General features: G+C 42.2%; 5 protein-coding genes across 8 annotated transcripts in view; 1 reads left to right on the top strand and 4 right to left on the bottom strand.

Annotated features, from left to right (window-relative positions):
- The first annotated feature begins 13,164 nt into the window (after window positions 1-13,164).
- LOC109879415 (hemopexin-like) lies at window positions 13,165-40,998 on the top strand. Of its 4 annotated transcripts, XM_031792532.1 has the most exons (7): window positions 13,165-13,413; window positions 16,863-17,075; window positions 17,596-17,726; window positions 18,110-18,257; window positions 35,903-36,081; window positions 40,095-40,154; window positions 40,493-40,998. In XM_031792532.1, exons 1-5 carry the CDS (start codon window positions 13,401-13,403, stop codon window positions 35,980-35,982), a joined length of 585 nt encoding a protein of 194 aa, XP_031648392.1. In that variant the 5' UTR covers window positions 13,165-13,400; the 3' UTR covers window positions 35,983-36,081; window positions 40,095-40,154; window positions 40,493-40,998. The 4 variants fall into 4 exon arrangements, with proteins under 4 accessions (XP_031648392.1, XP_031648391.1, XP_031648395.1 ...); XM_031792531.1 differs by having other exon boundaries at window positions 40,095-40,998; XM_031792535.1 differs by lacking the exon at window positions 35,903-36,081.
- Window positions 31,940-35,663, bottom strand: LOC109879409 (toll-like receptor 13). The gene is made up of 2 exons (XM_020471588.2): window positions 35,448-35,663; window positions 31,940-35,062 (listed from the first exon to the last, which is right to left on the bottom strand). The coding sequence occupies exon 2, from the start codon at window positions 35,032-35,034 to the stop codon at window positions 32,125-32,127; it is 2,910 nt and encodes a 969-aa protein (XP_020327177.2). The 5' UTR covers window positions 35,035-35,062; window positions 35,448-35,663; the 3' UTR covers window positions 31,940-32,124.
- A 2,895-nt stretch (window positions 40,999-43,893) lies between the features above and the next one.
- On the bottom strand, window positions 43,894-50,292 carry LOC109879414 (toll-like receptor 13). The gene is made up of 2 exons (XM_031792530.1): window positions 49,981-50,292; window positions 43,894-48,002 (listed from the first exon to the last, which is right to left on the bottom strand). The coding sequence occupies exon 2, from the start codon at window positions 47,871-47,873 to the stop codon at window positions 44,955-44,957; it is 2,919 nt and encodes a 972-aa protein (XP_031648390.1). The 5' UTR covers window positions 47,874-48,002; window positions 49,981-50,292; the 3' UTR covers window positions 43,894-44,954.
- An 8,745-nt stretch (window positions 50,293-59,037) lies between these two features.
- LOC116353999 (toll-like receptor 13) lies at window positions 59,038-62,924 on the bottom strand. Its single transcript, XM_031792529.1, has 2 exons — window positions 62,701-62,924; window positions 59,038-62,333 (listed from the first exon to the last, which is right to left on the bottom strand). Exon 2 carries the CDS (start codon window positions 62,303-62,305, stop codon window positions 59,387-59,389), a length of 2,919 nt encoding a protein of 972 aa, XP_031648389.1. The 5' UTR covers window positions 62,306-62,333; window positions 62,701-62,924; the 3' UTR covers window positions 59,038-59,386.
- Window positions 62,925-71,805: 8,881 nt separating this feature from the next.
- The window catches only part of LOC116354000 (toll-like receptor 13), a 3,887-nt gene continuing 3,603 nt past the window's right edge, over window positions 71,806-72,089 (bottom strand). The window contains exon 2 of the mRNA XM_031792536.1: window positions 71,806-72,089. This exon is cut by the window's right edge and continues 3,012 nt beyond it. The gene's annotated coding sequence lies outside the window, so the exon portion shown is untranslated.

Consider the following 72,089-nt stretch of genomic DNA (forward strand, 5'->3'; position numbering starts at 1 on the left):
CCACAGCAGGCCCAGTGTTAGGACCAGTGTTAGCCACCACAGCAGGCCCAGTGTTAGGAACAGCAGTTAGCCACCACAGCAGGCCCAGTGTTAGGACCAGTGTTAGCCACCACAGCAGGCCCAGTGTTAGGACCAGTGTTAGCCACCACAGCAGGCCCAGTGTTAGGACCAGTGTTAGCAACCACAGCAGGCCCAGTGTTAGAGTAGTTAGCCACCACAGCAGGCCCAGTGTTAGGACCAGTGTTAGCAACCACAGCAGGCCCAGTGTTAGGACCAGTGTTAGCCACCACAGCAGGCCCAGTGTTAGGACCAGTGTTAGCCACCACAGCAGGCCCAGTGTTAGGAACAGCAGTTAGCCACCACAGCAGGCCCAGTGTTAGGACCAGTGTTAGCCACCACAGCAGGCCCAGTGTTAGCCACCACAGCAGGCCCAGTGTTAGGAACAGCAGTTAGCCACCACAGCAGGCCCAGTGTTAGGACCAGTGTTAGCCACCACAGCAGGCCCAGTGTTAGGACCAGTGTTAGCCACCACAGCAGGCCCAGTGTTAGGACCAGTGTTAGCCACCACAGCAGGCCCAGTGTTAGGACCAGTGTTAGCCACCACAGCAGGCCCAGTGTTAGGACCAGTGTTAGCCACCACAGCAGGCCCAGTGTTAGGACCAGTGTTAGCCACCACAGCAGGCCCAGAGACTCTGGCTGGATTCATGCAGCACAGTGAAACACCTCCACTGAACCACATACACTGAACAAAAATATAAATGTAACATGCAACAATTTCCAAGAGGGAAGTCTGTGGATCGACGCTGTTGTACACGTTAATCCAGAGCATCCCCAAGCATGCTCAATAGACATGTCTGGTGAGTATGCAGGCCATGGAAGAACTGGGACATTTTCAGCTTACAACATGGGGCCGTGCATTGTTATGCTGAAACATGAGGTGATGGCGGTGGATGAATGGCCTGGCAATGGGCCACAGAATTTCGTCACGATATCTCTGTTTATTCAAATTGCTGTCGATAAAATGCAATTGTGTTCGTTGTCCGTAGCCTATACCTGCCCATACCCTAACCCCACCACCACTACTCTGTTTACAACGTTGACATCAGCAAACCGCTCGCCCATACGACACCATACACGCTGTCTGCCATCTGCCCGGTTGAAACCAGTATTCATCCGTAAAGAGCACTATTATCCAGCGAGCCAGTGGCCATCGAAGGTGAGCATGTGCCCACTGAAGTCAGTTAAGACATCGAACTGCAGTCAGGTCAAGACCCTGATGAGGACGACGAGTACGCAGATGAGCTGACAGTTTGTGCAGAAATTCTTCAGATGTGCAAACCCACAGTTTCATCAGCTGTCTGGGTGGCTGGTCTCAGACGATCCCGCAGGTGAAGAAACGAGATGTGGAGGTCCTGGGCAGGCGTGGTTACATGTGGTCTGTGGTTGTGAGGCCGGTTGGACGTACTGCCAAAATTCATTTCTCTGGCAACAACTCCGGTGGACATTCTTGCAGTCAGCATGCCAATTTCACGCTCCCTCAATACTTGAGACATCTGTGGCATTGTGTTGTGTTAGAAAACTGCACATTTTAGAATGGTCTTGAATTGTCCCCAGCACAAGGTGCACCTGTGTAGTGATCATGCTGTTTAAACAGCTTCTTGATATGCCATACCTGTCAGGGGGATGGATTATCTTGGCAAAGGAGAAATATTCACTAACTGGGTTGTAAACAATTTTTTTCACAAAATTTGAGAGAAATATGCTTTTTTGTGCGTATGGACATTCCTGGGACATTTTATTTCAGCTCATAAAACACGGGACCGACACTTTGCATGTTCCGTTTATATATTTTTTTCAGTGTAAGATTGAAAGAACAATGATGTTAAAAAGTTTAGTGAACATCTACATTTCATACACTTTGCTGTGGAACAGTAATAACATTCCACCATCCTGCAGGTGGACTGTTGTTTATGTAGCATTGGAGACTCAGGATGTTGACAGTGACCCACTCACCCTCCCAGAATAACGACGGTGACAGTCAGTCGGATGCAGAAAGGTGCTATGAGGGTCTTGCTCTGCCTGTTGACGGCACTCATGCAGACCGTTAGTAATTGGCCTCCACTAGAAAACAAGAGTGAACAAGTAAAACAAATGATTCCTCTATACTATTGTAGGCCTACTCCATACCAGAAGTAACTACCAACTCATAGAGATGAAACTACAATTTCATATTTTTTCCCCCCTTCTTTTTTTAACAATTTAATGTCACTACCAACCTCACTGCTGTTGTGATGGTTATGCAGATGGACAGAGCAACCCCATATGCCACAGCTGGCTGCAGTCTACCAGTGTTTTTGATCACTGAAACCAATTGGTGAAGATGAAGAGGGCTGTCCCGAGAAACTCTGCAATGCACGGGAGATCAAATGGTTCATACCGGCTGCGGTTGATATTCTTCTTTTCAGGTGCTTTCTCACATTCACCTTTGCATGTATGCGAGGGCTGTATTGGTGTACCGAACACGGATAATTTTGGTTGTTTGACAAAGTTAGCGGCACAATTACCCTAGCTAGCTACAGCAGCTAACATGAAAACACACTCTCATTCCTTAGCAGCGGAGTTAGCAAACATTTTTCTCAAAACATTCCAATTCGGAGCGCAATAGAAAAATACGATCGGTTTCAAAAAAGGGGATGGAGTCCCCTTGCTTCTGCCAGGTTTTGAATTAGCTTGATTGTTTTAAAATCAATATAAACAATGCAGCTAAGTTGCTCAAGTCAAGGGGAGTTATGCAAATTGCTCAATTACACCCACAGTGCGAAAGCAAACCAACCCAAACAGATCTATATGGGCTCACAGACATCATCAATATCAGAACAGCAGTAGCAAGTCATTCAAATGATCCTGCCTTTGCTATCTGCTGACATCTAGTGGTTAGAACGTGCAAGGGAAATTGTGTTCCACCTGTGATCTCTAAATCTATTTGACTAAGATTGTGCAGCGCCTCCAACATAACGCATCATCATGATGCGGCCTATTTACCTTTTGACAAGTTATGACCTTGCAAGGACATGGGATGGTTGACTGTGGCAATCTGCTTTATAGCGAAACCCACAGTACAGAGATTTTAAATGGGATGGGGCTAGCTTACATCTTGTCATGTGATCTGTATTATGCTAGGGAACTTGAATTTGACAAAGATACGGGTTTGAAATGGGTTTGATATGGGTTTGACAGAGAGTTGTGTGCATGAGAGAAATTGACAGTGTAAGGGAATGTAGAACTATTTTGAAGAGTGAAGAATGGGGAGAAAGAAAGAGGGATAGCGGGAAAGGGGCTGAAGGGGGTGTGACGGAGAGGTGTGGACGGGACAGAGGAAGGATGTGACACTGTAGGACGCGGGACAGAGAGCAGTGGAGGAAAAGGAGTGCACCTGGCCCAGGTAAGATCCTTTCTGCTCCATTTAATCAAGGCTGATAGAATGAATAACAAAATATAGGAAGTACTATAACTTTGCATGAATAGGTTTGCACAAGTACTGTGCCCGATATGTCAATGAACTCTTGACAGATTTCTTTGTGCTATAAATTGAAATTTATTTTACTGTAAGTTAACTGTAATGTTTTGGTATTATAATGTCGACCTTTTCCTTGATTAGCGTTTTAAGTAAACCTATAAGGATCTTTTGGGGGATCTTTTAAAGAGGTATTTCTGACATACAGTAGTACTTATACAGTAGTGGATGTTGATCACTTGATACTGGTGAAGGTGTCCTCAATAGGAACGTTATCGTTACATTTTTCCACTCAACACCTCAGCTAGTGCCATGCAGGTCCCTGGGTAACTTAGCAACCAGGGTCCCTCATTCAACATTTAACTGGGTAATGTGAGAGGGGACCGGTAGCTGCACTCCAACAAAGTGACTGTTATTTTTTTCACACGGACACAAAGGCCTATTTTCCCACATTCCATCAAACAAGTACGCGTCTGTACACCTGTCAGTTCTTCTTTGGACTCGTTATATTCAGCAAAATGTGAATTGGGAGGGAAGTTTCTCTTTTCAAATGTGTTTATTTTTCCCTGTGATGTTTTGTTCTTTCAAATATGTTTTATTCCAATTGCGTGTTCTGAATGGGTCAATTTGGTTCTTTTTTACACAGGTTATCTGTTTTTACACGGGATATCTGTTTTTACATGGGTTATCTGTTGTTACACGGGATATCTGTTTTTACATGGGTTATCTGTTTTTACACGGGATATCTGTTTTTACACAGGTTATCTGTTTTTACACAGGTTATCTGTTTTTACATGGGTTATCTGTTTTTACAAGGGTTATCTGTTTTTACACGGGATATCTGTTTTTACATGGGTTATCTGTTTTTACACGGGTTATCTGTTTTTACACAGGTTATCTGTTTTTACACAGGTTATCTGTTTTTACACAGGATATCTGTTTTTACATGGGTTATCTGTTTTTACACGGGTTATCTGTTTTTACACGGGTTATCTGTTTTTACACAGGTTATATGTTTTTACACGGGATATCTGTTTTTACATGGGTTATCTGTTTTTATATGGGTTATCTGTTTTTACACAGGTTATCTGTTTTTACACGGGATATCTGTTTTTATATGGGTTATCTGTTTTTATATGGGTTATCTGTTTTTACACGGGTTATCTGTTTTTACACAGTTTATCTGTTTTTACACAGGTTATCTGTTTTTACACGGGTTATCTGTTTTTACACGGGTTATCTGTTTTTACACAGGCTATATGTTTTTACACAGGTTATTTGTTTTTACATGGGTTATCTGTCCTAGATAAATACAAAAGAGAATGAAGATGCATCATGGGATTGTCTATTCAATACACGAGAAACTGTGTTTTTACCCATTCACACTCTGAGGTCACATGTTTCCGGGGGGACCTTATTGTGCAGGGCACTGAGGTAAACTGATACCCCACTCTTTCATCCTAGAAAAAGCCCTGTTGTTTTGCTTCTGGGGCTGAAAGGTTTCTCTGACTAGGGCTTCATACTTAGCCTACAGTGCTGTGAAAAAGTATTGCCCCCTTTCTGATTTTCTCTATTTTTGCATATTTTCTATAATGAATGTTATCAGATCTTCAACCAAAACCTAATATTAGATTAAGGGAACCTGAGTTTACAAATAGCACAAAAAAATGATAGTTATTTTATTTATTTAATTAACAAAGTTATGTAACACCAATTACCAGTGTGAAAAAGTAATTGTTCCCTTACATCCAATAACTGGTTGTGCCACCTTTTAGCTGTGATGATTGCAACCAAACGCTTCCTGTAGTTGTTGATCAGTCTCTCACATCACTGTGGAGGAATTTTGGCCCATTGCTTTAACTCAGCGACACTTCTGGGGTTTCAAGCATGAACTGCTCGTTTCAAGTCCTGCCACAACATCTCAATTGGGATTAGGTCTGGACTTTGACTGGTCCATTCCTGGTTTGACTGGTCCATTCCAAAACTTCAAATGTTTAGCTTTTGTTTAGCTTTTTAGACATTTTCATGTAGACTTGATTGTGTGTTTTGGATCATTGTCTTGCTGCACGACCCAGCTACACTTCAGCTTCAGCTCACAGACGGATGTCCTGACATTCTCCTGTAGAATTCTCTGATACAGAGCAGATTCCATGGTTCCTTCTATTAAGCCAAGTCATCCAGGTCCTGAGGCAGCAAAGCATCCCCAAACCATCAGACTACCACCACCACCTGACCCCTCCTGTCTCAGCCTCCAGTATTTATGCTGCAGTAGTTTATGTGTCGGGGGGCTGGGGTCAGTTTGTTATATCTGGAGTACTTCTCCTGTCCTATTCGGTGTCCTGTGTGAATCTAAGTGTGCGTTCTCTAATTCTCTCCTTCTCTCTTTCTTTCTCTCTCTCGGAGGACCTGAGCCCTAGGACCATGCCCCAGGACTACCTGACATGATGACTCCTTGCTGTCCCCAGTCCACCTGGCCATGCTGCTGTTCCAGTTTCAACTGACCTGAGCCCTAGGACCATGCCCCAGGACTACCTGACATGATGACTCCTTGCTGTCCCCAGTCTACCTGGCCATGCTGCTGCTCCAGTTTCAACTTCCACCTGACTGTGCTGCTGCTCCAGTTTCAACTGTTCTGCCTTATTATTATTCGACCATGCTGGTCATTTATGAACATTTGAACATCTTGGCCATGTTCTGTTATAATCTCCACCCGGCACAGCCAGAAGAGGACTGGCCACCCCACATAGCCTGGTTCCTCTCTAGGTTTCTTCCTAGGTATTGGCCTTTCTAGGGAGTTTTTCCTAGCCACCGTGCTTCTACACCTGCATTGCTTGCTGTTTGGGGTTTTAGGCTGGGTTTCTGTACAGCACTTTGAGATATCAGCTGATGTACGAAGGGCTATATAAATAAATTTGATTTGATTTGATTTTGACCACCATGTGGCGACAATAGTGGTCTGTGTTCCGATTGCAAACAACCATTTTGAGTCATTTAGTAATAAGTGAAACTAAGAGACAATGCTGGTCCCAAGATGACCAGTGAAGCGCTGAGAGTTACAGCGGCCGAGAAGAAGACAGTGTCAATTGATCTTAGGTTCTATATGTTGTTTTCAGAGGTATCTGCTGGCACTGCTGCAGAACATAGTGCCTAACCTAAAGGTCTAATAACATGGTGTTGACATGGGAGTACACACTAGAATACTGAGAAACGGAGTACAGTTACAATGCCTTGTCTCAATTATCATAGGACCACCGGAATGTAACTGAAATAATGAAACCTAAGCACTTTCTAAGCTTGTCTTTCTTCTGCAGGTGAGTCCTAGTTACATTAATTTTCTGTTCATTGTCAGAGCAGAAACATACACCTCTTTTTTGAGTCTGTTGTTCTTTGATTACCAAAGTGTCTGTCACTGTTTGAGTAAAGATATGGTACAAATCACAGGAGGTTGGTGGCACCTTCATTGGGGAGGATGGGCTCGTGGTAATGGCTGGAGCAGAATTGGTGGAATGGTAGAACGGTTTCAATGTGTTTGAAACCATTCCATTTGCTCCGTTCCAGACTTTATTATGAGCCTCAGTATCCTCCACGGGTACAAATGTAGTCTTTCCTTGTCACTCAAATTTGAGTGAGTCAACCTTTTTCTTGCTGATCATTTTACAGAAAGTCAACTATTTCACACTCTTTCCCCAGGATTCAACAGCAAGCTGAAGATTGAAACATACCAGACCAACAAAAAGATTCTCCAACTTTTCCTCCATGATGATAATGAGTTCTCACTCTGAGAGAAAAGCCTCCTTCCCTGGTCTCTCAGTCCTGATGTCACCAACCGCCCTGTCACCCACCTCCCCCATACAGCGAGACCTAAACTCCCCCAGGGGGTCCATCTTCGCACCCCTATCCCTTACCGATCCACCCAGCTGGGTGATGCTGGCCCTCTGCAATGTAGAGCAGGGCGAGAAAGAGCTGCAGAGCCTTAGAAAACGACAGACGAGTGAGGTGGAGGAAATGAACCGAGAGCTTGACAACGCCATCATTGAGGCTCAGAGACAAGAGCGCCGACTGCTGGAAAAAGTTGAGCAGGACCACCGAGAAGCCCAGCGGCACCTGGAGCAGGTGAAGAGGGAGAACGCTGCGGCAGTGCGGGTTGGACAGTCCCTGGTGGACCGGCAGCTCCGCAAACTGGGCCAACTGAAGGAGCAGGTCCAGAGATGGGGTGGAAGCAGTGGGGGACCCAATAAGAACCAGCTTCAGAGGGGTGTGGCAGAAGTTACACAGCCTTGGGAAATCTCCCTCTCCTTAAAGAGGGTCACTTTTCAGCCCGGTACGCAGCTGAAGGACGTTAGGTTAGGGGAGGTACAAGTCCAGGATCAAAATCTGAACTACCCTATTGGTGTCTGCGGTGAAACAGGGAGGAAATGTGCTCTTCACTCAGGGGAGATGAAGTTTGGAGAGCATGGATCATTTGAAGTTCGGAAGGACCTTTCATCCACATCAAATAGTGGGAGCATGCGTGTAGTCAGGAAGCTACGCCTGTCCACCACAGACAATGATGAGCCAAAGTCACCAGTCTCAAAGCCACCGCTCAGTCCCCGGCATCGAGGAGCATCTGAGTCATCTATGGATGAGGAGCTAGACACACATGGCCAGGACCTTTTCCTGGCTATCCCTCCAATCTCCAGCCAAGGGGAGTCGGAGGTAGACGAACCAGGCTGTGGACAAACTGGAATCAAGAAAAGCTCCATCCTCAAGTGTCAGAGAAAACAAAGGACCCTGGTTCTCATCCCCAGCGAGGAACCCTGCTGCCCTCCAGAAGGCGGCAGATCTGAACATAGTGACCAACCACAGACCTCTCCCAAGACAAGCCGTGGAGAACCCCATCCCAGGTACAGCCTCCTGAACCTATCTTCAAGATGTGCGCGCTCACGTCAAAGCCTGTCACCTAGCAAATCCCCCCGTGGAACATCCACTAATGGGGGGAGTCCCCCATCCCCGGCTGGCAGTGAGGACTGCTACAACTACATCACCATCCCCTCTCCTAGTAACAATGTCTCCCTGAACCAGGAACACCGACGCGCCATGTCGATGGCGGACCTCTCCAGGAAGACCCGTCCTTTGATCAATGGGGGAAAGGGTGCTCACCTGGGATTTAAGAGAGACAACCTCTCCTGTCTATCATCTGCCTCCTCAACCCTGGAGCAAGGGAATGGATCTGAGTCTGGCGGCAGAAGCCCCACAAGCTCGGATGAAAGAGAATCAAGATACCAGGGAAGGAGTGTAGGTTCTAACTGTGTGAGTCGATCTCTGTCCATGTCAGCTATTGACGCCGAAAGCCACCTTACAGCCAAGGAGAAACAATCAGACAATAGAAGGAGAGACAAACCAGAGCCAATCCTGAGAGACCTGGAGGAGGAAGCAGGTTCAAGTGCCTTTGAGTCAGCAAATCTGATCAAGCAGTTTGGAAAGCAGGGCTCAGGGCGCTCGGACTTCAACCTGCCCAGCGGGCTCCACGCCACTGTCAAAGGGCAGCTTTTTGTGGTGGACTGTGGAAACGCCCGAATTCAGGTGACCGACCTTCAGAAGTATGTTGTGCAGCAGGTGTCCCCTACTGGAACTGAGAGATCCGCCCGCATCTGCAACTACTTTGATGTGGCTGTGAACAACAAGGGCCTCATTGCGCTGACATGTGCTGCAGAGCGTGCCGTGTTGGTGTTCAGCCGTCATGGACGCCTCCTCCAGACCTTCGGGGGTAACATGATAGGATCCACCCATGAAGAGCTAGATGCACCAAGGGGAGTGACCGTCACCCGTCTGGATGAGTTCCTGGTGGCCGACATCAAGCGTGGAACTCTAACTGCCCTGATGCTGGACCCCAAGACAGGTGCCAGGCTTGAGCGCACCATAATCACAGGATTTCACAGGCCCTACCTGGTGGCTGCCTGCCTGACCTCTGGGCTGATGGCTGTGTCTGAGCGGGGCAATGAGACTGGCTGTGCGCCTTGCATTCGAGTGCTGGAACCTGGCTGGAACACCATCCGTGTCCTGGGGGTGTGCTCCGGCATGGGGCCTCTCCTGGCCTGCCCCTGGGGCCTCAGCATCGACAGTGATGGGGATGTCTTGGTGGCAGACTGGGGCAGGTTGCACCGCGTCCTGCTGTACCCTGCCAAGGGCCTAGGCTGGCCCCTTGTTACCCAGGGTCTGAGCAGCCCCCGAGGCCTGGCCCTGCTGCCAGAGGGCCAGCTAGTGGTGTCAGACAGCATGAACCACTGTATTAAGATCTACCAATACAAGTGAGACACTGGTGGGGTGAAGCTGTCAAGATGAGGATGGAAAGATGAAGATGATGAAGAAGTAGGCATTCTCTAGTCAACACCGATGCAGATTTCAGTAAATAACAACTACTTTGGCATAATCCTAGAGGATCCTGTCGAGAATTTCACGTTCTTCTAGAAAAAAGTGAATCATAAGTCACAATGTAGGGTACAAATTGCAAAAGAAGACAGACTCTATATAGTTGTGGAGAACAGTAGAGAAGATTACATCTTTATTACCGCAGAGGACAATTTCATTTGCAGCAAACGTTTTAGCTTGTTTTTAATTTGCCCATTGTCTTAAATGTGATAGTCATAGTTTGAAAATGGTGAAGAATAGCTGTATATAGCAAAAATATATTTAGCAGAAGCATAGTTGTATTTTAAATGCTACTTCAGTGTAGAGCAGCAGTGAATTATTTACACCATATAACACAAAATGAAGGGTCCGTGCTGTCTGGAACCCTTGGGACATCCCTACCCCATAAATGTTTACGGTAACGGTTAAGGTCAGGGTTAGGTAAGGGTTATGGTTAAGGTTAAGGTTAGGTCTAGGGTAAGGGTAGAGGTTAAGGATAAGCTTAGGGTTAGGTTTTAGAGTAGGCATGTCCCAAGGATCCCGGATAGCACTGACCCAAAACTAAGGGTGGAACTTTGTATCTATTATTAGAGTTATAGGTATTTCAATGAAAATTCAAGACACATTTTAAATGGCTTGCTGTTGTTATTACTCACAAAATAAACTAACTGTTTGCAAAATTGGCCATTTTATATCATGTGTAACAACAGGGTATGTGATGTTGCTGTAATTTCACCTCTGCCACCTTCACCTTGAAACTGCAGTAGAGTGCAGTAACTGCCGTCGATTGTGATATTTTGGACGCAGTAATTGCAAGATTACTGCAGTAAAAAGAAAATGGTATTTTGGACACATTATTTGCAGCAGACTGGGGTTATACTGCACTCTAACTACAGTTATACTACAGTGTACTGCAGTTACTGTACACTGCAGTCTGACTGCACATTTGTTTCATAAGGTTGAAGTCTGAAAGCTTTTGAAATGCTGTCTATCCCCAGTAGTTATGTTGTGAAACACAGTAATGTGTAATAGCCTACGCTATGGTAATGACTTGGAATTGAATACATTTATCATTAGACTGCCACCGCAAATATAATCAAATATACTGTGGATTTAATCACATTTGATGTGTATTGATTGTCAATTACATTGTAAATATTTAATTAAACTTTGGATTGGGTTTAAATCTTTATTGCAATGTACTCGTTCTTTATTTTGACTTGTTTCTAAGAAATCCAGTGTCTAAAGTTTCAAATGATAGAACAAAGATAGCAAGGGTCCTTCTCTCACAGACTGTTGTTTATCTCCCTGTCTGACTCTGATCTCTGCTCCTACTGTGTGAACTCACTTGTCCAAAGTCCTGGCTAAAAAGTGTGCCACTTGGAACCGAGAAATGATACAGTGCCTTGCGAAAGTATTCAGCCCCCTTGAACTTTGCGACCTTTTGCCACATTTCAGGCTTCAAACATAAAGATATAAAACTGTATTTTTTTGTGAAGAATCAACAACAAGTGGGACACAATCATGAAGTGGAACGACATTTATTGGATATTTCAAACTTTTTTAACAAATCAAAAACTGGAAAATTGGGCGTGCAAAATTATTCAGCCCCTTTACTTTCAGTGCAGCAAACTCTCTCCAGAAGTTCAGTGAGGATCTCTGAATGATCCAATGTTGACCTAAATGACTAATGATGATAAATACAATCCACCTGTGTGTAATCAAGTCTCCGTATAAATGCACCTGCACTGTGATAGTCTCAGAGGTCCTTTAAAAGCGCAGAGAGCATCATGAAGAACAAGGAACACACCAGGCAGGTCCGAGATACTGTTGTGAAGAAGTTTAAAGGCGGATTTGGATACAAAAAGATTTCCCAAGCTTTAAACATCCCAAGGAGCACTGTGCAAGCGATAATATTGAAATGGAAGGAGTATCAGACCACTGCAAATCTACCAAGACCTGGCTGTCCCTCTAAACTTTCAGCTCATACAAGGAGAAGACTGATCAGAGATGCAGCCAAGAGGCCCATGATCACTCTGGATGAACTGCAGAGATCTACAGCTGAGGTGGGAGACTCTGTCCATAGGACAACAATCAGTCGTATATTGCACAAATCTGGCCTTTATGGAAGAGTGGCAAGAAGAAAGCCATTTCTTAAAGATATCCATAAAAAGTGTTGTTTAAAGTTTGCCACAAGCCACCTGGGAGACACACCAAACATGTGGAAGAAGGTGCTCTGGTCAGATGAAACCAAAATGGAACTTTTTGGCAACAATGCAAAACGTTATGTTTGGCGTAAAAGCAACACAGCTCATCACCCTGAACACACCATCCCCACTGTCAAACATGGTGGTGGCAGCATCATGGTTTGGGCCTGCTTTTCTTCAGCAGGGACAGGGAAGATGGTTAAAATTGATGGGAAGATGGATGGAGCCAAATACAGGACCATTCTGGAAGAAAACCTGATGGAGTCTGCAAAAGACCTGAGACTGGGACGGAGATTTGTCTTCCAACAAGACAATGATCCAAAACATAAAGCAAAATCTACAATGGAATGGTTCAAAAATAAACATATCCAGGTGTTAGAATGGCCAAAGTCAAAGTCCAGACCTGAATCCAATCGAGAATCTGTGGAAAGAACTGAAAACTGCTGTTCACAAATGCTCTCCATCCAACCTCACTGAGCTCGAGCTGTTTTGCAAGGAGGAATGGGAAAAAAATGTCAGTCTCTCGATGTGCAAAACTGATAGAGACATACCCCAAGCGACTTACAGCTGTAATCGCAGCAAAAGGTGACGCTACAAAGTATTAACTTAAGGGGGCTGAATAATTTTGCACGCCCAATTTTTCAGTTTTTGATTTGTTAAAAAAGTTTGAAATATCCAATAAATGTCGTTCCACTTCATGATTGTGTCCCACTTGTTGTTGATTCTTCACAAAAAAATACAGTTTTATATCTTTATGTTTGAAACCTGAAATGTGGCAAAAGGTCGCAAAGTTCAAGGGGGCCGAATAGTTTCGCAAGGCACTGTATTTCATCTGACCCAATGATGTTGGCCAAACCAGATTAATGTGTAACATCTCAACATGTTCAATATTTTACTTTTATCATAATATAATTAGCCATATAAACATAGTTGGATTTATACTCATTTTTTTTATGTGCTCATATTGATTGCATTGTATTAGATGCATATATAAAACAGTTTCCGCTAAATAATCGTTTTGCAACAGCAAAAAGTCCTACACTCCCCCTGGTCTTTCAGTAAACAGAGCACAGAACTACCCACACTCCTACACACAGAACTACCCACACACAAAAGACACATAGGGAAATCCACCCCCTCACAGGCAGATCCAGTGTAAACGGTTTGGTCAACTCCTGCTCAGGCACCTTTCTCAGCTCAGCTCTCTTCGGTACCTGGACCCAGAGGAGGACCGCTCAACGTGATGCTTCTCTCCCAAACACTCTGCCTGTGCTTGGCACTAGCACTCAGCTATGCTGCTCCAGCGTGAGTACTGCTGATCAACTGCTAAGCCTTTACATGTTAGTCATTTAGCAGACGCTCTTTTCCAGAGCCACTTACAGGAGCAATTAGGGTTAAGTGCTTTGCTCAACAGCACATTGACAGATTTTTCACCCAGTCGGCTCGGGGATTTGAACCAGCGACCTTCGGTTATGCTCTGAACCGCTGGGCTACCAAAGTGGAATCCACGTTCAGTGTAGCCACAGCTAAATACACTGCCTCTAAATTGCCTCTTGCTTTGTTGAACTGTGTCACGGTCGTCCTCCTCTTCATCTGAAGAGGAGAGGCGAGAAGGATCGGAGGACCAAAATGCGGCGTGGTATGTGTTCATCATGAATTTTAATAAAGAAAACACAGAAACACTATACAAAAACAATATAACAACCGTGACGCTAATGAGAACTGTGCTGAATCAAGCAATCAACATAGACAATCACCCACAAACAAACAGTGCAACCCAGGCTACCTAAGTATGATTCTCAATCAGAGACAACTAATGACGCCTGCCTCTGATTGAGAACCATACTAGGCCGAAACATAGAAATAGACAAACTAGACTTGTAACATAGAATGCCCACTCAGATCACACCCTGACCAAACAAAACATAGAAACATACAAAGCAAACTATGGTCAGGGTGTGACAAACTGTTACTTTATTCAACACATTATGGGCTTCGCTGTGCTGTGTTAAGACATGTCTTACGCAACCCAATTGTATACTATGCTGCCCCACATTAGCTGGGTTAGTTCCATAAGTTTGTTTGCAGTATCACAGAGGTCAAAGGCAGGATCAATAACCCAAACACACAAAGAGTGGTCAAAGTCAGTCGTGTACCTCAGCACTTCTATCACTGAATCACCCCGTTACCTCATCATTACAGATCCCCTTCATATCAATCAGGTGTCCCTTTGAGCCGCTCTATTTGGAATAGGGCTGTGTATACTACAGCATCATTATTGGTCTGTCTACCCAGAGGGTGGAGTCATGATGTGCAGTGTATTATCTCATTTCCCATCTCTATGACCTCACTCATGTCTCATCAGAATGAGGACATTATGGTTTATGATGAATAATGTCCGCTTTTTTTTCTACGCAGGATCCATGATGTAATGATGGCAAGTGAGTCTAAGATCCATATTCATTTAACAGCCTGTCAAAATGTAGGACCTCAAAACTCATTGACTGATCCAGGCATGCTTAGGCAAGGCAAACAACTAGGGTTGCAACTTGCCACGGGCACAGGTGTTATTCACAGGTGTTATTCAACTCCCTTTCAGCCCATTACTCATGTCCTACATGCTTTTACATGAGAGTAGGATGCATGACTTCCAAATCACCACACCTTTCATGTGGAGAAATGTTGGAATAATGAAAAGTCATTCAACCTGCATCTCACCTTGACTCTGACTGGCCCATTACACCACGACCATGACCACCACGAGGATCAGGTCCACCACAACGCCAACCCAGACCGGTGTGACGGCATCGAGTTTAACGCCATTGCCCCCCCCCCCCCCCCCCGACGAGAAAGGAAACACCTTCTTCTTCAAGGGTATCAAGACCATGTTATGAGTCGTCTTTTTTACCCTCATTCTCCCTACAGTGGGCTTGTCATTGTCATTATATGTCATTATGTCCCCATCAGGATGGCTAGGGTTACGGGTACACTCTTAGAAAAAAGGTACAATCTAGAACCTAAAAGGGTTCTTTGGCTGTCCCCATAGGAGAACCCTTTGAAGAACCCTTTTTGGTTCCAGGTAGAATCATTTTTGTTCCACGTAAAACTCTATTGGGTTCCAAGTAGGACCCTTTCCACAGAGGGCTCTACATGGAACCCAAAACCTGGAACCAAAATGATGGGGACAGCCAAACATCCCTTTTGGAACCCTTTTTTCTAAGAGTGTAGTGGATTAGTTAGTGGGCATTTTGTTACGGGTTACCATGACCTAGGTATTTTTGAATTGTGGAGCGTGTAAGCTTACATTTCCATGTTTATATCTGATCCCAGATCTTAACTATGCTACTCTAAGGGGATCACCTGTGGAAGGGCTTCACTTGTCCAGCTCAGGTCAGATGACTGCCATCACCTGGGGCATGTTGACGCTGCCTTCCGTATGCACAACAAAGAAAAATCACATCGACCTTTTCCTGGCACTGTCAATATCAGTGATGTAGTCGATATCCATGTGAATAGGCCCTTAAACACGTAGTTTTATTAGTGACTCGTCAGCTTGGGCAATCTTTTTAAAAGTCAAATTATGCAAACATGTGCTCCCATTACCATTGTAAACAGCATTCAAAGGCATCATGCCCATAGGGGGCATAGTAGCACGTGCCACCTCATATTTGTCCTGTAAAAAAGACATACAAAATATATAAAGTTGAAGTCGGAAGTTTACACACCCCTTAGCCAAATACATTTAAACTCAGTTTTTCACAATTCCTGACATTTAATCCTAGTGAAAATGCCCTGTCCTAGGTCAGTTAGGATCACCACTTTATTTTAAGAATGTGAAATGTCAGAATAATTGTAGAGTAAATGATTTATTTCAGCTTTTATTTCTTTCATCACATTCCCAGTGGGTCAGAAGTTTACATACACTCAATTAATATTTGGTAGCATTGCCTTAAATTGTTTAACTTGGGTCAAAAGTTTCAGGAAGCCTTCCACAAGTTTCCCACAATAAGTTGGGTGAATTTTGTGTCACGATCGTCGTATGAAGCGGACTAAAGTGCAGCGTGGTATGGATGCATTCCTTTTATTGAATGACGAAAAACACGACGTAAACTGAACAAGCTAACAAAACAACCGTGACTGCTAATGAAACATAGTGCTAACATGCAACTAGACATAGACAATCACCCACAACCCAAAATTACAAAACAGGCTACCTAAATATGGCTCCCAATCAGAGACAACGACTAACACCTGCCTCTGATTGAGAACCATATCAGGCCAAACACAGAAACAGACAAACTAGACATCCAACATAGAATGCCCACTCAGATCACACCCTGACCAAACAAAACATAGAAACATACAAAGCAAACTATGGTCAGGGAGTGACCTATTGGGGATTGGGGAGGGTCTGGGTGGGCATCTGTCCGCGGTTGCGGCTCTGGCGCTGGACGTGGCCCCCACGTCACCATAGTCTTAGTCCACTTTAGTAGTGCCCTAGGACTGGCAACCCTACTAAAGGACCCCACTGGACTGAGGGGTAGCTCAGGGCTGAGGGGCAGCTCAGGACTGAGGGGCAGAGTGTAACTCAGACTCCTGTTAACCCTTTGATGAGACCATTATGAACATTTCTCTGGTTTATTGCTATAAACATGTATCAATCATTCACAGACAGCATATCAGGAAATGTGTTATGGATATCAAGTTTCCTAGTCTTGGTGTGAGCTGCCTTGCGTATGTTTTCTCTCTCACAGGAGAAGAAGTGTACAACTATGACATCGCCACAGAGTCAGTAAAGGAGAGACAGTGGGCCCACCTGCCCAACTGTACGTCTGCCTTCCGTTGGCTAGAGCAATACAACTGTTTCTATGGTCACAACTTCACTCGGTTGCACTCTGTATCTGGGGAGGTGAATGGAGTGTACCCCAAGGACGCCAGGCACTACTTCATGACGTGCCCCAATTTCAGTAAGAGAACCATGCAAAGGATATTACCCTTCCTCCTTTATCAAAATCAGTTAATTGTCAGAGAAGGCTGTTGGAAAGAGCTATAGGAGGATGGGCTCATTGTAATGGCTGGAATGGTATGAATGGAACGGTATCATCAACACATCAAACATATAGAAACCACGTGTCTGACTCCATTCCACTCATTCCATTCCAGCCATTCCAATTAGCGTGTCCTCCTATAGTTCATCCCGCCAGCCCCCTCTGCCCAGTGTACATGCTGTGAGATTGAATAGATGAATGGTGAATGGTAATAACAACACCATTTCAAGGAAAAAAAGCTTTTGGATTGTGTTGAGACATGTTACTGTTGGATTGGCGTGGCGGTGAGGCACAGGTTCCCAAAATGCAGTGAAGTGACTCACCATCACCTCAGACGACTCCTATGCCTTCACTGGTAAGAACTAAGCCTTTGTGTTCAATTGTGCACACAACTCGCATAAGACAGTTTCCCATTTTCACCTCCGTCCCACTTCCTCAGGTCGTATTTATATGCATCTAGACACCCATAATGATGGTAAACACGCCTTCCCCATTGCCAGAACCTGGAAGGAAGTGGCCAACGGGGTGGACGCAGTCTTCTCCTACAGTGACAAGATCTACATCATCAAGGTGGGTCAAAGGTTACAGGATGTAGGGGAAGACAGGGACTTCCCTTGTGATAAATAACATGTTCAAAGCTTTACTCACTACAGTACCCCTACCTACAGTACCCCTACCTACAGTACCCCTACCTACAGTACCCTACCTACAGTACCCCTACCTACAGTACCCCTACCTACAGTACCTTTATTGTTTATTGTTATTCACTGTATATTTACTCCTCGTGTCACTTTAACTCTGCATTGATGGAAAAAAGACCCTTAAGTAAGTATTTCACTGTTAGTCTACAACTTGTTTACCAAGGATGTGACAAAAGAAAATTGATTTGATTTGAGTATTGTTTGTCCCATGGCACATAAAACACACCTGAATGCCACCTTTCCAGTTGACAGGGCAACCAAGTTTACATCTACAAATCAGCAGCTCCCTCCACTCTGATTGAGGGCTACCCTAAAAGCCTGAATGAGGAGCTGGGCATCGAAGGGCCTGTGAACGCAGCCTTTGTTTGTGCAGATCACCATATCGTGCACATTATTCAAGGTAACTAATTGGACATTGAACTTGAGTACATTCAAATCTATCCAAGAAAGGGTTATTGATCTTTTTACATCAATATTCACAAAAAAAATGATTTTCCTGTGTCAGAAATGGTTTGATATTGAGATAAAAACAGCTGCATTGGAACTTAGGGCTGCAGGGTAGCCTAGTGGGAGAGTGTTGGAATCCCCAAGCTGACATGGTACAAATTTATCGTTCTGCCCCTGAACAAGGCAGTACCCCCTGTTCCTAGGCCATCATCAAATACAAGATTTTGTTCTTAACTGACTTGCCTACTTAAATAAAGGTTCAAAAAAGAAAATAATTTAAAACATGACAGACCCCTAGGATAGTAGCCAGAGAGGCCCCACGACCCATCTCCGGCATCGAGGCAGGCATTGTGGCCCTGATGGCATCAAAATGTTTGTGGGCTCTGAGTACTACCACTACGACACCCCCAGGCTCCTGGCTTTCAGCAAGTTCCGCCCAGACCCCCCAAAAAAATCACCCCAGACATGATAGGCTGTGTGGAATAGGAGTCAGTTTATGTTAGATACCTTTTCGAAGAATGTCAATTGTGATCATCTGTACTCAATGGACAACACGGTGTTTTAATAAAAAAATTGCCAAATTTGCTGTCAAAACATATAATCACATGTTAAAGTAACTATCCAGTGAGTCAATAAAATGATTGACTCATCCTATACTATTTTCTGTGGCCAAAGCATACATTTGAGAAAAAAACACTTCAAAAAACACTTCACTTAAATTTTGATCTCAAACAGACCATCCTCATAGAGGATGATATCCTCAGCGTTCTACTCACATTAATATTTGTAATGATCGGTATATGTGTCACGTTCTGACCTTTATTTCCTTTGTTTTGTATTTATTTAGTATGGTCAGGGCGTGAGTTGGGTGGGCAGTCTATGTTTGTTTTTCTATAATTTGGGTATTTCTATGTTTCGGCCTAGTATGGTTCTCAATCAGAGGCAGATGTCATTAGTTGTCTCTGATTGAGAATCATACTTAGGTATCCTGGGTTTCACTGTGTGTTTGTGGGTGATTGTTCCTGTCTCTGTGTTTGCACCAGATAGGACTGTTTAGGTTTTCACACGTTTTTTGTAGTCAGTTGTTCATGTGCACATTTATGTATTAAAGGAACCATGGACACTTACCACGCCGCATATTGGTCCTCTGATCCTTTTCGCCTCTCCTCTTCGGAAGAAGAGGAGGAAATCCTTGACAATATGTCAAAACCATTCTGTTGTGTTGGGGTAACTAACACAGAAAATGTGCATATAAACATACTTAATTTCAAAAAATGTGGAAGGAAAAGTATTTATCTCATATTGGAATTTATTATAGGTCATATTTCATAGAAATCTGGAAACACTGGGCAGTTACTCTAACTTGACACCACAACTCACAAGTCACCCAAACAGTGTTTTTTTAAGGTTCAAATAATATTTTATCACATTATTGTTTAACATTTTTGTATGACAGAGATTAGTTAAATTAAAAAGATGCAAAGAAAAGGTAAAGAAGGAAATAAGAAAAGTACAATAGAGTTTATAACTAAATATGAAATGTATACAAAACCTCAAGGTAAAGAGGAAAAAGATGAAGGTAGAAAAATAGTGATTTTATAAGCATTACATTTAATTATGAAAATAAATATGTTGCAGTTCCTAGGGATGGTAAATTACTGTAGATAATGGATCCCATACTATGCAACATATATAACATTATTGATGAGACTGATTTAAGATTAACCCAGGTTATTGTTAGATAAAATACAGTGGACTCCCGAAGGAGAGATTTCATTAGTACAGAAAACATGCTATCTTTTGCAGTGTTTTGGCTTTATCTAATAATTTGAAGGTTTGTCTTTAAATAGTAGAAAGATGACAAGGGTATATGGCATCTGTTGTGAACCAGGATCATTGAGAGTATCGGGTTATTAAGTTGAACTATATAATTATCTTATAGATTACTAAATAGAAATGTTGAGTTCTATAAAATTAATTAGTACAAACAGGGAGACAGTGAGACAGTCAGTCAATATTTGGAAACAGAAACCATATCTGGTACTGACAGTATTAGCTGCGGCAACAGGAAGCAGATGCGGAAGCGAAAAAGGCCGGTTTTAAACCATTAAAGCAGCAGTAAAAGAGGAAGTTAAACATAGACATAACTATACTGAAGGATTGTCAGTCTAAGAGCACCAGTGAAAGAGGAAGTTAAACATAGACATAACTATACTGAAGGATTGTCAGTCTAAGAGCACCAGTGAAAGAGTGGGGGCTCGTCCGGGACCCATGTGCAAATTTATTAGGTCAGTTAGACACCGACACAGGAGTAGGGGAATGGGACTTTACATGGAAGCATATAATGCAAAGAGAGGCTAACCTAGAAAAGACTAGTCAAAGAAAAAAGACAGCCGCAGTGCGAAGAGTGGACACCTCAGGTGGGTGGTCCTGGTTGTGGACCAACGTTGTGGTCCCCATCTGGTGGTCGACCCGGGTAGGGTTTCTGCGAATGAAGTCCGCTCCATGGCTGGACAGCAGATGTCCAGTTGGTGGTCGCTGTTGCAGTCCCCCCTCTGGTGGTCGACCCGGGTAGGGTGTCTGCAAATGAAGAAGTCCGATCCATGGCTGGGCAGCGGATGTCCGGATTGGGAGCGCCATTGCAGTCTCCCCCCTCTGGTGGTCGACCCGGGTAGGGTGTCTGCAAATGAAGATGTCCGATCCATGGCTGGGCTGCGGATGTCCGGATTGGGAGCGCCATTGCAGTCTCCCCCCTCTGGTGGTCGACCCGGGTAGGGTGTCTGCAAATGAAGATGTCCGATCCATGGCTGGGCAGTGGATGTCCGGATTGGGAGCGCCATTGCAGTCTCCCCCTTCTGGTGGTCGACCCGGGTAGGGTGTCTGCAAATGAAGATGTCCGATCCATGGCTGGGCAGTGGATGTCCGGATTGGGAGCGCCATTGCAGTCTCCCCCCTCTGGTGGTCGACCCGGGTAGGGTGTCTGCAAATGAAGAAGTCCGCTCCATGGCTCGGCAGCGGGTGTCCGGATTGGGATCGCCGTTCCGGACCCATCATCTGGTCCTCCAGACTGGAAGATCTGGGCAGTAACTTAGGCAGATGTTAATATCATTACATTTCCTCCCAAATGAGCGGCGTTGTGGTTGTATGGGGAAGTTGTTTATGGCTCTATCACTTTCTACGTGCCGAAGAAAATGAAACAAAATGAATGAAAGAATAAACAAAACCAAATATAGTTATGCCCCCTTAATCGTCTAATTGGACTGTATTCTATCTATGTCCATGGTCTTGGAAAAATGACCCTATCATGGCATTGTCTAATGTCATATCTAGGGCTTTCCTACTTTGCGGGGTGTTGCTTAGGGTACTATCCTAAGTTGATAACTATATGATAAGTCTACAGCTGTAAGGCACTAGTTTTGGGCAGTCAACAGGGATGACCTATGGACTTCTGAGAAGAAAACTGGTGAGTGCTGTAGCTGTAGAGTTAAAGGCCTCAAAATAAATGTTCAACTTTACTAAGGCTGGTATTTTGCTCGGACCCTTAAGTGATCCTAGCATAAATCCTAATTGGATGTTCCGTTGTGCATGTGAGTTCATGTTTATGCAAGCGCACATGTCAAAGGAAGGAAACCAATTATCCTGGCAGATTACAACTTGTTCAGAATGAGTCTGACGTAGTCAGGTAATTTTCAGGTCAATGCCTGGAGGTCAGTCAGAATTGGTGTCGAGGGAGTCTGTAGTGGTTTTACTACCAGTCACTGTCTTCCACTATTGTAGTGGCGGTGGGTATGAAGAAGTATACTTCACAGCTATGTTATCCACGGAGGAGCTAACATCATGACAGAAGTACTCTTTAAGTATTGGACCAGTCGTACGTGGTGTGATCGTGGTTCATGACTTCTAATAACTTTTCTCCTGAATGGAGGGTTCTATTTATTAGTGGCATGTGTGTTAACCATTGGAAGAGTGCAATGGAGATTCCCTTCCCCGTGTTGCACTCTGAGTGACTCCTATGTTGCTATAATCAATAGCAATTTAACTTGTGAGGTTACTAATCCTCTTACTGAGTGTTGCTGGACTGACCGTGGTATTGGTACTGGTACTCAAGGGGTCCAGTTGTCCTACCGATTTATTCTGAAATGTTATCCGACAGGAATACATGATTAGAGCATTTTACTAGTTGTCTTGGAGTGACTACTACACATCAAATCAAATCAAATGTATTTATATAGCCCTTCGTACATCAGCTGATATCTCAAAGTGCTGTACAGAAACCCAGCCTAAAACCCCAGACAGCAAGCAATGCAGGTGTAGAAGCACGGCAAGGAATGATTAGTGTTGCCATTTGTTTTGGAGGTGGACAAGTCCACTGGACTTCCTTTACGTCCAGTGTGGTACACCTCAGTACTATCTTACATGTGTTCTAAGATAATCCCCGTCTAGGGGCCTGTCTGCTCCTCACTGTTCTCAAAGGGGAGTTTACAACTAGATTTGATTTATGCTCTGGTTGCCTCGTAAGGTGTTGTCCGTAGTCTCGACCCCCCCTCCACAGGCCTCGATAAGGCTCATCATGGGTCTGGGCTACTATTCCCCCCATTTGTGTCTCGGGATCCCCCCACCAGCGGGTGGTGTTGGTATCTGAGGCGCAAACTAACATTTCGGACCCCATGTATGAGTTGTCAGTGGCCGCGTTATTATGAGAGTGGCTGTAACCTTTCAACGAAATCTCCTGGTGTTTGTGCTTCAACACCCTCAGTGGCTGTCGAGGTCTGTCAGTCACCACCGCGTCCACATGTGGCAACCTCTTCAGTACCTGCAAACTGAGATGAGGATGTCGGTCTGTGATATCGCAAAGTGTTTCACCAGTGGGAGTCATCGGGTCAGTTGCTGGACTGACGCCATTAGTGTCATTGTAAGGGTTGACAGTCCCCCACAAAGCGGAAGGTGTGTCATCGGATAATTCATCTCAAATACCGTATTGCAGGACTGCAAGGAGGAGGGAAGTTGCTCATTCACAGAGACAACTGGCTCGAAATCATGAAAATAATTTTCAATCAGATTGGCTGATGGAATGTGTCAAGATATCATAATATCTCCTTGGATCGGATTCTGCACCAAGTGTTTTCTAAACGTCTTTTTCCCAAGGGGTGCTTTCGACAGATACCCCTCGTGAATGACTGCGATGCAGCTAGCGTTAGGGGGAGACAGTGTGGTCGGTGGAGAAGGCACTGTAGATTGTGACCATACCTGGTTGGTTTTTCAATCCATCAATGGGAGTAACCGATCCATCAAGTCTGCTCCAAGTAGGAGGTGTACAGTTTCGAGGCTGGTAACATTCACAGGGTGAACGAGCGATACGTCCTTGAAGTGTAGTTTCAGCATGACTCTCAATGTGAGAGGCGAGGTAGTCTGAGTGACCCCTCGAAGTGTAGTGTTGCATCGTTCCACTTTTAACCAACATTTAGTTGGCTTCAAAGCCGTTTTTAGATCATCAAACAATATTTGAGAGATGAGTGATATTGTCGCACCCGAATCAATTAGGACATGACAAGTTAAGCAGTCCGCCAGGACTGTTTCCAGGTATGGTCGTTTCGATTCGTGTTTAGTGGACATATTTCCCACAAAGTGGAGTGGTCGTTCGCAACGACGTGATGTGTCAATTTTGTTCAAGGTGGAAGCAAATAGACTTTTCAGATTTTGAGTGGGCTTGGCTTTAACGAAGCGTTTCACCTTTTTCTTCGCAACCTTTGTGTCAGAGTCTATAGACAAAGCCCGTGGGCATGTTTCTTGATCAAGCAGGCCCTGTATAGGGTCTTGAGTGAATTTGAATTTTAACGTCTTTAGTGAATTTGAATTTTAACGTCCTTGCTATGGGTGTTAATTCCTGCGGACCTGGTGTCCGGTAATTCCTCGTCTAGTCCTTGTGACTTATCTTTTACCCTTTTCTCAAAAGTTTCTCGCTTTAGTTCTTCACGTAGTGGAACTTCTGGAGAATATTGGTCTACGTTTTGATCATCCTTCAACCCTGTGTTACCCTTGTGCTCTGACACTTTGTGTGGGTTGGGTGCAGGAACGTAGTGAACAGGTCATTTGTAGCGGTAGTCATTTTGATGGCGACGTACTTTACAGTTATTTCGACCGCGGAGGTTATTGGAATCATGGTTTCGTGGTAGAAACTGTTGTTGTGCGTCATCTCTTAACGCTCCAATACCTGATAATGCACCCTCTAACTGGAGTGAGTGCTCCTGGTCAAACTTCAAAACCGAGTGGTCAGGGCTCTTAGCGTTGCGAGCTTTTGATGCCTCAAAAGCTGTGCTTGCAAGCTCTCTGAGTTGTAAGATAGGCAAGCCAACGTGGGCGGCAGGGCCCATGTAGGTAATGTTGGTAGGATACATGTTCGACAGGAACATTTGTTTAAATGGTAACAGGTCTTCTTCCATGCCTGTTTCAGTGAGTAGGCCAAAGTAAGCTGAACGAAGCATATGATAGTAAGCTTGTGGATGTTCATTTCGAGCTTGTTTGACCGTGTTAGCCAGTGAGCTATCGTGTTTGTGAGTTGCAGATCCACTGAATTCTAATTTCAGAGCTGTGGCAAGTTTAGCATAGTCATTTAACATGTGTTGCTGTTGTAGGCGAATTAACCTTGTCACGTGTCTATTTGACGTTCGCTTCAACAGGTAAACCCTGTCAGAACCCGTAGCGTTCGGGTAGCCATCCAACGCATCCTCTATGTCAGCTAGGAACGTCTCAGTATCGTTTGGCTGACCTGGAACGGGGTCAAAGGTGGGGAAATTCTTGACGAGTTTGTCAAGGTATTCCGCGTCAAGCGGGTGGAGAGGGTTGGCTTCATCCTGTGGGGAAAGTGGGGCCGAAAGGCCAAGAGGAGAAGCCAAGCTTTGGCTTTGTTTGCCAAGAGGCAACATATTACTCAGTGCCAAATGGCCAAGAGGAGAAGACTGAGGGACACATGATGGAGGCAATGTCTGAAACCTATCGTCTTCACTCCTTTGAGTACCGGGCTCCGGTTGCTTGGATGGATAGTCACGATGTAGAGCATGACCATTCTGGACTTCCTCCAGATGGTACCTAGGGGTGGTATTCTGCTGCATTGCAGAGTCCACTTGAGTGCTTAGCCTGTTCACACCACCGCGTACCTCTAGGGGTACCAGCCCCCCCTGCTCAACTGACACAGTGGCGCACAGAACGCAAAAATATTCTTAGAAATATTTAACCTCCACACATTAACAAGTCCAATAGCTCAAATGAAAGATAAACACCTTGTTCATCTAGCCAGCAAGTAAGATTTCTAAAATGTTTTACGGCGAAAACATAGCACATATTTATGTCAAACCACCACCAAAGATAGGCTAATTTACATAGCCATATTTGTAGAACAATAGATGCAATCACAAAAGCAGGATTAAAAGAAAAATAATTCACTAACCTTTTGAAAATCTTCATCAGATGACAGGAATAGGACATGTTATACAGTACATTTATGTTTTTTTCAATAATATGCAATTTATATCCATAAATCACTGTTTACATTGAACGTCATGTTCAAAAAATGCTACTAGAATGTCCGGAGAAATGATGATAACTCTGCCAGATAACAGAAATACACATCATAAACGTTGACTAAATATACATGTTCTACATATAGTTAGAAAGATACACTTCTTCTTAATAAAACAGCTGTGTTACATTTATTTTTAACGTTACAGAATTCGTTCACTTGTCAATAATATGAGACGGCGCTCATAGATTAGCAATATGGCTCCGTTATTTCGGAGTCCACAGAAACACATAATAACCACATAAATATTCCCTTACCTTTGCTGTTGTTCGATCAGAAGTCGTGGAAGAAGTCATACTTACCAAAAACAGCGTTTGCCTTTCAAATGTGTGTCTTTGGGTTATCAAACGCGACTAATTTCGGCTGAAATGCACCCAAAATTCTATGGGTTGCGCATCAAAACTTCAAAATTACCTATTATATGTCGACTAAACTGGTCAAACTAAGTTCAGAATCGAGCTAAAACATGTTATAAACACACATAAAAATCCTTAGCCCGAAAGGACAAGACTATATCGTTTGGTGGATCTTGGAACAAAGGAAGCCAAAGACCCGAGGCGCGCACGTATTATCGCGTGACCCGAAGGTTTCTTCCCGCCAAAGGGTGAGGGAGAGCGCGATCTTCACAATGAAGCGCCCCATTGAAAGAGGACATCGCGCTGAAGAGATAGGAACTGTTCCCAGATCTGTAGCTGGTTGGGAAGGGTGGGGGCGATGACATCAAAGTTGGGCCAACTTTTCTGCTGACAGAAAGAGTTTGGAAGAATGGCTGCCCTGTGAGTTCTGCTTTACATAGAGACATAATTTGAACGGTTTTAGAAGCTTTAGAGTGTTTTCTATTCAATAATATTTATTATATGCATATATTAGCAATTTTTTACTGATTTTTTGTCAGTTTACTATGGGCACGCATTCCTCCAAAGGGGGCAGTATTCTGCCCTAGCCTTAACAGGTTTTAAAGTACTGATTTTGGACACGTGAGTGTCGCACTTGCTCCTTTTGGTCTCAAACTTATCTGTCATGGTTTGCAGATAGAGGTCTTGAGTACGGAGCGAGAGATTCAGTGATGAGATTTCTTCCTCTTGCTTGGAAATCAATATTTCCATCTTCATCACCCGAGTTCTCTCATCATTCATTTGGTCAGCGACTTCAATGAGTTCTGCTGATTTGTCATCCAACTTAGTCATTGTGTTCATTAACTGATGGTCTTTGTTCTGCAGCGTTTTGAGTAGAACCGTGTTACTCTGAGTAACGTTCAACAAAACTGCCTGCATGCTATCAAGTTGCTCCTGTTTGTAGATAACAGATTTATCTAGTTTGGAGTGGACTGCATCGTATTTAGTTTTGGCTAAATCGAGTTGTTCCTGGAGACAACGATTTTGTTGAAGAGTTAGTGCTCGTTCATCGTCATAAGTATTTGCAATTACTTTTAATTGTTCAGATTTAAAACGCAGTTCCTCGACTAGCAGAATGTTTTCATTTCCTGCTTTTGTCAATAGTTGCTCAGTTCTCTCCACCTGTCCCCTGACGCAAGAGCACAAAAAAAAGAGCTTTGAGGACACCTCACCCTGGGTGAACTTGATGGAAGATTTGGGTTTAGATGATGCATAGACACAGACACCAGAAGCACTACAACTAGCAACTAGCACTGAAGTGCAACTCGCACTTCAGTGCGAGGATACGAGGATACGCCGCTTTAAAAATATAATTCAGAGCATGGGTTGACTTGGTCCTGAATAAAGAGTATATAAGAAGCATGCTTTCAATGGAAAGGCATGATAGTTGAACTATCGTGATACTTCAACTATCATCAACCTAAAAGGTAAATATCTGACTTTCATACTCTAGAACAATTGTATCTCTTGACTTCTGATTTCTGGATGAGACATACTGAGACTGCTACCCAGTACACTCCTTGTGCTGAATACATCCAGTTCCTAACAGGAGTGGATAAATAGCAACAGTGGTGTTACAAAGGGACTTGATCTCAAACCGTTCTCTTCAATAATCAGTAAATCATAGTACAAACTTCCAGTAGGAGAAACAGATACTGAGTGAGTGGATAAGCCTCTAGAACGATTGTGAGTGGAAGAACATACTCTTTGGGGACCAACCAGGTCATCCTACGCTAAGGTAATTAACCACTTCTTGTAATACACATATAAGGCATTAATAGTAGTAAGTGTTTTGATGATGTTTGATGTTCTTGATTAAGAACCAAAAATAAACTGTATTAACGTGTACAACTGTGTGAACTGCAAACATTGAATAAAAGGTAGAAACTAGACCCAAAACCCTAATGGGAGAGAACACCTCTGACACTCCCAATCTAGGGAAACAAGTCTAGGTTCTACACTAAAGACAATATAATGGTTTGGACAGAATAATCATTTTATTGTAATAGTAATACTCTATATTAATACTCAAGCAGTATTAGTCGACGGACATAGACTGTAAATCGTAACCAAGTTATAGCTTGCGTGAGTCCAGATATAAGGGCATACAAAGGGAAAGAGAAAGTCAAGTGAAAGTAAAGATTGATATTATCTAAGATCCCGAAACAAGCCTAACGGCATCACACAAGGCTAATCTCCGAATAAAAGGGCAGGATACATAACAAGGTCAGTCTGGACCGGACCTGTGAGTCACCTGTTAGCAGGGTGACATAAGAACTTGAGTGAGACAACTTGTATCACTCTTGACGGGGGTACCTTAACGGTCCTATAGCAAAATCCCCTACCGCGACACCCCTCATGTCTGGCACGTGCTTCAGCTGTGCACTGTGGTATTGGACCGACGCCACATTTTTATGGCGATACATCAGTGCAAAAGTGGGGAGAACCGTCACAAAGCCTGTGTTTGATGGTTGATTTTGGAGAGCGTTCGCAATTTCGGCTGTTTTTTCGCTAATGACATAATTAGGGATGGTATCACTGCTGAGGTCAGAGATCAATCCTTTTATGGGTGGAGGTTCACTAATTAACGGAGGAGTGGTGACCACCTCCTTTGATAGCTTGCACATTATTAGAAAAATGTAGAGGAAATATTTTCCTATTTTGTTCAAAGTTTGGGTTTGGAATTCATTGGAAGCTGCAAAGACAAGTTTAATCTATTTATAGATGTTGACGAACCATCAGTACTGTACCAGTAATGTGGAAGTTGGACGTGAATGTATTTGCAAAAGCAAATTTTATTAATTAATCAATGCCAATGATTAATCCTACCTGGGTAGGCTATCTGGGTATTAAACTTTAATTACCCTGAGAAGTTGCTTCATCTAGGTTAATATGAGAAGTTGCTTCATCTAGGTTAATATGAGAAGTTGCTTCATCCAGGTTAATATGAGAAGTTGCTTCATCTAGGTTAATATGAGAAGTTGCTTCATCTAGGTTAATATGAGAAGTTGCTTCATCTAGGTTAATATGAGAAGTTGCTTCATCCAGGTTAATATGAGAAGTTGCTTCATCTAGGTTAATATGAGAAGTTGCTTCATCCAGGTTAATATGAGAAGTTTAAAAGTGTGTCATTTGATTGGAAGAACATTAAGGTATGTTCAACAATTTAATTTATTGAATTGAATGAGACGATAATCCGTACAATATCCATTGATTGGATATCATAAGTGTAAACAGTAGATCAAATGTTGGGAAAATTCAACACTGTGGTACACTTCTCCCTAAGGCCGAAGCCACATGGGATTCCTGCTGGGATTTCTGTCAGTACTGGATTACTGAATGGTTTTGCAAAAACCAAATGTTACTGATTGATCAATTTAATGATAAATCAGACCTGTATAGGCTAATTGGGAATTAAAATTGAATTAACCTGAGAAGTTGCTTCATCTAGGTTAGTTTGGAAAAAGTTTACAATGTTTTATTTAGAAAACTCATCAATTTGGACATTGCCAGATTTACACTTATTAGTTCAATTGGATAAGACGTTGATATCCGTCTGGATATCATAAGTAATGACTTGAGTGTGACCTGAATAATTCTTCATGAAAGAATATAGTAGGGCACATCAACGGTCAATGATTTCACACACTGAAATCAAACGGAACTACCCAAGGCGGAAGTTCCGTTCCGCAAGGTGGAGGAATTTCAATGTAGCACAAGAAAACAAAATGGCTATGTCCCTTGTTAGCTTTAGCATGCAAGCTAAATCCTCCCTTGTGCCTGAAAATGCAGCACATAGGATTCCCTTGACAAGGGAAAGGTTTTACTTATAACGCATTATGTTCAAACCCTTTTCAGCGTTTTTTGACAATGTTTTAACCGGCAACAACGAAATGCGCCTTGGTCTACTCGAGAGAGAGACAGAGATAAATATCGCTGGTCAAGCTTACATCTCATGAATTTCAATCGGCTGGTTCTTTGTCCTTGCTCAAGAAATTAATAATGACCGTGCCTACCCACGTCTGAAACGCACCAGGCAGAAATAGCCCTGCGTTTGGCCAAACACTCTTTTTTCTCAGATTTCTATAATTAGCTTTATCAACCCTCAGAAATGTATTCGCTTACGTTACCCTGACTACGTCAGAGAACAACACAGAGGCGGGGAATCCTCAGCACACACACACACTCACACAATAATGCTTGTCTACCACTCCAAAAATGTGTACGATAAATTTGGTATATTATATAATCTGCTTTTCTATTTTATACAGGCTGAATCAAAATGAAAGCATAATTTTCTATTTTAGATTCCTATCAGGGGGCTCCAATAATGTCGTGCCTTTGGCTATGCCGGATTAAGTAACATGACATGCTATTCTATAAAATAATTTATCCGTAATTACTATTACCTGATTGAGCTAATCATGTAAATGTAATTAACTAGAGAGTCGGGCACCACAAAATAATATTTATAGAGCTGTTATCTTCCGAATAAACTCTTAAAGACATAGTAATATTTTACATCAATAGCAGTCAATATTAATCGTTACCTTAATTCAGTCTCATCTGAAAGTTGTAAATTCTTGGTTATCTGCATGAACCCTGGCTAACAAGTTGAATCAGCAATACAAAATTGGGTTTAATTATTTATTTAATTATTTATTTACTAAATACCTAACTAATCACACAGAATTACACATACACATAATTAAATCATAACTTGATAACAAATTACGTCATAAAGGAAAACGTCCCTAGCGGGCGGAACAGATATGACAGCTTGTTACACAAAGCAAAGGGCTAGGTTTGAGTGAAAGAGCGGGAAGAGTGAGGAACAAAGGGGTGAAGCTGTGCTATCGTAAATACAGTATCTTATGCATTCTAAATTACCGCCCATTTGGAAAAGGAAAATGCAATAAATATTTACTCTGAGCTTAGTTTCGGTAGGTTGGTGGAAGATGGAAGGCCGTGTTGCCCAACCGAGTCCTTTGTCCTTTGAAGAATGTCTCTGCTGGTAAATTGAATATGTTGTATAACGTTATTGTGTGGTAGACGGGATAGTCTGTCTGTTCCTTCCTAGCCCTAATTTGCAGCGGCTGTTGCTAACTCAAGGAACTCTGTAGTGAATAAGAGTTCAAAGTCCATACCAATCGCAACCAAAGCTCATGCTGATGTTGGCTTCGTTCTGTAGTTATTATCTGGACCATTCTGACATCGGACCCTCGTCCTCGGAACTCGGAACAGGAGGTTACATTGTCGTCAAGGATTTATATAGGAAGGGAGAGGAGGGCGTGTTTGAAAAGATTTATAGACCATGTCCCTTCACAGGGGCGGGCCACTGATTGAGCAGAGCCCTATCTTATGAAAACCCAAATCTCACATTTTAGAAGCTAAAATCGCATTTCATCCCATCACAAATAATTTAATATTCAAACATTTAAATTGAACAACAATTCCATGTGAATCCGTTAACTCTGATGTGTAGACTTTCCACTGTAGAGTTTATGCCATCTTATCATTGATGAGAACATCTCAGATGACAACCGAACTGACATCATATTCATTAAGTACCACTGCATATGTTCAGTTGGTCGGATTACCAGAATATAGTTCATTTCCCCCCACCTTCTGATGTTCCCAGAATCTCTACGTTAACCAGGGGTTTTGCAAATGTAACATCAGTAGGGTAGAGAGAGGAAAAAGGGGGGAAGAGGTATTTATGACTGTCATAAACCTAAGCCCCAGGCCAACATCATGACATATGTGTAAGCATTTCTTAATGATATTCTCATGCAGATGTAAAGAAAAGGTTCAAAGTGTGATGGTTGTTTCAAATCAACGTGTCACTATCACAGAGCCTGCACCCCAGAGAGGATGGGATTTTCCTCAGCAGGGCCGTCCTTGGTCTCTAATGCCAGCCGTAGTTGCTGCCAGAAGACCGCGGTGTGCTCCCCAACTCTGGGCCAGCTCAGGTATGTGCGTTTCTTCACTAGCTTCCTCATCCGGTGGTAGGGTGACAGCTGGTGGGTAGGGATCTCCTCCAGGAACACCAGAATCAGGACGTCCTTCTGCTCATCAAAGAGCCGGAAGCTGGCCACCTGGATCTCCCGGGAGCACCACTCACTCTCCAGGTAGCGGTGGCTGATGACACAGATGGTCTTGCGGCTTCCGTAGATGCCGTCCATAATGTTGTCTATGATTGGTTTGCCTGGCTGGAAGTCCCGGTGGTGGAGACACAGCTTCCAACCCTGTTCTCCCTCCAGCTCTGGCAGAAGCTCCCTCAGGACCCAGGGCTCATCGTGGGCATTGTAGGAAATGAAGGCATCGTACTGACAGCCATGAGGCTTGTGCTTATTCCTTTGCTTGGTGTCATAGAGGAACGCCAGGAAGAGGTAATAGCCGTAAATGACCTCCCATTTCAGGAAGTGGTAGGCAAAGGATGCTATCAGGGTGAGGAGGACCAGACAAGTGGTCGAGATGTAGTAGTAAAGTCCTAAGTCCACTGTACAGAACTGAAGCTCAACATCCAACAGCTTGTTGCCCTTTAGATCTTCAGGATAGTTGCAGGTCAATTCTCCTGCGCCAGCAACTTGTGTTTGGTTGTTGCTCTCCATCCACTGGACAAACCAAGCATCACTGCAGCCACAGGTGAAAGGATTATCTTGCATGTCCAGGTATGTCAAGGCAGGGAGAGATTGCAACACTGTCTCATTGACTACTGTTATGTCATTCTTTCTCACCTGCAAGAAAGTGACTCTACTGAGGTTTGCTCCTATGAGGAAATCTAAGGACTGAAGTCGGGCTTTGGGCAGATAAAGTCTGTTGAGACTTGGGGTTGGGTGAAACAGCTTTGGAGTGAGGGCTGTGAACTCATTCTTACTGATATCAAGGAACCACAACCGGGGTGTGTGAATGAATGTGTCTGGGTGCAGGTCCTTAATATTAAGACTCCCTGCCTGGAATGACAATAAAGATTTCAGACCTTCAAGAAAGTTGATTGGTAGATGACACAGTCCCTTGTGACGCTGACTAAATATCAAAAGGTTCTCCAGAGATGTCAGATGAGAGAGGGGTGGAGGGTCTAATTTATCATCATTTACATATGTGATGTAATTACAGGATATATCAAGAGTTCTTAAGTGTGGAAGTCCCGTGAGCACAGTATTTCTGATGTCTATTTGAGTGATCTTATTTGACTGTAGTCTAAGTTCTGTAAGATTCACCAATCCCTCAAAGGCTCCATCTTCAAGACTAGCAATCTGATTGTCAAATAAAAGCAGGGTCTTGAGTGATGCTAAGCCTTTAAAGTCTCCTTTAGAGATTGAGCTCAGTTTATTGTATGACATCGACAAAAATTCTAGTTTGTGCAAACCACTCATGAAGTCATCATTCAAGGTCAGGATTTTGTTTGATCCCAGTTTAAGGATCCTTAAGTCTTTCAAATCCTGGAAAACACATCCTGGAAGGTTGGAGATTTGATTGTGGAAAAGAAAGAGTTGTGTGAGTCCTGTAAGATTGGAGAAATCTGAGCAGCCCAGTTTATGGATGATATTGAAGCTGAGATCCAGGAGCATTAGTGTGGATATATTTCTTGTGGCATCTGGTACGGAAGAAAGCCTGTTGTGGCCCAGTCTCAAAGTACTTAGTTGCTCCATTGATCTGAATGATACCTCCGACAGCTGAATAATATTATTATTTTCTAAGTCCACTTCGGTCACTTGTTTACATGACTGCAGAAATTCCTCAGACAAAGCACTTATGTTGTTATGATGCAGTCGGAGCAAGCTAAGTGTGGGTATATTGCAGGCAAAATCAATGAGAGCCTTGACCCTCTCTTCACTAATGTCATACAGTCTCAGATGGACTAATGAGGAGTTGACCGTCTGCAGCACCATAGCCATCCTCTCCAAAGACATCTCAATCCCGCTCAGGTTGAGACTTTTGACGTTTCTCAGAAAAGACCTGTCCAGGACATCCCATTCCATGTGTCCAAGTTGGCCACAGTAGGCGATGTCTAACACCTCAAGGTAAGGAAGAACATCTGTCGTGATCCTGAAGACTCCCAATGGATTCCGGGATAAATCCAACAGCCTCAGCTCTATAGAAGTGTTTGATATTTCCTGTGACTGGAAAGAGGTGAATCTGTTGCTCCCAATGTACAACTCCTGTAAGTGTGGTAATTGTACGATGGGCTGAACTTCCTTCATATTATGAAGGTTGTTCTTGGTTAAATTCACTGTCTTCAAACTGGAGAGAAGTTGAAAGGATGAGGACCCGATGGTTGTGATGAGGTTGTTGTCCAGATGTAGCAGGGAGAGGCTGGCCAGGCCCTGAAACAAATGGTCTGACAGGGTTGTGAGTCTGTTATGAGCCAGATTCAGCTCTCGAAGCGCCTTTAGGGATCTGAGAGACCCATCATCCACTTGAGAGATCTGGTTTATGGACATGTTTAGAATTTTGAGGTTTGACAGTCCTTTAAAATCCAACTTTCCGATTTTGGAAATATTATTCATGGCCACATCTAAAACACTTACTTTACAAGGAATATTTATAGGCATGACTTCAAGATTCCTGTTATAACAGAGTACTTTCAAGTTAAAGTTGTCACTGAGATTACCCCGGATTGTGCAGTTTTTCAGGAAGTACCCACATGCTGGATCAGCTAGACCCCAGCAATACATCAGGAAACTAAGAAAGAGTCTCAGCTGAGAGAATGTAGACCCACTTTGTTTTCCTGGCATGGCTATCTTGAGTGTCATTGTGAGGAGCTTGACATCTACTTCAGATCTAGAGAGAGAAAAAAGACAAATACAGTGACTAGCTGTTACATCCTTAGGGGGCTGGAAATGTAACATAATTAAACAATTTAATGAAGTTGCAATAACACTGGTAGCTGTTGGTATTGTGGTCCTCAAAATAACTGACAAGTTATTATTTATAGGTCATCCAAATTATCAACATAACTCACAAAAAGTCTGCTTTACTGATAAAGACAAACTAGAGTAGAAAGGAAAAAAAGTAAAGACCACCATCAAATTAGAAATGAGTATATAAGGGTAATAACATTGTCTGGATAAGAATAAAACACACATTTGTCTGATATTTTTGAAGAGATAGACCAGCAAAAGACAACTAAAAACAGCCAGACTACATAGTAATAATTTTTACTCACAATTGTCGGAAGAATACAGTCACAGTGAGCACTAGTGCAGCATAGGACTGTGATCACCTGAGTCCCGGTTCTACCACCCTGTTCCAAAGAGCACTTCCCTGGCATTTTACTTCACTAAACTTTATTCAAAATATATATTGGTATTTGTCTAGATTGATTTCTCACAAACAGCTACAACACAAGTGAAAACTTAACAGACTGGGTTGACCTGACACACAGTTGACTAAGTGGCAGAAAAGAAGAAGCGAGAGAGAGAGAGAGTCGGGGGGGAGTCAGGCTTGTTTGCTCTCTCTCACAGTTGGACCGAATAAAATACTGATGCTGAACATTATTTCCTAGAACTAAGAACATTCTGATCCAAACATTGAACGGGTACTAACACTGACACTTTTTACATTCCAGAGAATTTAATGTTAATTTCTTTACCAGAAGTCACCTCCAACACTGTTTTCTAGAATTTGGCAGGACATCCAACTGGCGACCACGCCAGCCCAGGACCTCCCCATCCGGCTTCTTCACCTACGGGATTGTCTGAGACCAGCCACCCGGATAGCTGTTGAAGCTGTGGGTTCCACAAACTGTCAGAAAGCATCTCATCTGCATCCTCACCAGGGTCTTAAACCATCTTCATTGGGTAAATGCTCACCTTTGACAGTCACTGGCATGTGCTCTTGACAGGCATTTTAGAGGAGTGGGACAACTTTATGCAAAGGAGCTGTGTCGCTCTGCATGAGGCAAATGGTGGTTACACCAGATACTGACTGGTTTTCTGATCCATGTCCTACTTTCTGTGACCAGCAGATACATAGCTGTATTACCAGTCATGTGAAATCATCATGTGAAATCAATAGGTTAGGGATAGGGACTAATTAATTTGATTTATTTCCTTATATATATTTTTTATTTTATCTTTATTTAACCAGGCAAGTCAGTTAAGAACAAATTCTTATTTTCAATGACGGCCTAGGAACAGTGGGTTAACTGCCTGTTCAGGGGCAGAACGACAGATTTGCACCATGTCAGCTCGGGGATTTGAACTTGCAACCTTCCGGTTACTAGTCCAACGCTCTAACCACTAGGCTACCCTGCCGCCCCATATGAACTGCATTTATATTTTTGTTCAGTGTAACATAAGGTAAAAGTTATTGAGCAAACATCCCAGAATTGGAAAAAAAAATAGTAGATCTACCTTGCTTGTGAGCCAGAACTGATACCACATTGTGATACAACAGTAGATCTACCTTGCTTGTGAGCCAGAACTGATACCACATTGTGATACAACAGTAGATCTACCTTGCTTGTGAGCCAGAACTGATACCACATTGTGATACAACAGTAGATCTACCTTGCTTGTGAGCCAGAACTGATACCACATTGTGATACAACAGTAGATCTACCTTACTTGTGAGCCAGAACTGATACCACATTGTGATACAACAGTAGATCTACCTTGCTTGTGAGCCAGAACTGATACCACATTGTGATACAACAGTAGATCTACCTTGCTTGTATGTTCTTTATGATGTAATATAACTAATATAGATACTGTTTCCCTTTGTGCACTGACTTTCCCCTTGTTATTGTTCTATTTCTCATTCATACTTCATAGACTTTATTTCATTTTGAGAGGCAAGAAAATGGAATGAAAGGGAGAATGACGTCGCTCTCATATCAAGGTGTGTGTGTGTGTGTTAACATAAGTTAACATAAGTGAGAAGAAGGTTATAGAGAAAACAAACCGAAATTGGACTTGTCTGATCCATCTCACAATTGGACCAAATAAAATACTGACGCTGAACATATAAGGGCACTTATAAGAACTGAGACATTTGCTGGCTGAGCTAGCTAGATATTTCTACCCAGAGACCACCAAAGAAAATCCTGATTGGATATTTTTTTCTCTTCAGTAGTAACCTTTCTCTTTCCAACACAAACTGAAGAGATGAATTCAGAAGGTCATACAAATTATTGTAAATATTACATAGAAATTAAAACAGAATTCTGTTTAAAATATATCAATACAATTGTAAATCCTTAGGCGTTTTCTGAAGGCATAGAAAGCCCTCGCGGTTCCCCACTGCTGAATGTCTCTCTCAATTCCTTGGTCAAGGAAGATGACTGAACCAGAGTTCTCAGAGACACTTCTGTCTACTTTGTGTAATAACAGTTTGTGTCCAGTAGATGACAAAGTATACAAAGGAATGTGTTCGTAAAGAAATCTCAGAATGCAATTCTAATGCAGCATAGAACTTTCAAGAGGATACGTGTTTAGGCTCCCAATGAATCACTTAACAAAACCAACTGATGAAATTGAAACCCAGTCCCATAGAGATGACAATTATAAGACTGTCCATAATGTGTAAGTCTCAGGTTAGAATTCAGTGCATTTTCATTTAATATTATTGAGTCAGGGAGAGTTATTTCATTCAGATTCAGATCAGATTGTTTAATAGTCACATGAACAGGGTTGCAGGTGTGATCGCAGGGTAGAGTGAAAATCTTCAGCTTCAACCTCCAACATGCAGAGCTAGTAAAATAAAATAATGGAAAGGGTGATAAAACAATAGAAATAGCACTATGTACATAATAACAACAATGGCATGCATGGTTAGATCATCTGTGAAGACAAGACCTTCATGGGAAAGTGTTCAGTGATTTACAAAGCAGGTATGAATGAAGTTTTCACAGACATCATAGCAGACACAGTCCTTACTTGTGAGCCAGAACTGATACCACATTGTGATACAACAGTAGATCTACCTTGCTTGTGAGCCAGAACTGATACCACATTGTGATACAACATTAGATCTACCTTGCTTGTGAGCCAGAACTGATACCACATTGTGATACAACAGTAGATCTACCTTGCTTGTGAGCCAGAACTGATACCACATTGTGATACAACAGTAGATCTACCTTGCTTGTATGTTCTTTATGATGTAATATAACTAATATAGATACTGTTTCCCTTTGTGCACTGACTTTCCCCTTGTTATTGTTCTATTTCTCATTCATACTTCATAGACTTTATTTCATCCACAGGTGACAGGAAATAAAATGCAATGAAAGGGAGAATGACGTCTCTCTCATATCAAGGTGTGTGTGTGTGTGTGTGTGTGTGTGTGTGTGTGTGTGTGTGTGTGTGTGTGTGTGTGTGTGTGTGTGTGTGTGTGTGTGTGTGTGTGTGTGTGTGTGTGTGTGTGTGTGGAAGGTTTATGTTAGAATTATTGTTCGTGTTAGAATTAGGTTTACGGTTATGGTTAGGAGCTAGGTTTAGTTTTAGGGTTAGGGGCTTGGGTTAGGTTCAGGGTTATGGTTAAGGTTAAGTTTTCATTTTGGGGTTAAGGTTAGAGTTAGGGTAGTCCATCTGTTAATGGCTCACCCAATCTACTTACCTCATCCCCATTTTGTTTTTATTTATTTTTCTGCTCTTTTTCACACCAGTATCACTACTTTCCCATCATCATCTGCTCATCTATCACTCCAGTGTTAATCTTCTAAATTGTAATTATGTCACGCCTTGGTCTTAGTATTTTGTGTTTTCTTGAATTATTTGGTCAGGCAAGGGTGTGACATGGGTTATTGTGGTGTGTTTTTGTCTTAGGGGTTTTGTGGGGTGTCTACGTAGTCTATGGCTGCCTGGGGCGGTTCTCAATCAGAGTCAGGTGATTATCGTTGTCTCTGATTGGGAACCATATTTAGGCAGCCATATTCTGTGAGTGTTTTCGTGGGTGATTGTTCCTGTCTTTGTGTTTGCACCAGATAGGGCTGTTTCGGTTTTCATTATTTCATTTCATTAGTGTTGTAGTTTCTGTATGTATAGGTTTTCCTTCATTAAAATATATCATGAATCATCATCACGCTGCATTTTGGTCCGATCCTTGTTCTACCTCTTCGCCAGAGGAGGAGATAGAAGAGAGCCGTTACAAATTACTTCGCTACTATGGCCTATTTATTGCCTTACCTCCTCACGCCATTTGCACACACTGTATATAGACTTTCTTTTTTTCTATTGTGTTATTGACAGTACGCTTGTTTATTCCATGTGTAACTCTGTGCTGTTTGTGTCGCACTGCTTTGCTTTATCTTGGCCAGGTCGCAGTTGTAAATGAGAACTTATTCTCAACTAACTAGCTTACCTGGTTAAATAAAGTTCAAATAAAAAAATAAAAAGGGTAAGGGTTAGATTTGGGGTTAGGGAAACTAGGAATGACTAGGGAAACTAGTTAGGGAAACTAGGAATGAGACTGAATTGTGTGTCCCACATGGTTAGTTCTACAATACTGTGTGTGTGTGTGTGTGTGTGTGTGTGTGCGTGCGTGCGTGCGTGCGTGCGTGCGTGCGTGCGTGCGTGCGTGTGTGTGTGTGTGTGTGTGTGTGTGTGTGTGTGTGTGTGTGTAGAAGAAGTGAAACAGGGAGTGGGAGTAAAGGTATCATTCTCAGAAAAAAACACGAATAGAAACACAAAAAAGGGTGTCCTGGGGGATGTTTTAACGAAAGTGAATGAGGAAGTGAGACACACCAAAATTGGACTTTGTTTGACCTTTATGGTGAAACTAAACTGATATGGATACTTTGTGTGACTTTCCCCTTGTATTTATCGTTCTATTTCTCATTCATACTTCATGGATTTTATTTCATCCACAGGTGAGAGGAAAGAATATTGAATAAGTGGAGAGAGAAGAACATAAGCACCACAGGAGGCTGGTGAGAGGAGGACATAATAATGGCTGGAATGGAGTGAATGGAATGCTATCAAACACATGGAAACAATGTGTTTATGTGTTTGATACACTCTTAGTAAAAAGGTGCTATCTAGAACCTAAAAGGTTTCTTCAGCTGTCCCCATAGTAGGAGCCTTTGAAGAACTCCGGGTAAAACCCTTTTGGTTCCAGGTAGAGCCCTTTCCACAGAGGGTTCTACATGGAACCAAAAGGGGTCTACCTGAAACCAAAAAGGGTTCTACCTGAGGAACCTGAAGCTGCTGAAGAACCCTTTTGAAACCATTTATCTAAGAGTGTACCATTCCATTTATTCTGTTCCAGCCATTACATTGAGCCCATCCTCCTCAATCAAGGTGTTACTGTGATAAGGACCTGTCTGCCACCCCTAGGGCAGTAGCCAGAGAGGCCCCACTGCCCATCTCCAGCATCAAGGAAGGTATGATGACATCAAAGTGTATGTGGGCTCTGAGTACTACCACTAGGAGACACCAAGCCTCCTGGCTTTCAGCAGGATCCGCCCAGAGCCTAACAAAATCCTCCCAGACATGATGGGCTGTGTGGAATAGGAGTCAGTGTGTGTGCGATCTCTGTTCAATGAATAACAACTGTGAACATCTGTACTCAATGGACAACATGGTGTCTTTATTAGAACATTATCCAAACCTGCTGTCAAAACATAAAATCACGTGTTAACTCAAACAACACAATACACAAGTCACTCGAACAATGTTCTTTGAACGCTTCAATTGATACTTTATTATCACATTTTATGCTGAACATTTTGTATGACAGATATCAAAATGTACAAATAAACTGTAAAAGTGTGATTATATTGCATTAATTTAAGAACAAAATCAAGTATATCTATGACAAGGAAAAAATAAGCTAATATGATCATGAATTGGCTTATTCAATTTACAAATATAAGCATTTCCTACCCTCAAAAAAAAGATATTTGATAAAATATTGAATTTGCCCTTTACTACTAAAGCCCATAGAAACGCATTGAATAACATACTCAAAAATGTAAAAATAAAATAAAAAGACTTTCCAAAAAGAAATCATACGGAATAAGGTTTTTGATGCGTCTGTCCCAGTGCTTAATTTAGCCTTTAGTTAATTCTCCGGCCTCCAGAAAGAAAAGTAATGTGAAAAGGTACATTTTTAAGGTGGGACTAATATTCTAAGAGTTGATTTTGGTTGGTTCGGCCCGGGTTATTGGTTTGCGTAACATTGTAAGCAATGTTTGAGACCAACGCGTGGTCTTGGCTGTGTGAGAAGCGGCCAGTATGTCTCACATAACTAGAATGAGTTTCACTTTCTATGACCTCTCTCCCTCTCTCTACTCTGATAGACATGAGCCTGCAACTCACATCTCTCATTTGTTTCCTCATAGAATCATAGCCATGCGAAGGATTCTGAATGAACTGCAGCACCCTTGATACATTTAAATACATTTGCCAAAGTTATATTATTACTGCTGTCTGTTCAGAAATTGATTAAATCATTCAGAATAGCCCACTACACCATAACAATAATTCATAATTTAGTGACAGAGGATCAGTAGCTGTGGATTGTAACCTAATAAACAAGGAATAGCCTACATCCGGGAACGAGTGGCAAATCTGTCAGTGAAAAAACACCATGCAGAAAAAACAGGCCTTTCGCAATATTTGAATATTTTAAGTTCAATCAAGCGAAAACACAGGTTGTAAGGCAAATGACTCCTGCTGAAAAGAGAAGACTCTGCTGTAGGCTACCAAAATATTTGATCAACTTCGAAGTATTATTTTTACAAAAGAGAGAGCGAGAGGGAGAGGCTTTTGGCACGAGCATCGGCCATCACCAGCGAGTTAGCTGAGTGAGTCAGTCAAACTGGAAGCATTTTTAGGACTATAATTTGCCCCGCATATTGTAGCCTACAATATGTGTCTTCACACAACTAGGCATAGACTATTGATGGATTCAAGACAAGGTCGTTTTTAATTGATCTCAGATTTCTTAGTTTGTCAGTGTCAAAGTAGCCTGTCATTTCGATCATTTTTGCGGTACTAAAAAAGATTCTGGCAAAGTCTCCAGTCAGGTAAAATGACATAAAATTGCTGAAATTCATTTATAAAAGACTAACATTTTCCCGGACCCCAGGCTACTAAAAATGTTCTCCATGCGTGCAACTTCTATAAGTGCCTTAATTCTACTGCTCTATGCCACTAGGCAAATGTGATGATATGCATGCAAAGATTTATTATGAAGGTAATTAATTTTTTTCATTCGTTCCGGTACCTTAGAACTCCCCAGGTCACCTGACTCTCGAGCTCACTTTTTATTGTTCCGGCACCTCCCGATTTACAAATTAAGCACTGGTCTCTCCGATATCTAGGAGATACAAGAAAGCTGACTTTTAAAAATATATATTTTTAAACGTAACCCCTTATTTTTGTTAGAAGAAAACTATCTTCATACTTCAATTAGTTTGTATGGGTTACCTTCAGCTGAGACATGTGACAAAACGGAGAACATCACCTTGTTCGTAAGAGTCTCCCCTTTCCATCGAGTGGAATCAGTGCTGGTTTACCTTCAGATCAGGCCTGTGTCTTTCCATAGAGGGGTCATAATAGTTTGTAGGCCAAACCGTTTCGGATGTTTCATGGTCTGACAAACATCGCTGTAGCTCAGCCACCTTCGACTGCAGATGCGGAAAGCCAACATAAACGGTTGCAAACCTAGTCTCAGAGCATTTCGTATTATTCTGTACGTACAGTGCATTCGGAAGGAATTCAGACACCTTGACTTTTTCCACGTTTTGTTACGTTACAGCCTAATTTTAAAATGGATTAAATAGCCCCCCCCCCCCCCCCCCCCCCCCATCAATCTACACACAATGCCCCATAATGACAAAGCAAAAACAGATTTTTGGGAGTTTCTCCCATTCTTCTCTGCAGATCCTCTCATGCTCTGTCAGGTTGGATGGGGAGTGTCGCTGCACAGCTATTGTCAGGTCTCTCCAGAGATATTCGATCTGGTTTAAGCCCGGGCTCTAGCTGGGCCACACAAGGACATTCAGAGACTTGTCCCGAAGTCACTCCTGCATTGTCTTGGCTGTGTAATTAGGGTTGTTGTCCTGTTGGAAGGTGAACCTTCGCCACAGTCTAAGGTCCTGAGAGCTCTGAAACAGGTTTTCATCAAGGATCTCTCTGTATTTTGATCCGTTCATCTTTGCCTCCATCCTGACTAGTTTCCCAGTCCCTTCTTCTGAAAAACATCCCCACAGCATGATGCTGCCACCACCATGCTTCACCGTAGGGATGGTGCCAGTTTTCCTCCAGACGTGACGCTTGGCATTCAGGCCAAAGAGTCAATCTTGGTTTCATCAGACCAGATAATCTTGTTTCTCATGGTCTGAGAGTCCTTTATGTGCCCGCTGAGGAGATGGTTGTCCTTCTGGAAGGTTCTCCTATCTCCACACAGGAATTCTAGAGCTCTGTCAGAGTGACCAACGGGTTCTTCGTCACCTCCCTGAGAAAGTAACTTTTCCACTGATTGCTCAGTTCGACTGGGCGGCCAGCTCTAGGTAGTTTTGGTGGTTCCAAACTTCTTCCATTTAAGAATGACGGCGGACACTGTGTTCTTGGTGGACCTTCAATGCTGCAGAAATGTTTTGGTACCCTTCCCCAGATCTGTGCCTCAAAACAATCCTGTCTCGGAACTCTAGGGACAATTCCTTCGAACTCATGGCTTGGTTTTTGCGCTGACATGCACTGTCAACTGTGGGACCTTATGTAGACAGGTGTGTGCTTTTTTAATCATGTCCAATCAATTCAGTTTACCACATATAGACTCCAGTTAAGTTGTAGAAACATCTCAAGAATCAATTGAAACAGGATGCACCTGAGCTCAATTTCGAGTCTCATAGCAAAGGGTCTGAATACATGTAAAAGGTATTTCTGTTGAAACATTTTATTAAACAAGCTACAATGTAATAAAAACACATTTTGCTTTGTCATCATGGAGTATAGTGTGTAGATGTATGATGATTTTTTATTAATTTAATACATTTTAGAATAAGGCTGTAACGTAACGAAATGTGGGAAAAGTCAAGGGGTCTGATTACTTTCTAAATGCACTGAAAATCCGAAACACTCCATTTAGTATGGTATGTTAGTTTTGGCATAGTTGCATATGACAGATGGGTGGGCATATGGTTGCGAGATCGAATCTCATCACGGACAACTTTAGCATTTTGGCTAGTGAGGAACTGTTCAACTACTTACTAACTTTTTGCTACTTTGTAACTACTTAGCTTATTAGCTAAGTTTTGCATTAATACCATAAAAAATACCATAAAAAACATAACATATCAAACTACATTTGGCCTTGAAGATAAATGTACAGAATAATATCAATTGCTCTGAGACCCATGCAAAGAAACTGATATCTCTAGCTTAAACTAACTTTGATGGGGATTTTTTTCATATGTTACTTAGATTGACCCATGGGCAAATCAATAGTCTTAGGAACTTCTTAAAGATACACTCCAGGATGATAAGCACAATAAAATCATAACATACTGTATAGTATGAAATTCATAACATATAATACTAATAGGCAAAAAACACTTTAGAAGACGTGATACACAGAAAACGGGGACCACTTCTGTCTCGTGAGCACCACTTTCAAAACAACTGGCTGAAATTAGACAAAAGTGTGAGAGTGCATCTTCAATATTCTCATGTAAATATACAGAAAAGGTTCAGAGTGAGGTGTCACTATCAACGTGTCACTATCACAGAGCCTGCACACCAGAGAGGATGGGATTTTCCTCAGCAGGGCCGTCCTTGGTCTCTAAAGCCAGCCGTAGTTGCTGCCAGAAGAGCACAATGTGCTCCCCATTCCTGGGCCAGCTCAAGTACGTGCGTCTCTTCACTAGCTTCCTCATCCGGTGGTAGGGTGACAGCTGGTGGGTAGGGATCTCCTCCAGGAACACCAGAATCAGGACGTCCTTCTGCTCATCAAAGAGCCGGAAGCTGGCCACCTGGATCTCCCGGGAGCACCACTCACTCTCCAGGTAGCGGTGGCTGATGACACAGATGGTCTTGCGGCTTCTGTAGATACCGTCCATAATGTTGTCTATGATGGGTTTGCCTGGCTGGAAGTCCCGGTGGTGGAGACACAGCTTCCAGCCCTGCTTTCCCTCCAGCTCTGGCAGAAGCTCCCTCAGGACCCAGGGCTCATCGTGGGCGTTGTAGGAGATGAAGGCATCGTACTGACAGCCATGAGGCTTGTGCTTTTTCCTTTGCTTGGTGTCATAGAGGAACGCCAGGAAGAGGTAATAGCCGTAAATGACCTGCCATTTCAGGAAGTGGTAGGCAAAGGATGCTACCAGGGTGAGGAGGACCAGACAAGTGGTAGAGATGTAGCAGTAAAGTCCTAAGTCCACTGTACAAAATTGAAGCTCAACATCCAACAGCTTGGTGTCCTTTAGATCGGCAGGATAGTTGCAGGTAAATTCTCCTGCACCAACAACTTGTGTTTGGTTGTCGCTCTCCATCCACTGGACAAACCAAGCATCACTGCAGCCACAGGTGAAAGGATTATCTTGCATGTCCAGGTATGTCAAGGCAGGGAGAGATTGCAACACTGTCTCATTGACTACTGTTATGTCGTTCTTGCTCACCTGCAAGAAAGTGACTCTACTGAGGTTTGCTCCTATGAGGAAATCTAAGGACTGAAGTCGTGCTTTGGACAGGTACAGGCTGTTGAGCCTTGGGGTTGGGTGAAACAGCTTTGGAGTGAGGGCTGTGAACTCATTCTTACTGATATCAAGGAACCACAACCGTGGTGTGTGAATAAATGTCTTTGGGTGCAGGTCCTTAATATTGAGACTCCCTGCCTGGAATGACAATAAAGATTTCAGTCCTTCAAGAAAGTTGATAGGTAGATGAGACAGTCCCTTGTGACGCTGACTAAATATCCTGAGGTTCTCCAGAGATGTCAGATGAGAGAAGGGTGGAGGGTCTAATTTATCATCATTTACATATGTGATGTAATTACAGGATATATCAAGAGTTCTTAAGAGTGGAAGTCCCGTGAGCACAGTATTTCTTATGTCTGTTTGAGTGATCTTATTTGAGTCCAGTTGAAGTTCTGTAAGGTTGACCAATCCCTCAAAGGCTCCATCTTCCATACTGGCAATCTGATTGTCAAATAAAAACAAATTCTTGAGTGATACTAAGCTTTTAAACTCACCTTTTCTGATAGAGCTCAGTTTATTGCCTGCCATCAACAAAGTCTCAAGTTTGTGCAACCCATTCATGAAGGCATCATGCAAGGTCAGGATTTTGTTTGATCCCAGTTTAAGGATCCTTAATTCTTTCAAATCCTGGAAAACACATCCTGGAACGTTGGAGATTTGATTGTGGAAAAGAAAGAGTTGTGTGAGTCCTGTAAGATTGGAGAAATCTGAGCAGCCTAGTTTATTGATGATATTGAAGCTGAGATCCAAGACCGTCAGTGTAGGTAAATTTCTTGTGGCCTTTGGCACGGAAGAAAGCCTGTTGTGGCCCATTTTCAAAGTCCTTATCTGCTCTAACGGTCTGAATGAAAAGTCAGACAGCTGAAAAAGATTAGTATTTGATATGTCCACTTCTATCATGTGCTTACATGACTGCACAAATTCCTCAGAGAGATTACCTATGTTGTTATATTCTAGTCTTAGCACATTGAGTGTAGGTATATGGCAGGCAATATCAGTGAGAGCCTTGACCTTTAGCCTTGAGCCATTTACAAGGTCTTGCAATCTCAGATAGACTAATGAGGAGTTGACAGTCTGCAGTACCATACCCATCCTCTCGAAAGACATCTCAATGCCGCTCAAGTTGAGACGATTGACGTTGCTCAGAAAAGACCTGTTCAGCACATCCCATTCCATGCGTCCAAGTTGGCCACAGTAGGCGATGTCTAACACCTCAAGGTAAGGAAAAACATCTGCCGTGATCCTGAAGATTTCCAATGGATTCCGGGATAAATCCAACAGCCTCAGCTCTATAGAAGTGTTTGATATTTCCTGTGACTGGAAAGATGTGAATCTGTTGCTCCCAATGTACAACTCCTGTAAGTGTGGTAATTGTACAATGGCCTGAACTACCTTCATATTATAAAGGTTGTTCTTGGTTAAATTCACTGTCTTCAAACTGGAGAGAGGCTGAAATGATGAGGAGCTGATGGTTGCAATGAGGTTGTTGTCCAGATGTAGCAGGGAGAGGTTGGCCAGGCCCTGAAACAAATGGTCTGACAGGGTTGTGAGTCTGTTATGAGCCAGACCCAGCTCCTGAAGAGCATCTAGGTGTCCAAGAGCCCCATCATCCACTTGAGAGATCTGGTTTATGGACATGTTTAGAATTTTGAGGTTTGATAGGTCTGTAAAATCCAACTTTTCGATCTTGGAAATCTTATTCATGGCCAAGTCTAAATTGCTTACTTTCAGAGGAATGTCTTTTGGTATGACTTCAAGATTCCTGTTATAACAGAGTACTTTCATGTTAGAGGGGTCACTGAGATTACCCCGGATTGTGCAGTTTTTCAGGAAGTACCCACATACTGGATCAGCAAGAACCCAGCAATACATCAGGAAACAAAGATAGAGTCTCAGCTGAGAGAATGTAAGCCCACTTCGTTTTCCAGGCATGGTTACCTTGACTGTCATTGTGTTAGAGGCTTCCCACTGAGCCAACACTGGTTGAATCAACGTTATCTCAATTTAATGATGTTGAACTCACGTGGAATAGACTTTGAATTGACGTCTGTGCCCAATAGCTTGCCGTCTTCTTCAGTTCTAGAGTAAATAACATAGAATAATATAGTGACTAACTGTTACATTTGGGGTCCTGATATATAGCATAATTAGACAATCGAATGAAATTGCAATAACATTGATAGCTGTTGGTATTGTGGTCCTCAAAATTACTGACAGATTATTAATGATAGGTAATCCACATTATCAATATAGCTCACAAAAAGTTTGCTTCACTGATAAAGACAAACTACAGAACCAGTCAAAAGTTTGTACACACCTACTCATTCAAGGGTTTTTCTTTATTTTGACTATTTTCTGCATTGTAGAATAATAGTGAATAGATCAAAACTATGAAATAACACACATGGAATCATGTAGTCACCAAAAAAGCGTTAAACAAATCAAAATATATTTTATATTTGAGATTCTTCAAAGTAGCCAACTTTTGCCTTAATGACAGCTTTGCACACTCTTTGCATTCTCTCAACCAGATTCACCTGAAATGCTTGTTCAACAGTCTTGAAGGAGTTCCCACATATGCTGAGCACTTGTTGGCTGCTTTTCCTGCGGTCATCTCATCCTGCGGTCCAACTCATCCCAAACCATCTCAATTGGATTGAGGTTGGGTGATTGTGGAGGCCAGGTCATCTGATACAGCTCTCCATCACTCTCCTTCCTGGTCAAATAGCCCTTACACAGCTTGGAGGAGTGTTTTGGGTCATTGTCTTGTTGAAATACTATATAGTCCCACTAAGCACAAACCAGATGGGATGGCGTATCGCTGCAAAATGCTGTGGTAGCCATGCTGGTGAAGTGTGCCTTGAATTCTAAATAAATCACTGACAGTGTCAAAAGCAAAGCACCCCACACCATCACACCTTCTCCTCCATGCTTCACGGTGGGAACCACACATGCAGAGATCATCCGTTCACCTACTCTGTGTCTGCATCTCAACACAGCGGTTGGAACCAAAAATCTCAAATTTGGACTCATCAGACCACAGGACAGATTTCCACCGGTCTAATGTCTATTGCTCGTGTTTCTTGGCCCAAGCAAGTCTCCTCTTGTTATTGGTGTCCTTTAGTAGTGGTTTCTTTGCAGCAATTCGACCATGAAGGCCTGATTCACGCAGTCTCCTCTGAACACATGATGTTGAGATGTGTCTGTTACTTGAACTCTGTGAAGCATTTATTTGGACTGCAATCTGAGGTGCAGTTAATTGCCTATTTTTGAGGCTGGTAACTTTAATGAACTTATTCTCTGCAGCAGAGGTAACTCTGGGTTTTCCTTTCCTTTGGCAGTCCTCATGAGAGCCAGTTTCGTCATAGCGCTTGATGGTTTTTGCGACTGCACTTGAAGAAACTTTCAAAGTACTTGAAATTTTCCGGATTGGTGGATTTTCATGTGGATGATGAACTGTTGTTTCTGTTTGCTTATTTGAGCTGTTCTTGACATAATATGGACTTGGTCTTTTACCAAATCTTCTGTATTCCACCCCTATCTTGTCACAACATGACTGATTGGCTCAAACACATTAAGATGGAAAGAAATTCCACAAATGTACTTTTAACAAGGCACACCTGTTAACATGTATTCCATGTGGCTACTTCATGAAGCTGGTTGAGAGAATGCCAAGTGTGCAATGCTGTCATCAAGGCAAAGGGTGGCTACTTTGAAGAATCTCAAATATATTTTGATTTGTTAAACACTTTTTTGGTTACCACATGATTCCATGTGTTATTTCATAGTTTTGATGTCTTCACTATTATTCTACAATGTAGAAAATAGTACAGATAGAGAAAAACCCTTGAATGAGTAGGTGTGTCCAAGATTTTTACTCGTACTGTTCATCAGAGAGGATAAAAGGAGAAGACCACTATCAAATTAGAAATGAGTAGAAAAGGGTAATAACATTGTCTGGATAAGAATAAAACACACATTTGTATATCTTTGAAGAGATACACCAGCAAAAGACAATTAAAAACAGCCAGACTACATAGTAATAATTTTTACTCACAATTGTCGGAAGAATACAGTCACAGTGAGCACTAGTGCAGCATAGGACTGTGATCACCTGAGTCCTGGTTCTACCACCCTGTTCCAAAGAGCACTTCCCTGGCATTTTACTTCACTAAACATTATTCAAAATATATATTGGTATTTGTCTAGATTGATTTCTCACAAACAGCTACAACACAAGTGAAAACTTAACAGACTGGGTTGACCGGACACACAGTTGACTAAGTGGCAGTAAAGAAGAAGCGAGAGAGAGAGAGAGTCGGGGGGGAGTCAGGCTTGTTTGCTCTCTCTCACAGTTGGACCGAATAAAATACTGATGCTGACCATATACGGGAACTTCCCGAGACCTGAGATATTTCCTAGAACTAAGAACATTCTGATCCAAACATCAAACTGGTACTAACACTGACACTTTTTACATTCCAGAGAATTTAATGTTCATTTCTTTACCAGAAGCCGCCTCCAACCTCTATTTCTCATTCTTACTTCATAAACTTTATTTCATCCACAGGTGACAAGAAAGACAATGCAATAAAAGGGAGATTCTGTCTCATATGAAGGTGTGTGTGTGTGTGTGTGTGTGTGTGTGTGTGTGTGTGTGTGTGTGTGTGTGTGTGTGTGTGTGTGTGTGTGTGTGTGTGTGTGTGTGTGTGTGTGTGTGTGTGTGTGTGTGTGTGTGTGTGTGTGTGGAGGGTTAAGGTTAGAATTAGTGTTAAGTTTAGAATTAGGTTTAGGGTTATGGTTAGGAGCCAGGGTAAAGGGTTAAGTTTTGGTTTTGGGGTTAGGGTTAGGGTTAGAGGAAATTAGGATTTTGAATGGGACTAAAGGAATAAAAATGAAGGAATAGAAACATAAAGAAGGGTGTCTTGGGGGATGATTTAACAAAAGAAATGAGGAAGTGAGAAAAAGTTAATGAGCAAACAGACCAAAATTGGACTTCTGAATAATTGTATGACGGTGAAACTTTATAGTGAAACTGAACTGATATGGATACTTTGTGTGACTTTCCCCTTTTATTTATTGTTCTATTTCTCATTCATACTTCATAGACTTTATTTCATCCACAGAGGGGAAAGACCATTGAATAAGTGGAGAGAGAAGGACATAAGCACCACAGAAGGCTGGTGAGAGGAGGACAGCTCATAATAATGGCTAGAATGGAGAGAATGGAATGCTATCAAACACATGGAAACAACGTGTTTGATGTGTTTGATACACTCTTAGAAAAAAGGTGCTTTCTAGAACCTAAAAGGGTTCTTCGGCTGTCCTCATAGTAGAAGCCTTTGAAGAACTAGTTTTAGTTCAAGGTAAAAAAAACTTTTGATTCCAGGTAGAGACCTTTCCACAGAGGGTTCTACATGGAACCAAAAGGGTTCTACCTGGAACCAAAAAGGTTTCTACCTGGAACCAAAAATGTTTCTCCTATGGGGACAGCTGAAGAACCCTTTTGGAATCATTTTTTCTAAGAGTGTACCATTCCATTTATTCTGTTCCAGCCATTACATTGAGCCCATCCTCCTCAATCAAGGTGTTACAAGCCGCCTGTGATAAGGACCTGTCTGCCACCTCTAGGGCAATAGCCAGAGAGACCCCACTGCCCATCTCCAGCATCAAGGAATGCGTGTGCAGCCTACATCAAAGTGTATGTGGGCTCTGAGTACTACCACTAGGAGACACCAAGCCTCCTGGCTTTCAGCAGGATCCGCCCAGAGCCTAACAAAATCCCCCCAGACATGATGGGCTGTGTGGAATAGGAGTCAGTGTGTGTGCGATCTCTGTTCAATGAATAACAACTGTGAACATCTGTACTCAATGGACAACATGGTGTCTTATTAGAACATTTGCCAAATCTGCTGTCAAAACATAAAATCACATCACCACAATACACAAGTCACTCAAACAATGTTATTTTAAAGGTTCAAATAATACAATCTAGCTCCATCAAAGATACTGGTAACTAACCCAAGATTTATCATCGGCATTGTATCCAATGAGAGCAGAACAAGCAAGGAGGTGGCCAGAGCCCAGCACATGCTTGTGAGATCCTATTGGCTTGTTATAGCATGTATTTGCATATATCCTTTAGGGAAAGTCTACTCTGAAGTGCGAATGTTCAATAACTAAATTCACCCTTGCACTCCTAAACAGCTTGATTTAAAAAAAAACTTTGGCAAAGGATCAAGTCTACAGAACTTAGATCATTCTGTCCGTAACAGACTATACACTACATTAGAAGTCGACCGCTTATGATTTTTCAAAGCGGATACCGATACAGATTAATCGGCCGATATATATATATATATATATATATATATACAGTCTTGGCCAAATGTGTCAAGTTCTGACTTTAGTTCCTTTGTTTTGTCTTTGTTTTAGTATGGTCAGGGCGTGAGTTGGGGTGGGCAGTCTATGTTTGTTTTTCTATGTTGGTTTTTGAGTTTGGCCTGGTATGGTTCTCAATCAGAGGCAGGTGTCGTTAGTTGTCTCTGATTGAGAATCATACTTAGGTAGCCTTTTTCCACCTGTGTTTCGTGGGTGTTTATTTTCTGTTTTGTGTGTCATCACTAGACAGGACTGTTTCGTTTTGATTATATTATTATTAATAATCATGAACACTTACCACGTTGCACCTCGGTCCTCACCTTCTTCCACCGACGACGGCCGTTACAAAATATTTTGAGAATGACACAAATATTAATTTTTACAAAGTCTGCTGCCTCAGTTTGTATGATGGCAATTTGCATATACTCCAGAATGTTATGAAGAGTGATCAGATGAATTGCAAAGTCCCTCTTTGCCATGCAAATGAACTGAATCCCCCAAAAACATTTCCATTGCATTTCAGCCCTGCCACAAAAGGACCAGCTGACATCATGTCAGTGATTCTCTCGTTAACACAGGTGTGAGTGTTGACGAGGACAAGGCTGGAGATCACTCTGTCATGCTGATTGAGTTCGAATAACAGACTGGAAGCTTCAAAAGGAGGGTGGTGCTTGGAATCATTGTTCTTCCTGGCGCCCAAGAAAGTCCATTAAGTGCAGGACCGTCTTCTAAAGTTGATTCAGTTGCGGGATCGGGGCACCACCAGTACAGAGCCTGCTCAGGAATGGCAGCAGGCAGGTGTGAATGCATAGCTCTTGTAATGTAGATCCAGGACGGTTGCCAGCACCAGGCACTTTGTCTCCTCAGCCTTGGAGAACCTCCTTGTCAGACTGTCCAACATGGTCTCCGTAAAGTTTTGATGCCTTGAATAGAAGAATCCTCCTGCTGCAGCATCAGCTTCAGCACCGACACACTGGGGATGATGCATGCGGCAGTAGAGTTGGAGTGGCTCGTCTCCAGTGTCACCTCCTCCATAGGTGAAACTATAAGGTTAGAGACAATAAGGTTAGAGACAATGTCCCACTGTGCAACAGACTAACTGCGGATGTGTCCGTATTCACCTGCATACACTTTCATTGCACGCCTCTGTTCAAACATCCTCTGCAACATGTGTAGTGTTGAGATCCAGAGAGTTTGAACTGTTTGGATGAGGCTGTGTTTGGGAAGGCCAAGCTCTTCCTGAATGGCCCTCAGCCTCTGTTTGGCCAGTACAGAGTAGTCAAAATGAGTTGCACAGCTCTTCAACACGGCAATAATGTCTAGCACAGCTCTCTGACTGGATAGGCCATCATTGATTACAAGCTGTAGGGTGTGTGCACTACAGCTGAAGTCTGGAGGCTCTGCCAGCCTCATACCTTTCACCATGTTTGCCCCACTGTCCCTGAGGACCAGCACTACACGTTCTGTGTGGATTTCCCAGTATTCCAACATAGTCAAAAACATCTCTCTTATGTAGTTTCCTGTGTGTGATCCAATCATAGTCTTGACATTCAGCACAACCTGCTTTCTTGTCCAGATTTTGTCAATGAAATGTCCAGTAAGGCTCATTAGGGACTCTGTAGTGCCTGACCAGCCGTCAGTTGTGAATGCCATGTGTGGAGCGTTGACTGGCGCCACAAGATTCTTCACTTTCATCACAACTCTTTCATGTGTAGCATTTCTAGCATTTCTGATCAAAATAATTTTTCATCTTTGATCCTGGGTTCAGCAAGAGTAATCAGCCGCTGAAAACCAACATCAGCCATTTTGCTTGTTTATTAAAAAGTTGTATGATTGTAGCCTGCGATGTCTGTGAACTGTCTGTATCACATTTTCCTTGTGAAGAATTTGCGTTTGCTTTTTTCATCATTGCTTCCTTATGGGCTTTTGGATGGATGCTCTAATGGTGATTCCACAGGTTAGTGGTATTTTTTTATGTAGCTGTTGCTGACCCCATGCTTACATCTTTATCACAAATATGACACCTTGATTTCCCTGGTGCCAATTCCATGTAATAGTCCCACACTCGTGCTCTGCCATCTGTAAAATGTATATAATTGTGCACACATGCACACACATACACACACATACACACACACACACACACACATACACAGTGACAAGGATACTGAAGAGTCTGCTTAACTCTTCAGTATCCTTGTCAAACTCTCAACTGTTTGAATAAGGAAAATAGAGTTTAAGTTACCTGTGATGAATGTTGAGAACAAAAACTGTTATTTCTATATGCAGGAAATCCTATTTTAATAATGGCCATGGTACAAATTGACTACCAAAGTGTGAGTCATAATCCCCATTACACCTTCCAGTAAAATCTGATTTTTTTTAAATTGTAGAGTGGCTTTATGAAAATATTTTGACAAACGTTACCTTATCCTAGTGAGATTTACACGAGTATCAAAACGCTGAGGTTTAAGCACGAAACAGACCTTATTTGAAGTAGATCAAGACATTCTCTATGGAAGACATGAACGGTAAAATAACGAAGGAACCCCTTTCAAGTTCAGCCGCAAGTTATTATAGAAATTATGACCAACGACTATTTCTCTCTCTACCATTTGTATTTCATATACCTTTGACTATTGGATGTTCTTATAGGCACTATAGTATTGCCAGCCTAATCTCAGGAGTTGATAGGCTTGAAGTCATTAACAGCGCTGTGCTTCAAGCATTGCGAAGAGCTGCTGGCAAACGCAGGAAAGTGCCATTTGAATGAATACTTACGAGGCTGCTACTGCCTACCACCGCTCAGTCAGACTGCTCTATCAAATATCAAATCATAGACTTAATTATAATATAATAAACACACAGAAATACGAGCCTTCAGTCATTAATAGGGTCAAATCCGGAAACTATCATTTCAAAAACAAAACTTTTATTCTTTCAGTGAAATACGGAACAGTTCCTTCAAATGTATGTCATAATTATGTACAATTCTGGCAAATTAGTTTGCATCGAGCCAGGCAGCCCAAATTGTAGCATCTGTAAGGATATTCGTTTACATTTTTATCCATGTCCAGTTGGATATGGTTGTTCGGGCAATGAAAGCAAGAGAAGTGAAACAATTTCACTAGTTAATATTGCCTACTAACATTAATTTATTTTAACTAAAGATGCAGATGAATCGATCGACCTCTACACTACATGACCAAAAATATGTGGACACCTGCTTCAAGAACATCTCATTCCAAAATCATGGGCATTAATATGGAGTTGGTGCCCCGTTTGCTGCTATAACCGCCTCCATTCTTCTGGGAAGACTTTCCACTAGATGTTGGAACATTGCTGCGGGGATTTGCTTCCATTCAGCCACGAGCATTAGTGAGGTCGGGCACTGATGTTGGGCGATTAGGCCTGGCTCGCAGTCGGCGTTCCAATTCCTCCGAAAGGAGTTCGATGGGGTTGAGGTCAGGGCTCTGGGCAGGCCGGTCAAGTTCTTCCACACCGATATCAACAAACCATTTCTGTATGGACCTCACTTTGTGCACAGGGGCATTGTCATGCTGAAACAGGACAGGGCCTTGCCCAAACTTTTACCATATAGTTGGTAGTACAGCATCGTCTAGAATGTCATTGTATGCTGTAGCATGAAGGTTTCCCTTCACTGGAACTGAGGGGCTTAGCCAAAAGCATGAAAAGCAGCCCCGGACCATTCATTCGGGCAGGTAGCATTCTCCTGACATCCGCCAAACCCAGAATCGTCTGTCGGACTGCCAGATGGTGATGCTTAATTTATCACTCCAGGGAACGCGTTTCCACTGCGCCAGAGTCCAATGGCGGCAAGCTTTACACCACTCCAGTCAACACTTGGCATTGCGCATGGTGATCTCAGGCTTGTGTGCGGCTGCTCGGCCATGGAAACCCATTTCATGAAGCTTCTGACGAACAGTTATTGTGCTGACGCTGCTTCCAGAGGCAGTTTGGAACTCCGTAGTGAATGTTGCAACCGAGGACAGACCATTTTAACGCGCTACGTGCTTCCGGTCCCGTTTTGTGAGCTTGAGAGGCCTATCATTTCGTAGCCGAGCCTTTGTTGCTCCTATATATATTTCATCTTCACAATAACAGCACTTGCAGTTGACCGGGGCAGCTCTAGCAGGGCAGAAATTTGTCACAATTCCTTGTTGGAAAGGTGGCATCCTATGACGGTGCCACATTGATCTATTCAGTAAGGCTATTCCACTGCCAGTCTTTGTCTGTGGAGATTGCATAGATTGCATAGCTGTGTGCTCGATTTTATACACCTGTCAGTCATGGGTGTGGCTGAAATAGCAGAATCCACTCATTTGAAGGGGTGTCCACATACTTTGCATATATAGTGTACTTTATTATCATATTTTATGCTGAACATTTTGTATGACATATTATAATTGAAATATGCCAATAAACTGTAATAGTTAGATTTTATTGCATTAATTTATGAGATAAATGAGATCAAGTATAACAATCAAGAAAATCTATGACAATGAAAATTCAATTTCCCATTACACATTTAAGCACATGTTACAAATATAAGCATCTCTTAACTAAGCTAGCATAAGGAATTGTTTTAAATGGTTATAACATAGATCATTAGGGTATTAGATTTGGAATTTTATGACCCCTTTAAGTTTCAAAAAATATATTAAAAAATGATTTGATAAAATATTGAATTTGCCCTTTACTACTGTAGCCCATAGAAACGCATTGAATAACATACTCAAAAATGACAAAAAAGACAATCCAACAAAAATCATAAGGAATAAGGTTTTGAAGTGTCTGTCATATATGTAGAAGATCTAAGAAAGCTCAGGAAATGTTTCGGGTTTTTTGGACACATATTTAACCCCTTATTTTTGTTGGTAAAAACTACCTCCGTACCTCTATGGGCTACAGTACTTCCATTCGTTTCTATGGGTTACCTTCAGACGAGTCCCATGACACTTGTGGGGATCGTAGAGTAAAACGGAGAACACCATCATGTTAGGGAAAGTCTCCCCTTTCCATAGAGTAGAACCGGTAGATGAGATGAGTCCGAGTGTCTTTCCAAAGAGGGGTCATAATAGTTTGTAGGCCAAACCGTTACGTGAGAAGATTTCCAGGATATCTCATGATATGACAAACACTGCTGTAGCTCGGTCACCTTCCACTACAGATGCGCAAGGCCATAACAGGTTGCAAACCTGGTCTTAGAGCGTTTCGTATTATTCTGTACTTAAATCCGAGACACTCCATCTAATATGGTATGTTAGGTTTCTCATGATTACATAAGACAGATGGGTAGGTGTATAACACAAATGTCTAGCAACCCAAAGGTTGCAAGTTGAAATCTCATCATGGACAATGTTAGCTAGTTAGCAACTTTTCAACTGCTTACTACCTTTTAGCTACTTTGTAACTACTTAGAATGTTAGCTAACCCTTCCCCTAACCCTTACCTTAACCCTTTAAACTAACTCCTAAACTTAACCTTAACCCCGAGCCTAGCTAATGGTATCCACCTAGCCACCAACTAGATTTCATAACATATATTATGTTTTGCAAATTTCTAACATATTGTACATATTGTGACTAGGGGGTAGTATTTCTTTTTTTTTTTTTTTAACATTCCCGTAGTAAACGGGATATTATGTGAGGACAAGATGCTAGAATATGCATATAATTGACAGCTTAGGATAGAAAACACTCTAAAGTTTCCAAAACTGTAAAAATATTGTCTGTGAGTATAACAGAACTGATGTTGCAGGCGAAAGCCTGAGAAAACTCCAATCCGGAAGTGCCTCATGTTTTGAAAGCGTTGCGTTCCTATCTGTCCCTATTGAGCAGTAAATGGGCTATCAACCAGATTACTCTTTCTCCATATTCCCGAAGGTGTCTACAGCATTGTGACGTAGTTTTACGCATTTATGTTGAAGAATACCCGTAAGCGGCTACATTGCGCAAGTGGTCACCTGATGCTCCCAGAGAGATTCTCTCGTAAAATACAGAGGTAGCCATTACTCCAATCGGTCCTACTGAAAAACGAATTGTCCTGATGGATATATTATCGAATAGATATTTGAAAAACACTTTGAGGATTGACTATAAACAACGTTTGCCATGTTTCTGTCGATATTATGGAGCTAATTTGGAATATTTTTCGCCGTTTTCGTGACTGCAATTACCGTGCGATTTCTCAGCCAAATGTGAAGAACAAACGGAGCTATTTCACCTACAAAAATAATATTTTTGGAAAAAAGGAACATTTGCTATCTAACTGGGAGTCTCGTGAGTGAAAATATCCGAAGCTCATCAAAGGTAAACGATTTAATTTGATTGCTTTTCTGATTGCTTTTCCGTGACCAAGTTACCTGCTGCTAGCTGGACAAAATGCTATGCTAGGCTATCGATAAACTTACAAAAAAAATGGCTTAGCTTTGGCTGTAAAGCATATTTTGAAAATCAGAGATGACATGGTGATTAACAAAAGGCTAAGCTGTATCTCAATATATTTCATTTGTGATTATCATAAATAGGAATATTTTCTAGGAATATTTATGTCCGTTGCGTTATGCTAATTAGTGTCAGGCGATGATTACGCTCCCTCATGCGGGATAGGGAGTCATTAGAGGTTAATACCTTAATATATACCATACAAAACATAACATATCATACTTAATGTGGTCTTTCAGATAAATGTACAGAATAATACGAAATGCTCTGAGACCAGGATTTTTAAATTTATTATGTTACTTAGATTGACGCATTGGTGCGTCAGTACTATTAACGATTTCTTAAGATGCACTCCAGGATGCAGAGCACAGCAAAATCATAACATACTATTATGATGAATTAGATTCGTAACATGTCATATCATACAAATTAGTTTAAAACACTTTAGATGACGTGATACACAGAAAACGAGGACCACTTCTGGCTCGTAAGCACCACTTTCAAAACTACTGGCTGAAAATAGACAAAAGTTTGAGAGTGCATCTTCAATATTCTCATGTAAATATACAGAAAAGGTTCAGAGAGTGATGGTTGTTTCAAATCAAGGTTTCACTATCACAAAGCCTCCACCCCAGAGAGGATGGGATTTTCCTCAGCAGAGCCATCCTTGCTCTCTAAAGCCAACCGTAGTTGCTGCCAGAAGACCCCGGTTTGCTCCCCAGCTCTGGGCCAGCTCAGGTATGAGCGTCTCTTCACTAGCTTCCTCATCCGGTGGTAGGGTGACAGCTGGTGGGTAGGGATCTCCTCCAGGAACACCAGAATCAGGACGTCCTTCTGCTCATCAAAGAGCCGGAAGCTGGCAACCTGGATCTCCCGGGAGCACCACTCACTCTCCAGGTAGCGGTGGCTGATGACACAGATGGTCTTGCGGCTTCCGTAGATGCCGTCCATAATGTTGTCTATGATGGGTTTGCCTGGCTGGAAGTCCCGGTGGTGGAGACACAGCTTCCAGCCCTGCACTCCCTCCAGCTCTGGCAGAAGCTCCCTCAGGACCCAGGGCTCATCGTGGGCGTTGTAGGAGATGAAGGCATCGTACTGACAGCCATGAGGCGTGTGCTTTTTCCTTTGCTTGGTGTCATAGAGGAAAGCCAGGAAGAGGTAATAGCCGTAAATTACCTGCCATTTCAGGAAGTGGTAGGCAAAGGATGCTACCAGGGTGAGGAGGACCAGACAAGTGGTAGAGATGTAGCAGTAAAGTCCTAAGTCCACTGTACAGAACTGAAGCTCAACATCCAACAACTTGGTGTCCTTTAGATCGGCAGGATAGTTGCAGGTAAATTCTCCTGCACCAACAACTTGTGTTTGGTTGTCACTCTCCATCCACTGGACAAACCAAGCATCACTGCAGCCACAGGTGAAAGGATTATCTTGCATGTCCAGGTATGTCAAGGCAGGGAGAGATTGCAACACCGTCTCATTGACTGCTGTTATGTCGTTCTTGCTCACCTGCAAGAAAGTGACTCTACTGAGGTTTGCTCCTATGAGGAAATCTAAGGACTGAAGTTGGGCTTTGGACATGTACATTCTGTTGAGCCTTGGGGTTGGGTGAAACAGCTTTGGCATGAGGGCTGTGAACTCATTCTTACTGACATCAAGGTACCACAACCGTGGTGTGTGAATAAATGTGTTTGGGTGCAGGTCCTTAATATTGAGATTCCCTGCCTTGAATGCCAATAAAGATTTCAGACCTTCAAGGAAGTTGATAGGTAGATGACACAGTCCCTTGTGACGCTGACTATGGATCTGCAGATTCTCCAGAGATGTCAGATGAGAGAAGGGTGGAGGGTCTAATTTACCATCATTTACATATGTGATGTAATTACAGGATATATCAAGAGTTCTTAAGCTTGGAAGCCCCATGAGCACAGTGTTTCTTATGTCTATTTGAGTGATCTTATTTGAGCCCAGGTTAAGTTCTGTAAGGTTGACCAATCCCTCAAAGGCTCCATCTTCCATACTGGCAATCTGATTGTCATATAAAAGTAAAGTCTTGAGTGATGTTAAGCTTTTAAACTCTCCTTTTCTGATAGAGCTCAGTTTATTGCCTGCCAAATTCAAAGTCTCAAGTTTGTGCAAACCATTCATGAAGGCTTCATTCAAGGTCAGGATTTTGTTTGATCCCAGTTTAAGGATCCTTAATTCTTTCAAATCCTGGAAAACACATCCTGGAAGGTTGGGGATTTGATTGTGGAAAAGAAAGAGTTGTGTGAGTCCTGTAAGATTGGAGAAATCTGAGCAGCCTAGTTTATTGATGATATTGAAGCTGAGATCCAGGATCTTCAGTGTAGGTAGATTTCTTGTGGCCTTTGGTACGGAAGAAAGCCTGTTGTGGCCCATTTTCAAAGCACTTATTTGCTCTATTGATCTGAATGAAAATTCAGACAGCTGAGTAAGACCAGTATTTGATATGTCCACTTCTGTCATGTGTTTACATGACTGCAGAAATTCCTCAGAGAGATTACCTATGTTGTTATATTCGAGTCGGAGCACGCTGAGTTTAGGTATATGGCAGGCAATATCAGTGAGAGCCTTGACCTTGAGCTTTGAGCCTTTGACAAGGTCATTCAATCTCAGATGGACTAATGAGGAGTTGACAGTCTGCAGCACCATACCCATCCTCTCGAAAGACATCTCAATGCCGCTCAAGTTGAGACGATTGACGTTGCTCAGAAAAGACCTGTTCAGCACATCCCATTCCATGCGTCCAAGTTGGCCACAGTAGGCGATGTCTAACACCTCAAGGTAAGGAAGAACATCTGCCGTGATCCTGAAGACTCCCAATGGATTCCGGGATAAATCCAACAGCCTCAGCTCTATAGAAGTGTTTGATATTTCCTGTGACTGGAAAGAGGTGAATTTGTTGCTCCCAATGTACAACTCCTGTAAGTGTGGTAATTGTACGATGGGCTGAACTTCCTTCATAATATAAAGGATGTTCTTGGTTAAATTCACTGTCTTCAAACTGGAGAGAGGCTGAAATGATGAGGAGCTGATGGTTGCAATGAAGTTGTTGTCCAGATGTAGCAGGGAGAGGTTGACTAGACCTTGAAACAAATGGTCTGACAAGGTAGTGAGTCTGTTATGAGCCAGACCCAGCTCCTGAAGAGCCTCTAGGTGTCTGAGAGACCCATTGTCCAATTGAGAGATCTGGTTTCTTGACATGTTTAGAATTTTGAGGTTTGATAGGCCTTTAAAATCCAACTTTCCAATTTTGGAAATGTTATTCATGGCCACATCTAAAACGCTTACTTTCCGTGGAATGTCTATAGGCATGACTTCTAGGTTCCTCTTTTCACAGAGTACTTTCATGTTAGAGGGGTCACTGAGATTACCCCGGATTGTGCAGTTTTTCAGGAAGTACCCACATACTGGATCAGCAAGAACCCAACAATACATCAGGAAACAAAGAAAGAGTCTCAGCTGAGAGAATGTAAGCCCACTTTGTTCTCCTGGCATGGTTATCTTGAGTGTCATTTTGAGGGGCTTGACATGTACTTCAGATCTAGAGAAAAAAACAAAGACAAGCTGACTAACTGTTACATCATTTGTGGGATGGAAATGTAACGTAATTAAACAATTCAATGAAGTTGCAATAACACTGGTAGCTGTTGGTATTGTGGTCCTCAAAATAACTGACAGATTATTATTTATAGGTAATCCAATATATCAACATAATTCACAAAAGGTTTTCTTTACTGAAAAAGACAAACTAGAGTAGAAAGGAAAAAAAGTAAAGACCACTATCAAATTAGAAATGAGTAGATAAGGGTAATAACATTGTCTGGATAAGAATAAAACACACATTTGTATATCTTTGAAGAGATACACCAGCAAAAGACAACTAAAAACAGCCAATCATTTTTACTCACAATTGTCAGAGGAAGACAGTCACAGTGAGCACTAGTGCAGCATAGGACTGTGATCACCTGAGTCCCGGTTCTACCACCCTGTTCCAAAGAGCACTTCCCTGGCATTATACTTCACTAAACTTTATTCAAAATATATATTGGTATTTGTCTAGATTGATTTCTCACAAACAGCTACAACACAAGTGAAAACTTAACAGACTGGGTTGACCTGACACACAGTTGACTAAGTGGCAGAAAAGAAGGGGCAGAAAAGAAGAAGCGAGAGAGAGAGAGTCGGGGGGGGAGTCAGGCTTGTTTGCTCTCTCTCACAGTTGGACCGAATAAAATACTGATGCTGACCATATACGGGAACTTCCCGAGACCTGAGATATTTCCTAGAACTAAGAACATTCTGATCCAAACATCAAACGGGTACTAACACTGACACTTTTTACATTCCAGAGAATGTAATGTTCATTTCTTTACCAGAAGCCGCCTCCAACCTCTATTTCTCATTCTTACTTCATAAACTTTATTTCATCCACAGGTGACAGGAAAGACAATGCAATAAAATGTATAATCTGTCTCATATGAAGGTGTGTGTGTGTGTGTGTGTGTGTGTGTGTGTGTGTGTGTGTGTGTGTGTGTGTGTGTGTGTGTGTGTGTGTGTGTGTGTGTGTGTGTGTGTGTGTGTGTGTGTGTGTGTGTGTGTGTGTGTGTGTGGAGGGTTAAGGTTAGAATTAGTGTTAAGTTTAGAATTAGGTTTAGGGTTATGGTTAGGAGCCAGGGTAAGGGGTTAAGTTCTGGTTTTGGGGTTAGGGTTAGGGTTAGGGTTAGAGGAAATTAGGATTTTGAATGGGACTAAAGGAATAAAAATGAAGGAATAGAAACATAAAGAAGGGTGTCTTGGGGGATGATTTAACAAAAGAAATGAGGAAGTGAGAAAAAGTTAATGAGCAAACAGACCAAAATTGGACTTCTGAATAATTGTATGACGGTGAAACTTTATAGTGAAACTGAACTGATATGGATACTTTGTGTGACTTTCCCCTTTTATTTATTGTTCTATTTCTCATTCATACTTCATAGACTTTATTTCATCCACAGAGGGGAAAGACCATTGAATAAGTGGAGAGAGAAGGACATAAGCACCACAGAAGGCTGGTGAGAGGAGGACAGCTCATAATAATGGCTAGAATGGAGAGAATGGAATGCTATCAAACACATGGAAACAACGTGTTTGATGTGTTTGATACACTCTTAGAAAAAAGGTGCTTTCTAGAACCTAAAAGGGTTCTTCGGCTGTCCCCGTAGTAGAAGCCTTTGAAGAACTAGTTTTAGTTCAAGGTAAAAAAAACTTTTGATTCCAGGTAGAGACCTTTCCACAGAGGGTTCTACATGGAACCAAAAGGGTTCTACCTGGAACCAAAAAGGTTTCTACCTGGAACCAAAAATGTTTCTCCTATGGGGACAGCTGAAGAACCCTTTTGGAATCATTTTTTCTAAGAGTGTACCATTCCATTTATTCTGTTCCAGCCATTACATTGAGCCCATCCTCCTCAATCAAGGTGTTACAAGCCGCCTGTGATAAGGACCTGTCTGCCACCTCTAGGGCAATAGCCAGAGAGACCCCACTGCCCATCTCCAGCATCAAGGAACGCGTGTGCAGCCTACATCAAAGTGTATGTGGGCTCTGAGTACTACCACTAGGAGACACCAAGCCTCCTGGCTTTCAGCAGGATCCGCCCAGAGCCTAACAAAATCCCCCCAGACATGATGGGCTGTGTGGAATAGGAGTCAGTGTGTGTGCGATCTCTGTTCAATGAATAACAACTGTGAACATCTGTACTCAATGGACAACATGGTGTCTTATTAGAACATTTGCCAAATCTGCTGTCAAAACATAAAATCACATCACCACAATACACAAGTCACTCAAACAATGTTATTTTAAAGGTTCAAATAATACAATCTAGCTCCATCAAAGATACTGGTAACTAACCCAAGATTTATCATCGGCATTGTTTCCAATGAGAGCAGAACAAGCAAGGAGGTGGCCAGAGCCCAGCACATGCTTGTGAGATCCTATTGGCTTGTTATAGCATGTATTTGCATATATCCTTTAGGGAAAGTCTACTCTGAAGTGCGAATGTTCAATAACTAAATTCACCCTTGCACTCCTAAACAGCTTGATTTAAAAAAAACTTTGGCAAAGGATCAAGTCTACAGAACTTAGATCATTCTGTCCGTAACAGACTATACACTACATTAGAAGTCGACCGATTATGATTTTTCAAAGCGGATACTGATACCGATTAATCGGCCGATATATATATATATATATATATATATATATATATATATATACAGTCTTGGCCAAATGTGTCAAGTTCTGACTTTAGTTCCTTTGTTTTGTCTTTGTTTTAGTATGGTCAGGGCGTGAGTTGGGGTGGGCAGTCTATGTTTGTTTTTCTATGTTGGTTTTTGAGTTTGGCCTGGTATGGTTCTCAATCAGAGGCAGGTGTCGTTAGTTGTCTCTGATTGAGAATCATACTTAGGTAGCCTTTTTCCACCTGTATTTCGTGGGTGTTTATTTTCTGTTTTGTGTGTCATCACTAGACAGGACTGTTTCGTTTGTTCGTTCTTCCTAGTCGTTCTTTTGTTTACTGTTCCGTTTTGATTATATTAATAATCATGAACACTTACCACGCTGCACCTTGGTCCTCACCTTCTTCCACCTACGACGGCCGTTACAAAATATTTTGAGAATGACACAAATATTAATTTTCACAAAGTCTGCTGCCTCAGTTTGTATGATGGCAATTTGCATATACTCCAGAATGTTATGAAGAGTGATCAGATGAATTGCAAAGTCCCTCTTTGCCATGCAAATGAACTGAATCCCCCAAAAACATTTCCTTTGCATTTCAGCCCTGCCACAAAAGGACCAGCTGACATCATGTCAGTGATTCTCTTGTTAACACAGGTGTGAGTGTTGACGAGGACAAGGCTGGAGATCACTCTGTCATGCTGATTGAGTTCGAATAACAGACTGGAAGCTTCAAAAGGAGGGTGGTGCTTGGAATCATTGTTCTTCCTGGCGCCCAAGAAAGTCCATTAAGTGCAGGACCGTCTTCTAAAGTTGATTCAGTTGCGGGATCGGGGCACCACCAGTACAGAGCCTGCTCAGGAATGGCAACAGGCAGGTGTGAATGCATAGCTCTTGTAATGTAGATCCAGGACGGTTGCCAGCACCAGGCATTTTGTCTCCTCAGCCTTGGAGAACCTCCTTGTCAGACTGTCCAACATGGTCTCCGTAAAGTTTTGATGCCTTGAATAGAAGAACCCTCCTGCTGCAGCATCAGCTTCAGCACCGACACACTGGGGATGATGCATGCGGCAGTAGAGTTGGAGTGGCTCATCTCCAGTGTCACCTCCTCCATAGGTGAAACTATAAGGTTAGAGACAATAAGGTTAGAGACAATGTCCCACTGTGCAACAGACTAACTGCGGATGTGTCCGTATTCACCTGCATACACTTTCAGTGCACGCCTCTGTTCAAACATCCTCTGCAACATGTGTAGTGTTGAGATCCAGAGAGTTTGAACTGTTTGGATGAGGCTGTGTTTGGGAAGGCCAATCTCTTCCTGAATGGCCCTCAGCCTCTGTTTGGCCAGTACAGAGTAGTCTAAATGAGTTGCACAGCTCTTCAACACGGCAATAATGTCTAGCACAGCTCTCTGACTGGATAGGCCATCATTGATTACAAGCTGTAGGGTGTGTGCACTACAGCTGAAGTCTGGAGGCTCTGCCAGCCTCATACCTTTCACCATGTTTGCCCCACTGTCCCTGAGGACCAGCACTACACGTTCTGTGTGGATTTCCCAGTATTCCAACATAGTCAAAAACATCTCTCTTATGTAGTTTCCTGTGTGTGATCCAATCATAGTCTTGACATTCAGCACAACCTGCTTTCTTGTCCAGATTTTGTCAATGAAATGTCCAGTAAGGCTCATTAGGGACTCTGTAGTGCCTGACCAGCCGTCAGTTGTGAATGCCATGTGTGGAGCGTTGACTGGCGCCACAAGATTCTTCACTTTCATCACAACTCTTTCATGTGTAGCATTTCTAGCATTTCTGATCAAAATAATTTTTCATCTTTGATCCTGGGTTCAGCAAGAGTAATCAGCCGCTGAAAACCAACATCAGCCATTTTGCTTGTTTATTAAAAAGTTGTATGATTGTAGCCTGCGATGTCTGTGAACTGTCTGTATCACATTTTCCTTGTGAAGAATTTGCGTTTGCTTTTTTCATCATTGCTTCCTTATGGGCTTTTGGATGGATGTTCTAATGGTGATTCCACAGGTTAGTGGTATTTTTTTATGTAGCTGTTGCTGACCCCATGCTTACATCTTTATCACAAATATGACACCTTGATTTCCCTGGTGCCAATTCCATGTAATAGTCCCACACTCGTGCTCTGCCATCTGTAAAATGTATATAATTGTGCACACATGCACACACATACACACACATACACACACACACACACACACACATACACAGTGACAAGGATACTGAAGAGTCTGCTTAACTCTTCAGTATCCTTGTCAAACTCTCAACTGTTTGAATAAGGAAAATAGAGTTTAAGTTACCTGTGATGAATGTTGAGAACAAAAACTGTTATTTCTATATGCAGGAAATCCTATTTTAATAATGGCCATGGTACAAATTGACTACCAAAGTGTGAGTCATAATCCCCATTACACCTTCCAGTAAAATCTGATTTTTTTTAAATTGTAGAGTGGCTTTATGAAAATATTTTGACAAACGTTACCTTATCCTAGTGAGATTTACACGAGTATCAAAACGCTGAGGTTTAAGCACGAAACAGACCTTATTTGAAGTAGATCAAGACATTCTCTATGGAAGACATGAACGGTAAAATAACGAAGGAACCCCTTTCAAGTTCAGCCGCAAGTTATTATAGAAATTATGACCAACGACTATTTCTCTCTCTACCATTTGTATTTCATATACCTTTGACTATTGGATGTTCTTATAGGCACTATAGTATTGCCAGCCTAATCTCAGGAGTTGATAGGCTTGAAGTCATTAACAGCGCTGTGCTTCAAGCATTGCGAAGAGCTGCTGGCAAACGCAGGAAAGTGCCATTTGAATGAATACTTACGAGGCTGCTACTGCCTACCACCGCTCAGTCAGACTGCTCTATCAAATATCAAATCATAGACTTAATTATAATATAATAAACACACAGAAATACGAGCCTTCAGTCATTAATAGGGTCAAATCCGGAAACTATCATTTCAAAAACAAAACTTTTATTCTTTCAGTGAAATACGGAACAGTTCCTTCAAATGTATGTCATAATTATGTACAATTCTGGCAAATTAGTTTGCATCGAGCCAGGCAGCCCAAATTGTAGCATCTGTAAGGATATTCGTTTACATTTTTATCCATGTCCAGTTGGATATGGTTGTTCGGGCAATGAAAGCAAGAGAAGTGAAACAATTTCACTAGTTAATATTGCCTACTAACATTAATTTATTTTAACTAAAGATGCAGATGAATCGATCGACCTCTACACTACATGACCAAAAATATGTGGACACCTGCTTCAAGAACATCTCATTCCAAAATCATGGGCATTAATATGGAGTTGGTGCCCCGTTTGCTGCTATAACCGCCTCCATTCTTCTGGGAAGACTTTCCACTAGATGTTGGAACATTGCTGCGGGGATTTGCTTCCATTCAGCCACGAGCATTAGTGAGGTCGGGCACTGATGTTGGGCGATTAGGCCTGGCTCGCAGTCGGCGTTCCAATTCCTCCGAAAGGAGTTCGATGGGGTTGAGGTCAGGGCTCTGGGCAGGCCGGTCAAGTTCTTCCACACCGATATCAACAAACCATTTCTGTATGGACCTCACTTTGTGCACAGGGGCATTGTCATGCTGAAACAGGACAGGGCCTTGCCCAAACTTTTACCATATAGTTGGTAGTACAGCATCGTCTAGAATGTCATTGTATGCTGTAGCATGAAGGTTTCCCTTCACTGGAACTGAGGGGCTTAGCCAAAAGCATGAAAAGCAGCCCCGGACCATTCATTCGGGCAGGTAGCATTCTCCTGACATCCGCCAAACCCAGAATCGTCTGTCGGACTGCCAGATGGTGATGCTTAATTTATCACTCCAGGGAACGCGTTTCCACTGCGCCAGAGTCCAATGGCGGCAAGCTTTACACCACTCCAGTCAACACTTGGCATTGCGCATGGTGATCTCAGGCTTGTGTGCGGCTGCTCGGCCATGGAAACCCATTTCATGAAGCTTCTGACGAACAGTTATTGTGCTGACGCTGCTTCCAGAGGCAGTTTGGAACTCCGTAGTGAATGTTGCAACCGAGGACAGACCATTTTAACGCGCTACGTGCTTCCGGTCCCGTTTTGTGAGCTTGAGAGGCCTATCATTTCGTAGCTGAGCCTTTGTTGCTCCTATATATATTTCATCTTCACAATAACAGCACTTGCAGTTGACCGGGGCAGCTCTAGCAGGGCAGAAATTTGTCACAATTCCTTGTTGGAAAGGTGGCATCCTATGACGGTGCCACATTGATCTATTCAGTAAGGCTATTCCACTGCCAGTCTTTGTCTGTGGAGATTGCATAGATTGCATAGCTGTGTGCTCGATTTTATACACCTGTCAGTCATGGGTGTGGCTGAAATAGCAGAATCCACTCATTTGAAGGGGTGTCCACATACTTTGCATATATAGTGTACTTTATTATCATATTTTATGCTGAACATTTTGTATGACATATTATAATTGAAATATGCCAATAAACTGTAATAGTTAGATTTTATTGCATTAATTTATGAGATAAATGAGATCAAGTATAACAATCAAGAAAATCTATGACAATGAAAATTCAATTTCCCATTACACATTTAAGCACATGTTACAAATATAAGCATCTCTTAACTAAGCTAGCATAAGGAATTGTTTTAAATGGTTATAACATAGATCATTAGGGTATTAGATTTGGAATTTTATGACCCCTTTAAGTTTCAAAAAATATATTAAAAAATGATTTGATAAAATATTGAATTTGCCCTTTACTACTGTAGCCCATAGAAACGCATTGAATAACATACTCAAAAATGACAAAAAAGACAATCCAACAAAAATCATAAGGAATAAGGTTTTGAAGTGTCTGTTATATATGTAGAAGATCTAAGAAAGCTCAGGAAATGTTTCGGGTTTTTTGGACACATATTTAACCCCTTATTTTTGTTGGTAAAAACTACCTCCGTACTTCCATTCGTTTCTATGGGTTACCTTCAGACGAGTCCCATGACACTTGTGGGGATCGTAGAGTAAAACGGAGAACACCATCATGTTAGGGAAAGTCTCCCCTTTCCATAGAGTAGAACCGGTAGATGAGATGAGTCCGAGTGTCTTTCCAAAGAGGGGTCATAATAGTTTGTAGGCCAAACCGTTACGTGAGAAGATTTTCAGGATATCTCATGATATGACAAACACTGCTGTAGCTCGGTCACCTTCCACTACAGATGCGCAAGGCCATAACAGGTTGCAAACCTGGTCTTAGAGCGTTTCGTATTATTCTGTACTTAAATCCGAGACACTCCATCTAATATGGTATGTTAGGTTTCTCATGATTACATAAGACAGATGGGTAGGTGTATAACACAAATGTCTAGCAACCCAAAGGTTGCAAGTTGAAATCTCATCATGGACAATGTTAGCTAGTTAGCAACTTTTCAACTGCTTACTACCTTTTAGCTACTTTGTAACTACTTAGAATGTTAGCTAACCCTTCCCCTAACCCTTACCTTAACCCTTTAAACTAACTCCTAAACTTAACCTTAACCCCGAGCCTAGCTAATGGTATCCACCTAGCCACCAACTAGATTTCATAACATATATTATGTTTTGCAAATTTCTAACATATTGTACATATTGTGACTAGGGGGTAGTATTTCATTTTTTTTTTTTTTAAACATTCCCGTAGTAAACGGGATATTATGTGAGGACAAGATGCTAGAATATGCATATAATTGACAGCTTAGGATAGAAAACACTCTAAAGTTTCCAAAACTGTAAAAATATTGTCTGTGAGTATAACAGAACTGATGTTGCAGGCGAAAGCCTGAGAAAACTCCAATCCGGAAGTGCCTCATGTTTTGAAAGCGTTGCGTTCCTATCTGTCCCTATTGAGCAGTAAATGGGCTATCAACCAGATTACTCTTTCTCCATATTCCCGAAGGTGTCTACAGCATTGTGACGTAGTTTTACGCATTTATGTTGAAGAATACCCGTAAGCGGCTACATTGCGCAAGTGGTCACCTGATGCTCCCAGAGAGATTCTCTCGTAAAATACAGAGGTAGCCATTACTCCAATCGGTCCTACTGAAAAACGAATTGTCCTGATGGATATATTATCGAATAGATATTTGAAAAACACTTTGAGGATTGACTATAAACAACGTTTGCCATGTTTCTGTCGATATTATGGAGCTAATTTGGAATATTTTTCGCCGTTTTCGTGACTGCAATTTCCGTGCGATTTCTCAGCCAAATGTGAAGAACAAACGGAGCTATTTCACCTACAAAAATAATATTTTTGGAAAAAAGGAACATTTGCTATCTAACTGGGAGTCTCGTGAGTGAAAATATCCGAAGCTCATCAAAGGTAAACGATTTAATTTGATTGCTTTTCTGATTGCTTTTCCGTGACCAAGTTACCTGCTGCTAGCTGGACAAAATGCTATGCTAGGCTATCGATAAACTTACAAAAAAAATGGCTTAGCTTTGGCTGTAAAGCATATTTTGAAAATCAGAGATGACATGGTGATTAACAAAAGGCTAAGCTGTATCTCAATATATTTCATTTGTGATTATCATAAATAGGAATATTTTCTAGGAATATTTATGTCCGTTGCGTTATGCTAATTAGTGTCAGGCGATGATTACGCTCCCTCATGCGGGATAGGGAGTCATTAGAGGTTAATACCTTAATATATACCATACAAAACATAACATATCATACTTAATGTGGTCTTTCAGATAAATGTACAGAATAATACGAAATGCTCTGAGACCAGGATTTTTAAATTTATTATGTTACTTAGATTGACGCATTGGTGCGTCAGTACTATTAACGATTTCTTAAGATGCACTCCAGGATGCAGAGCACAGCAAAATCATAACATACTATTATGATGAATTAGATTCGTAACATGTCATATCATACAAATTAGTTTAAAACACTTTAGATGACGTGATACACAGAAAACGAGGACCACTTCTGGCTCGTAAGCACCACTTTCAAAACTACTGGCTGAAAATAGACAAAAGTTTGAGAGTGCATCTTCAAT

This window comes from Oncorhynchus kisutch, linkage group LG16 (assembly GCF_002021735.2).
Source record: "Oncorhynchus kisutch isolate 150728-3 linkage group LG16, Okis_V2, whole genome shotgun sequence".
NCBI lineage: Eukaryota > Metazoa > Chordata > Actinopteri > Salmoniformes > Salmonidae > Oncorhynchus > Oncorhynchus kisutch.

What these genes read in the sequence shown, in the direction of transcription:
- LOC116353999 (XM_031792529.1), bottom strand. Translation starts at nt 62,305, where the DNA reads ATGACACTCAAGATAACCATGCCAGGAGAACAAAGTGGGCTTACATTC.
- LOC109879415 (XM_031792531.1), top strand. An exon ending in CATGACGTGCCCCAATTTCA is followed by an intron (nt 17,076 to 17,595) that starts GTAAGAGAACCA and finishes CCACTTCCTCAG; the next exon opens with GTCGTATTTATATGCATCTA. An exon ending in ACAAGATCTACATCATCAAG is followed by an intron (nt 17,727 to 18,109) that starts GTGGGTCAAAGG and finishes TCCAGTTGACAG; the next exon opens with GGCAACCAAGTTTACATCTA.
- LOC109879409 (XM_020471588.2), bottom strand. Translation starts at nt 35,034, where the DNA reads ATGACACTCAAGATAGCCATGCCAGGAAAACAAAGTGGGTCTACATTC.
- LOC109879414 (XM_031792530.1), bottom strand. Translation starts at nt 47,873, where the DNA reads ATGACAGTCAAGGTAACCATGCCTGGAAAACGAAGTGGGCTTACATTC.